This window comes from Thalassophryne amazonica, chromosome 1, assembly GCF_902500255.1.
Source record: "Thalassophryne amazonica chromosome 1, fThaAma1.1, whole genome shotgun sequence".
Taxonomy (NCBI): domain Eukaryota; kingdom Metazoa; phylum Chordata; class Actinopteri; order Batrachoidiformes; family Batrachoididae; genus Thalassophryne; species Thalassophryne amazonica.
The window spans coordinates 28,347,003-28,419,091 of record NC_047103.1 but is presented as its reverse complement, the minus strand read 5'-3'; the positions used below and the strand labels follow the sequence as shown (position 1 = coordinate 28,419,091).

At 43.1% G+C, this 72,089-nt stretch overlaps 2 long non-coding RNA genes across 2 annotated transcripts; one reads left to right on the top strand and one right to left on the bottom strand.

The window, feature by feature from the left end:
• The first annotated feature begins 42,628 nt into the window (after positions 1-42,628).
• On the top strand, positions 42,629-50,085 carry LOC117519177. Its single transcript, XR_004563196.1, has 3 exons — positions 42,629-42,639; positions 42,806-42,812; positions 49,958-50,085. It is a non-coding gene; the product is annotated as an uncharacterized LOC117519177 (long non-coding RNA).
• A 60-nt stretch (positions 50,086-50,145) lies between these two features.
• Positions 50,146-66,832, bottom strand: LOC117519182. The gene is made up of 3 exons (XR_004563200.1): positions 66,756-66,832; positions 66,337-66,349; positions 50,146-50,155 (listed from the first exon to the last, which is right to left on the bottom strand). It is a non-coding gene; the product is annotated as an uncharacterized LOC117519182 (long non-coding RNA).
• Between the last annotated feature and the right edge of the window lie 5,257 nt (positions 66,833-72,089).

The window sequence follows — 72,089 nt, the reverse complement described above, 5'->3', positions numbered from 1 at the left end:
TCGGAACTACAGGAAGTAAGGGAGATGCTCCAGTGGCAACAGGAGCAGTTGAATCGGCTGACTCAGAGTATTTCCCATTTGCAGCATTCTGGGCAGTTTCGTCAATCAGTTCCCTGGGGGCCTATAATTTGTAGGCGCTGCCAGAAACCAGGTCACTTTGCCAGGGAGTGTGATGGAGTTCGGGTGGTGGCCCGCAGTCGATCCTTTTTGTCGGCCTCTTCATTGAACAAACCATCTTCTGCCGCTCAGGGGTCGGGAAACTAGTGCCCGCCGAGCTGCGGAGCCACAGCTCGGGGGGGGGGCAAGTTACTGGCTCAGGTTTGCGTAGGACGTGTGACAAGGTAGTGTCCAAGCTTGTGTCGCCGTGTCCTCATTTAATGGTGAGCATGGGGGGAGTTGGGATCCCTTGTTTGATAGATACAGGATCTATGGTGTCAACTATTCCAGAGTCTCTTTTTCATCAGCAGTTTGAGCCAGGGGGTTTGGGGTGGCTGAAATCATGTAATTGGCTACAGCTTAAAGCAGCTAATGGCTTAGCCATCCCTTACCTGGGCTATTTGGAGTTGGATGTGGAGCTTTGTGGTAAACTGATGCCAGGATGTGGCATTTTGGTGGTTAAACATGTGCCTGGTGTGTCTCCGCAGGCTTCTGGGGTCCTGGGGATGAATGTCATCCGCAGGTTTTATGGGGAACTTTTTGGGCAGTATGGGGTTTCCCTGGTTGATTTTGCCAGCAGTGGCGGAGGCTCCGGAGTATGTCACGCAGGTGTTTCAGAAGTGCCACAAGGCTAGTAGTATTGTGGATCAAGGAGTAGGGAAGGTTAAGGTTCATGTGGAGAGGTTTGTCAGATTCCGGGCGGTGTATTGAAGTTTGTTAGGGTGACATGCTCGGAGCGGTATTCTGGTGGGGTGGCTCTGTTTGAGCCTGTGGAGTCTGGCTTGCTTGCTGGACTGTTGGCATCTCCTGCATTGGTGCAGGTGGAGCAGGGTATAGCCTACATTCCGGTGATGAATGTGGGATCGGTGGATGTGTGGTTACGTCCCCGGGCTATGATTGGCACTTTAGAGGAAGTTCGGGTTATGAGTCTTCCTGCGGGGGTTGCCGAGGTGCCCCCGGTGGAGGCAGTAGTGGCCATTTCTCCATCAGTGCAGGATCAGATTGCAGCCCTGGAATTGGGTCACTTGCCTCTGGAAGTACAAGGTAAGGTGAGAGCATTGTTGGGTCAGTTTAGTTCTGTCTTTTCAGCCCAAGATGGGGATCTGGGTTGTACTGACCTAATATCACATGAGATTCCGCTTCTGGATGATATTCCAGTGCGACAGCGGTATCGCAGAATTCCGCCTTCTGAGTATGAGGTTGTCAAAGATCACATCAATCAGCTGCTTGGAACACAAGTTATTAGGGAGAGTAGCAGTTCTTATGCCTCTCCTATTGTGCTGGTTAAGAAAAAGGGTGGCAGTTTGCGCATGTGTGTTGATTACAGGCTCTTGAATGGAAAAACTAGGAAGGACGCCTTCCCTTTGCCTCGGATTGATGACTCCTTGGATGCCCTCACTGGGGCTCGTTGGTTTTCTACCATGGATCTGGCGAGTGGGTATAATCAGGTTCCTGTGGCGGAGGCTGATCGTCATAAGACGGCCTTTTGCACACCTTTTGGTTTGTTTGAGTGGAACCGGATGCCCTTTGGGCTTTGCAACGCTCCTGGTACTTTTCAGAGATTGATGCAGAGGATTTTAGGTGATCAGCAGTGTCTCTCCTTATTGTTGTATTTGGATGACATTGTGGTTTTTTCCTCTACTGTTGACCAACATCTGGATAGGTTGAGGGTGGTGCTGGAGCGTTTGCAGCATGAGGGGTTAAAGGTGAAACTCATAAAGTGTGCATTTTTTCAGCAGGAAGTGCTTTACCTGAAGACAGAGACCTATGTGTGGGCTGTCGTTGGTGGTGCGCTGCTGAGTTTGTGGTGCTCTTGACGCTCTGGGGTGGTGTCGAGTTACAGCTGATTGCTGTGACGGACGGTTCGGATTTTGGACCAAGCTGTGGAAGGAGGCCCTGCTGCTTTGCTCTGGTGCTCTGCTGAAAGATTTCGTCCCGTGGAACCAGTGGATGTGCCCTGTTTGCTGCGGCGGCTTTGCGCTCAGTGTGGACATTTGGAAAACTCTGCCAGCTGCGTGTGCTGCCGGGCTGCGTGATGCAAGGGCGCCCTCATGTGGTCATAATTGGTGGTGTTTTAAATGAGTTTTTTTTATAAAATTGTCTTTTTAACTAGAACTTCAATTGTTAATAAATTATTTGTTTGTATTTGGGAACCACGTCTCTGTCTCAATTACAACGAACCTGTGTGTCTTAGGTTGAAGTTATTCAATTGTCGAATTCCCTGGGTGAAATTCCCAGGGTGGTGTCCGAAGTCCGACATACCATGTTCATTCATGATTTCTAATTGCCTTGACGATTGAGGAGCAATTGTCCGCTTTGCCACACCTTCTTGGATATGATGCTACAAGCTTGGCACACCTATCTTTGGGCAGGTTTTCTCATTCCTCTTTGCAATACCTCTCAAACTCCATGAGGTTGGATGTAGAGCATAGGTGCACAGCCATTTTCAGATCTGCCCAGAGATGGTCAGCTGGATTCAGTCCTGGGCTCTGGCTGGGCTGCTCAAGGACATTCACAGAGTTGTCCCAAAGCCACTCTTTTGATATCTTGGCTGTGTACCTAGGGCCATTCTCCTATTTAAACATGAACAATCACCCCAGTCTGAGGTTAATAGCACTCTGGAGCAGGTTTTTCTCCAGGATGTCTCTGAGCATTGCTGCACTCATCTTTCCCTCAATGCTAACAAAGGTTGCATGACAAAGGTTTCCAAAAAGTAGCCCCTTGCCTATGTACTTATATCAGGTATTGATGAATGACAGTTCTTGATGTAGTGCGAGCTGAGGGATCAAAGCTCACAGGTGTTCATCTTAGACTTGTGAACTTAGCCTTTATTCAGTGAAATTCTCCCAGATTCCTTGAATCATTTGTTGATATTATACATTATAGAGGGAGAAATGTGCACATCCCTTCTGCCTTTGAGGAAAATTGGACTTAAGTATTCAAATAATGTTGTCACAAATTTGTTGGCGATCTTTTCTCCTTTCATAGATACTGCCTTTGTACCAACTCATTGTTACAATTACCTCACCCTAAGTTGTCCCTTTCCAAACCTTTTGGAATGTCTCTGCAGGCCTGAATTGCAGTAATGGGTGTACATTATACCACATCTCACCATAGCACGAATGAGCCCGAATGCCGTACGATTGAGGATTCGAATGACAGTTGTGCAAATTTGAGCTGCACTCAAACACCTTGTACAGCATTCTTACAGTAGTCTGCACATTTGTGCAGCCAGAGAACATGCACTCCACATTCGTTTTGCGCTCATGTTGGAAAACATTTGAACGGCGGTCGAGTTGCAGTTGAACTGCATTCTGACTATGTCCAAATATGGTACGACATATGTATGGCAATTTGTACTCAATTCAAACCATTCAGACTGTGTTCAGGGGCTGTATGAATTGTTTGAGCACGTCATGTCCTGGGTAAATGTTTCAACCATCCTTCCCATCACAATAGAGCACAAATGAGCGTGAATGCCATACAAATGGACATTCAAATGGTGGTTGAAGGGCAGTCGTGCCGCAGTCTGACTGCATTCAGAAAATTGTGATCACATTGAGGGGAACCTCAAAATAGATCAGGGACACCAAATCCTGCCAGCACACCCTGATTGTGTCCCCAATGAGCCATACTGCCCACCATAATGTGCAAAGTTTGTGGCACGCAATCATTTTGTACACTAGACATGAACATAATGCAATCACACCGAATACACCGTGTGTTGCAGCAAGTCAGTGCATGTCCGTGATGCGCTGACACACAGTGTGGCTGTCTGCACAGGGCCTAACAGCCATGAAAACATGATATTACAGATACATTCTCTGACACGAGGTGGACTGACAATGGATTTGTGATATCATGGTCATTCTGGCCATTACACTGTTATCACAGGGTCTGTCAGTGCATCTCTGTGACACATTGATGCGCAGTGTGGCCATCTGGGTGGGGTCTAACAACTGTGACAACATGATATTACAGATACATCATCTGACACATAAGATGTACTGACAGTGGATCTGTGATATCATGCACATTATGGCCGTAAATGGTGCACCGCATAGAGCCTTTGACTCGCCGTGGGCCGGGCATCTTACATGATGTTACAGCTATGGTGGTGATCATAATTCACATATGTTCACATAATTCACATGTAACCCATGAGAGGGCATGACCATATATCTGTAACAGCCCAGTCAGGTGAGCTGCCTACACTTTAAGAAATGAAGCACAGGGGTTTTTGAATGTAATTAATATGATTATTTTCAATATACTTGCAATTGTTAATTTTAGGGATTTAAGTAATAATGTTTCATTTGATTTAATTAATTTCAACTACAATATTGTTTTGCATTTAATTGACAATGTTATGTGGAAAAAAGTTACCTTAACTTTATCAGTTAAAATCTACGTTTTATTTTTTAGAGTGTAGTGAGTCAGTGCATCTCAGGGCTGCGCTGCACCACGCACAGCTGAACGGGCTGTCACAGCTGTAATACCCGTCATATCACAGTAACACATATGAAGGACTGACAATGCAACTGTATTACCAAGCCATCACAGTATGAATAGAAAAAATAATCACCTTTGGAATGGCTCCGCTTTGGATGGACCCGCTTGGCGCATGCCTGCCACCCTGCAGCCAGGCTGGACTGAAAGGTGCATGAGGGGCGCAGATGAGCAAACAGTCAATTACATCTTTATACTTATATTTATTCCCGCTTTTGACAGATATGTGTCAGAAATCATTACGTATGGATCCATAATTCAATACAGCGATGTAGTTGGCACCATAAGAGATAAGATTAATAAGAGAGACTTTATTGTCATTGTAATAAACAATGAAAATTTGTTGGTGATAACCAGACAATAGTAGCAAAGATTATATATAAAAGATAAAATAAAGAAAAATAAAATATAAATGCAATAAGGTGCAATAGACAACAATAGACATGTTATTTACAATGTAAACTAAAGTTACAGTGACACGAGCATGTCTTTGATTAACGCACGAGCACGCACATCGTCGTGATGATCCCACCTGCTGTGATCCCAGCTGGATGCCGTTCTTTGTTCTACCTCCTGCCACGTGCTCTGCGCTGGATGCTGTGTATATAAAATAATTATTTTGTGGCGAATTAATCATTTTCTCTGCAAATTGGCTGGTGAAAATGGCTCTAATCCCTTCCTGAATCACAGAGGAGGCTTCAACTGGTGCCGTTCACACCTGCACGCTTATTGAGCTGGATAAAGCATTTTCAGCTGTCTAAAAAGGTAAATATTTGTCATGTTTACATTGTCATGGCTTGGTAAAACAGTTGTGTGTTCTTTCCTTCTTGTGTGCAGCTGTTAAAGTATGTTTATAACATATTTAACTTCTTATTATAATAATTCAGACGAGCTGCGCGCTGATGTGATCCGCTGACGTCACCACTCGCTCTGTTCCCTTCTTTACTCCACTTGAGCTGCATATCATGTTGGCGATGTGATTGTGCCATGTAGCACGACATTTGTGCATGAAAGATTTTTTTAACTTTTCAAAATTCTCTATGCACAATAGCAGGCGCCGGTGCCCCTCTCAAGTTCAGTCTGCACCAGTTAAAGATGAGTTTACTCTCCAGCACGACACAGGTCAGGCTGGTGCATAAATCAAAATCATGCTTGTGTCACTGCACCTTTAGATCTAAAAACTGCACTGCCCATGGCTGTTTAAAATCCAGTAGGAGGAGCAATAGTCTGTGGCTCAGACAGTAGCTGAAGCTGGTGAGTATGAGAGTGGGGGCGGGGAAGAGGAGGCGTGACTACAGCTTTATACCATACCATACCATACCATCTTTATTTAGAAAGCACATTAAGACAGCCAGCACTTACACAAAGTGTTGTACACTCAAAACATGAGACAAGTTAACATACAATAAAATTAAAATAAGAACAAGTAAAATGCAACATAAAACATTATCAAACTAAGCCACATTTGTGCCAAAAGCCAAGGAAAAAACTAGTTTCTGTGAAGGCTCTCAGTTGTCCAGGTGGTTTCCATAGTAGAGAAGCTTGAATCTTTGACTGAGGACGTTTCGCTTCAAATCGCAGAAGCTTCCTCAGCTAAAATTCTTGCTCTGGTAGTCTGAATTCTGTCTTGTCTTGAATACCAGAAGCCACAAAAGCTGGAGTTTTAAACCTAACCAGAACCCTCCTACCGAGAGGCAGACTGCTATAGGCTACAGACTAAACAATTGCTCTAATTAGCACCTATTGTGCTCTAGTTAGCACCCTCCTAATGACTGGGCAGCTGTCCCTCCTAAAGCCCCTGTCACAGTGGCGTATTCGTAGAGCTGCTCATTACAGCGTATCGTCTACGCTGTAATGAGCAGCTCCCCGCCAACTTCACGTTGAGTTTTTTTTTTCTCAATATGCAGCACTATGTTGAGGGCCACGCGCGCAGGATGGAACAAATTAAACATGTTTAATTTTCTTTGGCGTACAGCACAGCATGGAGCCTTCACACGAGTACACGCAGCGCCGTGCTACTGTCCGCTATTGTGAGCTCCCCTCCCCCCGCTATTGTGAGCCCCCCCACGTTTCAACATGGTACTGTGCGCCACTTCACATCTCCCTGTTGTTCTTCTAGAGCTATAAATACTGTAAGATCATTGCTTCACTTTATCATACTGGACTCATTACATGAGGACTGTTCACTGTGTCGCATCATTTCATAACTGTCGCATCATTTCATAAAAGCTCTCTCTCTCTCTCTCTCTCTCTCTCTCTCTGTGACACAGAGAGAGAGAGAGAGAGAGAGAGAGAGAGAGAGAGACTGCGAGCTATCAATAAAAGTGCTCTCTCCCAGTTTAACAAGTCACAGCGTTTCGTTCAGGGTAGCCTTTACCACAGCCAGACTCAGCAGCATCTGGACACAAAGAAAGTGATCCACCAAGACAAATAATAATAATAATAATAATAATAATAATAATAATAATAATGTTAAATGACTCTGTTTTTCAACAGCACCACACCATGCAGAACAGAGTGCACTTCCACAGAGGCAGAAAATAGCACTGAACTGGTGCGGCATGGCACACGCGACTGTGTGCACACATTAAAATGCAAACACACGCAGCTGCAAGTATGAACGAACACTGAAAAAGGCTGAGTACACGTGTATTTCGGGCGTATTTAAATGAAACACAATGCCGCAATGAGAAGCTCTACGAATATGCCAATGTGATAGGGGCTTAACGATGGGACTGACGGCTCTCCTGACGGCTCTCCTGATGATGTGAATGACTCATTACCATGAAGAAAAGACTGAAACTGCTTTGACCTGAGTACCCCATTGTAAACAGGGCACAAAGCATGACCCCTTCCACCTTAAAGACACTAACCACATGTTTGAGGACAAGGAAGTTAAAATCTTAGCCAGAGAGAAGAAATGGTTTGAGAGAGGAGTGAAGGAGGCATTGCACAGTAGAGAAGCTACTGCATGTGAAAGACGGCATTGCATGTGAAACAGTTGAAACCCAGCCTTAACTGGGGATGGCACTAATTGTTGAAGCTTTGTAGGTGGAATTCTTTCCCATTCTTGCTTGATGTATGACTTCAGTTGTTCAACATTCCCGGGGCTCTGTTGTCATATTTTGCGCTTCATAATGCGCAACACATTTTCAATGGGCGACAAGTCTGACTGCAGGCAGGCCAGTCTAGTACCCACACTCTTTTACTACCAAGCCACGCTGTTGTAACACGTGCAGAATGTGACTTGGCATTGTCTTGCTGAAATAAGCAGGGACGTCCCTGAAAAAGACATTGCTTGGATGGCAGTATGTGTTGGTCCAAAACCTGGATGTACCTTTCAGCATTGATGGCCCATGCCATGGGCAACTTACACACTCACTCACTATACCATCAGAGATGCTGGCTTTTGAACTTTGCGCTAGTAACAATCTGAATGGTCTTTTTCGTCTTTTGTCTGGAGGACACAACGTCCATGATTTCCAAAAAACAATCTGAAACATGGACTCATCAGACCACAGCACACTTTTCCACTTTGTGTCTGTCCATTTCAAATGAGCTCGGGTCCAGAGAAGGTGGCGGCCTTTCTGGATGTTGTTGATGTATGGCTTTCACTTTGCATGGTGGAGTTTTAACTTGCACTTGCAGATGTAGCGACAAACTGTGTTAACTGACAATGGTTTTCTGAAGTGTTCCTGAGCCCACGTGGTAAGATCCTTTACACAATGATGTCTGTTTTTAATGCGGTGCCGCCTGAGGGGTCGAAGGTCACGGGCAATGTTTCAATGTTGGTTTTCGGCCTTGTCGCTTAAGTCTAGAAAATTCTCCAGATTCTCTGAATCTTCTGATTATATTATGGACTGTACATGATGGAATCCCTACATTCCTTGCAAATGAACGTTGATAAACATTGTTCTTAAACTGTTGGACTACTTTTTTACACAGTTGTTCACAAAGTGGTGATCCTTGCCCCATCTTTTCTTGTGAATGGCTGAGCCTTTTGGGGATGCTCCTTTAATACCAAATCATGACACTCACCTGTTTCCAATTAACTTGATCACCTGTGGAATGTTCCAAACAGGTGTTCTTTGAGCATTTATCAACTTTCCCAGTCTTGTGTTGCCCCTGCCCCAGCATTTTTGAAATGTGTTGCACGCATCCATTTCAATATGAGCAAATATTTGCACCGAAACAAACAAGTCTATCAGTTTGAACATTAAATATCTTGACTTTGCTGTGTATTCAGTTAAATATAGGTTGAAGAGGATTTGCAAATCATTGTATTCTGTTTTTTATTTACATTTCACACAACATCCAAACTTGACTGGAATTGGGGATGTAATGTCTTTTTCTAAGCTGTGGAATCACTGGGGGAGAAATGGAACAAATATTTTTCATAACAGCTGGGAAATACTGTTGAAATAATTATGATATAACTGATTATGTTATACATACTAAACACTGTATTTGGTTATATTTTTAAACATAAAATGGACTCATTACACTTCAAAAAATATGGCATTTATGATAATAAATGACAATATCATTCCAGAGAAAAAACATTTAAACAAATTCCTACTAATGGAAATGTAATGTCCGCTCTCATTAGCAGAAGGATATTTGCATAATTATGTCTATGAGTGAATATAATTATAAAACAGTGTAAACAGATAAATTATAAAATAAATTATTGTGTTTTAAATCTCGAGTTTTAAATCTCGTGTTTTAAATCACAACTTGATAGGTACATGATTCAGAAAAAAAAAATTATGGTCATTCATGAAAATCTACTTAAATTCAAACTTGATGTATGTATCTATCTATCTATCTATCTATCTGTATATATATATATATATATATGCACAATCGGAAATGTTATATTGAAATAATTTGATACATTATATGAATAAGACCAATTAAAAACTGCTAAAGTCAAAAATAGTGCCTATTATCAATTATACATCAATCAGATATATTTGATTTGTATGATGTACATTTTGAATGATTATTTTTGCCACACCAGATTAAAATTTATAATTAAGGTATGCCTCAAATGTCAACATATAAGTGGGCAGTTCAATACTCACTTGTAGGTTTTAGTTTTCCACACATTATTCATGATGAAAAATATTTAGATTATATTTATTGTGTGCAGGCGTGGTGTTATTCATTATAAGTTGGTGTGTGTGTATATATACATGCATGTATTTCTTTCCATCTATATATTCAAGATTAAAAATACAAGTTGACACTCAAATGTAATGCACTAAATATATATATATATATATATATATATATATATATATATATATATATATATATATATATATATATATTTATATGTGTATATGTATATATATATATATATATGTGTATATGTATATATATATATATATATGAGGTCTGTTAGAAAAGAATCCGACATTTTTATTTTTTGCAAAAACTATATGGATTTGAATCATGTGCGCTTGCATCAGCCAAGCTTGAACCTTCGTGCGCATGCGTGAGTTTTTTTCACACCTGTCGGTTGCATCATTTGCCTGTGAGCACGCCTTGTGGGAGGAGTGGTCCAGCCCAGTGGCGGCTGGCCCATAGGGGGCGCTCGGGCGCTGCCCTCCTAGATGTGGAGAGGAAAAGTCATAATATATATTTAAAAAGTATTATCAATGTCAGTTTTACTTAATAGTATGTGCCTACATGTAATATGAATGATTAAAACAACACTTCCTCCAACTGACTCTCATTCAACAGTGCATTTCCACTGACAGAAGCAGAGAATGGATCATTCCTCGTCTTGGGCGCTCATTCAAAGCGCCCTTGAAGTGCAGCGAAATAACCAATTGTATGTAGTTGCTAGGGAAAATTAATAAATATTTGACAAATCAACATTGCCAAAATTAATGACTTTGGGGCGCCGGAATTTTAGCCCTTGCTACAAAAATGCGGGAACGTTAGATTGCTACAGTCAGTGATATACGTGACGCTGCAGCTACTGCTGTCAGTCAGTCTGTCAGTCAGTCAGGCAGGAAGAGATGATGGTGACGACGACGTTTGGGTTATATTTATTTATTTTTATTTTGTCTCCGTGTGTTTTGCTGGAGTAAGTTGAAGACCTCTTCGGAGGTTTAAAACGGGACAAAACTAATCAAATCAGTGACACCAAAGTTTCGCGGGGATAGTTTTGGAGGCGCATGGAGGTCCGCACATCAGATCTTTCTCGTGGTTTAATGACAATTGCACATCCCGGTTAGAGGAGAGACGTTTGTCTGACTCGTTATAAACCGTGTCAGGCTTCATTCACAGTCAGCGCGCACACGTCACGGAGGCTGCTGATCTGCGCTCTTTACTGCGGGGTGGAAAGGAGCACATCCACCTCTGCCAGCTGCGGACTGACTCCTCTGGATCCACTTCAGCTCAGGTGAGCTGACGAGCTGCTCGGATTTATTCCCGAATGTTGCTCCTGGTGTGGAAACGAGGGTGAAAATTTAAGATAAAACGGATGAGTGATGTTTTTTTGTTTGTTTGTTTGTTTTAGGGGATCAAAGCTGTGATCTTTATTAGGACAGCAGACCAGTTATAATGGTAATAGGGGAGGCCGGGGCTGTTTGTAACAGTGTTCAAAGCTGCAGCCATGCTGGTATTTTGATTTCACTTTACACATTATGAGGATCAGTCCACAGAAGTGAAATATTCTTTGGAGTATTCCACACTCTAAAACAAATTATTTGCTCAGTTTAAAAACAAAACAAAACCCTAAAATAGCAATTTGCATGTTTTTTTTTAAAGAAATTCTAACTCAGCCACTGAGTTCACACAAGACACTTATAGTAAGACAAACCCAAGTTTAGCAACACATTTAATTAAGTGGTTTTGTATACTTAATTTGCTTTGTCCTCTACACTGTTAATTAATTTTAACCAATTTAATTTAAATGTTTTGGTGTTATTAGTCAAGTTATTTAATTTAAGTTTTTCAAGCTTCTTTAGTTTGCCTCCATTCCACTCAGTAATGTTCATGCAAAATCTTACCTTAATTTTCTCTCACTCTCTCTCTCTCTCTCTCTCTCTCTCTCTCTCTCTCTCTCTCACACTCACACACACACACTCTCTCTCTCTCACTCTCACACACACACACACACACACACACACACACTCTCTCTCTCTCTCTCTCTCTCTCTCTCTCTCTCTGAGGGTGGTATAAACATTGTAGTATGTACATAGTGTTCTTTTGTCAATTGAAGAATTTTTCCATATTTTGAAAGAGTGTAAATTTGCTGATATTTTCTGTTTTGTTAAGGTCTGTGTCATTGTGAACCCCAGGATCTGTTTGTCTGAAGATAATGGCAGTGCAGTACAGTTTGGTGTACTGTGTGTGTAATTGGTGTCAAATGGTGAAATGTTCTTTGCTCAAGAACTTGAGTGTTGCATTTGATACTGTTCCTTTCCAAAGGGGCCTAATATAGCTGTAAATGGTTAACTTTATCTGTAAAACTGCTGATTTTGAGAAGGACATGAAATAATTATTGTGGAATTGTAGTAATTTTCTGACTGTTCACTTGAATGCCTGTACTGGACAAGGCAAGGGAATCTATTGGCACAGCAGCCCCACCAAGACTGTTATTCACCAGCCGCCACTGGTCCAGCCTCCTCGGCAGATTTTCATTGTCAGGAAATTGGCTGATCGACTGCCGCTTTGCTTCATTAAAATTTTATCAGAAACTGTGAGAGACAGCCAAGTGGAAACCATTTGGAAAATTCAGATGGCTTTCAGTGAAGATTTTATTGGGATCACACAGATTAAAGAGCATTACAACCGGATTAAAGATGGCCCACAGTGACGGAGGGCGCGCCGTGCACCGAGCGACGATGGACAGGCTGAAATGACCAGATAATTTCCAAAGTGAATGCTTTGTTGATCCGGGACGTCATCTGACTACCAGAGAAATGGCAAGACAGCTGGACATAGCACTTTTTCGGCACATTCCACTGTTACAGTAGATTTTGTCATGAAAACAGGAGCGGAGGAATTCGCCACGGAGCCGCTCATGGCGCGGGACAAAAGCACCTCCGTGTTGGTCTCACAGGACATACCCTAACATGCCCAGCTCTTGCACCATTTGGAAGATTCAGACGGCTTTCGTGGCTTTTCAGTCGTGTGACTATCCGAGAAATTGTGGACAAGCTGGACATGCCACAACATGTCCTGTGAGGCTTCATCACGCCGTTGCTTTTTGTTGTGTGCCATGCAGCTCCGTCCTGACGCGCGAATTCCTCCGAACGTCTTTTCATGCCGAAAAAGTGCTGATGTCAAATTCTTCTGCCATTTCTCTGGTAGTCAGACAACGTCCCGGATCAACAAAGCGTTCACTTTGGAAATGAATGGCACATTCCACTGTTACAGGAGTTTGTCGGCATGAAAAGACGTGTGGAGGAATTCGCGCATCGAGACGGAGCCGCATGGCACACAACAAAAAGCAACGCCGTGATGAAGCCTCAGAGGACATGTTGTGCATGTCCAGCTCGTCCACAATTTCTCGGATAGTCACACGACGGAAAAGCAACCGAAAGCCGTCTGAATCTTCCGAATGGTGCAAGAGCTGGGCATGTCAGGGCATGTCCTGTGAGACCAACACGGAGGTGCTTTTGTCCCGCGCCATGAGCGGCTCCGTGGCGAATTCCTCCGCTCCTCTTTCCATGACAAAAACTCCTGTAACAGTGGAATGTGCCAAAAAAGTGCTAAGTCCACATTTTCTGCCATTTCTGTAGTAGTCAGACGACGTCCCGGATCAACACAGCCTTCACTTTGGAAATGATCTGGTCGTTTCAGCCTGTTGATCGCCGCTCGCGGCGCGCCCTCCGCCATTGTGTGCCATCGTTAAACCGGTTGTAACACTCCTTAATCTGTGTTATCCCCATAAGATCTTCACCGAAAGCCATCTGAATTTTCCGAATGGTTTCCACCTGGCTGTCTCTCACAGTTTCTGAAAAAAAATTTGATGCAGTAAAGCGGCAGTCGCTCAGCCAATTTCCTGACAATGAAAATCCGCCGAGGAGGCTGGACCACTCCTCCCACAAGGCCTGCTCACAGGCGAATGACGCAACCGACAGGCGTAAAAAAACTCACGCATGCGCACGAAGCTTCAAGCTTGGCTGATGCAAGCACACATGATTCAAATCCATATAGTTTTTGCAAAAAATAAAAAGTTTGGATTCTTTTCTAACAGACCTCGTGTGTATGTATGTATGTATGTATATATATATATATATATATATATATATGTATATATATATATATATATACAAGGTCTCTTAGATAATAAACCGACCCTTTTATTTTTTTTTTAACTACATGGATTTGAATGACATGCGATTACACCAATCATGCTTGAACCCTCGTGCATGCGTGAGTTTTTTCATGCGTGTCGGTGACGTCATTTCCCTGTGGGCAGGCCTTGAGTGAGATGTGGTCCCGCCCTCTCAGCTGAATTCCTTTGTTTCACACGCTGCTTGAGACGGCGCGCGTTGCTTTATCAAAATTTTTTCTGGACCTGTGAGGAATATCCGAGTGGACACTATTCGAGAAATTAAGATGGTTTTCTGTGAAAAGATTAACGGCTGATGAGAGATTATGGGGTGTTTCTGTCGGTGTAAGGACTTCCCACGGAGCGGGACGTCCTGCAGTGCTTCCAGGCGATGTCGTCGAGCTTAAAACATCCTAATTTAAGGCTTAATTCACCCAGGACATCGTGAGAGAACAGAGAAGATTCAGAAGAGGCCGGCATGAGGAATTTATGCGGACATTCCACTGTTTAAGGACATTTTTTTAATGAAAGACGTACGTGCAAATTCGCCGAGTCGTTTCCGTGATGACTCGGCAAATCTGTGTGCGCCGCGACAGGAAAAACACCTCCGTGTTGAAAACCATTTGTAGAATTCAGGCGGCTTTTAATGGCTTTCAACAAGTGAGTAACTGAGAAATTGTTTAACAGCTTGGGCATGTTCCAACTTGCCCGTTAAGATTTCCAACGGAGGTGTTCTTCCTGCCGCGACCCCCCGCGGTCGGGTCCAGCCCGACATGCGACTCTGCCCGCACGTTCTTTCATTACAAAATGACCGTTAACAATGGAATGTCCGAATAAACTCCTCATGCCGACTTCTTCTGAAAGTTCTCTGTTCTCTGACGACTTACTGCGTCAACAGAGCCTGAAATGTGGAAGTTTTCAACTTGAAACGGCGAGACGCTGCCGCCTCGAAGCGCAGATCGCCGTCAGGCGCCGTGGACCATCCTTAAAGCGACACTACCAGACCAAAATCTCTCATCAGCCGTTAAAATTTTTACCGAAAACCAGCTGAATTTATTGAATGGTGTCCACTCAGTTGTGCCTTACAGTTTTGAAAACATTTTTATCAAACAAAGCAACAGTCTCTGAGCCATTCCTAAACAATGAAAAAAATCGACGAGCGGGTGGACGACTCCTCACTCAAAGACTGCCCACAGGCGAATGACGTAACCGACAGGCGTGAAAAAACTCTCGCATGCCCACGAGGGTTCAAGCATGTCTGATGTAATCACACGTGATTCAAATCCATATGGTTTTTGAAAAAATAATAAGGTCGGATACTTTTCTAATAGACCTCGTATACTGACAGATGAAGGTTGATGCTTTAAAAGAGGGTGGTTTGTGTACTGCATTTGTACTGGGTAAACCCTGCAAGTTTTTGCTATAAGAGCTGTTTTGAATTTTACCTTCATAATAATCATAATAATAATAAATCACATGATGTAAATACATATTTTGGTGTTCATGGAAAATGCAGACTTCATACTGACAGAATTCAGACTCTCTTTAATTCCATTCAGAGGCATTTCTGAAAATTACTGGATATGTTCTCTCTTGGTTATTTATGACTATATGTGGTTGACAAGTATGAAATGAGCCTGTTTATCTTGATCTTGTATTGCCATATCTGCTGTTGCTCGATAACAGGCCAGTCAAAATCAGACACCCAAAGCTCTCAGTCTAGCTTTTAGCATCCTCCTCTCTGACACCTCCACCACAGACTCCACCTCAACCCCCAGGATAGAGCCAGATCTCCTGATGAGCATGTTGAGCCTGTTTGTGTCAGCTGCCTTCAGCCTGCTGCCTCAGTACACTTCAGCTTAGAAGATGATGCTGAAGACCACGGGTGATAAAACATCTGCAACATATTTCTCCAGACATTGAAAGATCTGAACCTTCTGTCCCTCAGAAGGTACAGTTAGCTCTGACCTTTCTTATACACAACATCTGTGTTTACAGTCCAGTCCAGTTTGTTGTCTGTTTGGACACCCAGGTACTTGTAGTAGTTCACAATGTCCAACTCTGTTCAACAGATGGTAACTGGGTTCAGACAGGTTTTCAGTCTTATGAAGTCCACCACCAGCTCCTTCATCTTAGATACATTGACCTGCAGGTGGTTGAGTCCGCACCACTCCACAAACCTGTCCACCACACTCCTGTACTCAGCCTCCAGGTTACTGCCAATGCAGCCCACAATGGCAGAGTCATACGAAAACTTCTGCAGATGGCAGGACTGTGACCAGAACCTGAAGCCTGAGGTGTAGAGTGTGAACAGAAAGGGAGACAGGATCATTCCCTGTGGTACCCCCGTGCTGCTCTTGATGGTGTCGGATATAATGTCCCGAAGCCTCACATACTGTGAGGTAGTGGGTAATCCAGGCCCCAGTGGAGCCTCCACCTTCATGTCAAATAGCTCATCACTGAGCAGGTCAGGCTGGATGGTATTGAACGCACTGGAGATGTCAAAGAACATGACTCTCACAGTGCTGCCTGCCTCCTCCAGGTGAGAATGAGCTCTGTGCAGCATGTATATGATGGCATCTTCCACTCCCCTGTTGGGCTGGTACATAAACTGCAGGGGTCCAGCAATGATTTGATGACTGTGCGGAGGTGCCTCAAGATGAACATCTCCAGTCACTTCATTACATGTGATCTTTGGGCCACAGGTCTGTAGTCATTAAGTGTATTTGGGTTCTTCTTCTTGGACTCAGGAACCAGACATGAGGTTTTCCACCTCTGAGATATTTCCCCCCTCAGACTGGTTACCACGACAATCAGTCTGGAATGCGTATCACATTCGTTACAAACCAGAACGCTAAAAACATGATTAGAAAAACCAAGTGGGACATGAAAGTACTTCATCAATCAATCAATCAATCAATTTTTTTTATATAGCGCCAAATCACAACAAACAGTTGCCCCAAGGCGCTTTATATTGTAAGGCAAGGCCATACAATAATTATGTAAAACCCCAACGGTCAAAACGACCCCCTGTGAGCAAGCACTTGGCTACAGTGGGAAGGAAAAACTCCCTTTTAACAGGAAGAAACCTCCAGCAGAACCAGGCTCAGGGAGGGGCAGTCTTCTGCTGGGACTGGTTGGGGCTGAGGGAGAGAACCAGGAAAAAGACATGCTGTGGAGGGGAGCAGAGATCGATCACTAATGATTAAATGCAGAGTGGTGCATACAGAGCCAAAAGAGAAAGAAACAGTGCATCATGGGAACCCCCCAGCAGTCTAAGTCTATAGCAGCATAACTAAGGGATGGTTCAGGGTCACCTGATCCAGCCCTAACTATAAGCTTTAGCAAAAAGGAAAGTTTTAAGCCTAATCTTAAAAGTAGAGAGGGTGTCTGTCTCCCTGATCTGAATTGGGAGCTGGTTCCACAGGAGAGGAGCCTGAAAGCTGAAGGCTCTGCCTCCCATTCTACTCTTACAAACCCTAGGAACTACAAGTAAGCCTGCAGTCTGAGAGCGAAGCGCTCTATTGGGGTGATATGGTACTACGAGGTCCCTAAGATAAGATGGGACCTGATTATTCAAAACCTTATAAGTAAGAAGAAGAATTTTAAATTCTATTCTAGAATTAACAGGAAGCCAATGAAGAGTGGCCAATATGGGTGAGATATGCTCTCTCCTTCTAGTCCCCGTCAGTACTCTAGCTGCAGCATTTTGAATTAACTGAAGGCTTTTTAGGGAACTTTTAGGACAACCTGATAATAATGAATTACAATAGTCCAGCCTAGAGGAAATAAATGCATGAATTAGTTTTCAGCATCACTCTGAGACAAGACCTTTCTGATTTTAGAGATATTGCGTAAATGCAAAAAAGCAGTCCTACATATTTGTTTAATATGCGCTTTGAATGACATATCCTGATCAAAAATGACTCCAAGATTTCTCACAGTATTACTAGAGGTCAGGGTAATGCCATCCAGAGTAAGGATCTGGTTAGACACCATGTTTCTAAGATTTGTGGGGCCAAGTACAATAACTTCAGTTTTATCTGAGTTTAAAAGCAGGAAATTAGAGGTCATCCATGTCTTTATGTCTGTAAGACAATCCTGCAGTTTAGCTAATTGGTGTGTGTCCTCTGGCTTCATGGATAAATAAAGCTGGGTATCATCTGCGTAACAATGAAAATTTAAGCAATGCCGTCTAATAATACTGCCTAAGGGAAGCATGTATAAAGTGAATAAAATTGGTCCTAGCACAGAGCCTTGTGGAACTCCATAATTAACTTTAGTCTGTGAAGAAGATTCCCCATTTACATGAACAAATTGTAATCTATTAGACAAATATGATTCAAACCACCGCAGCGCAGTGCCTTTAATACCTATGGCATGCTGTAATCTCTGTAATAAAATTTTATGGTCAACAGTATCAAAAGCAGCACTGAGGTCTAACAGAACAAGCACAGAGATGAGTCCACTGTCCGAGGCCATAAGAAGATCATTTGTAACCTTCACTAATGCTGTTTCTGTACTATGATGAATTCTAAACCCTGACTGAAACTCTTCAAATAGACCATTCCTCTGCAGATGATCAGTTAGCTGTTTTACAACTACCCTTTCAAGAATTTTTGAGAGAAAAGGAAGGTTGGAGATTGGCCTATAATTAGCTAAGATAGCTGGGTCAAGTGATGGCTTTTTAAGTAATGGTTTAATTACTGCCACCTTAAAAGCCTGTGGTACATAGCCAACTAACAAAGATAGATTGATCATATTTAAGATCGAAGCATTAAATAATGGTAGGGCTTCCTTGAGCAGCCTGGTAGGAATGGGGTCTAATAAACATGTTGATGGTTTGGATGAAGTAACTAATGAAAATAACTCAGACAGAACAATCGGAGAGAAAGAGTCTAACCAAATACCGGCATCACTGAAAGCAGCCAAAGATAACGATACGTCTTTGGGATGGTTATGAGTAATTTTTTCTCTAATAGTTAAAATTTTGTTAGCAAAGAAAGTCATGAAGTCATTACTAGTTAAAGTTAATGGGATACTCAGCTCAATAGAGCTCTGACTCTTTGTCAGCCTGGCTACTGTGCTGAAAAGAAACCTGGGGTTGTTCTTATTTTCTTCAATTAGTGATGAGTAGAAAGATGTCCTAGCTTTACGGAGGGCTTTTTTATAGAGCAACAGACTCTTTTTCCAGGCTAAGTGAAGATCTTCTAAATTAGTGAGACGCCATTTCCTCTCCAACTTACGGGTTATCTGCTTTAAGCTACGAGTTTGTGAGTTATACCACGGAGTCAGGCACTTCTGATTTAAAGCTCTCTTTTTTAGAGGAGCTACAGCATCCAAAGTTGTCTTCAATGAGGATGTAAAACTATTGACGAGATACTCTATCTCACTTACAGAGTTTAGGTAGCTACTCTGCACTGTGTTGGTATATGGCATTAGAGAACATAAAGAAGGAATCATATCCTTAAACCTAGTTACAGCGCTTTCTGAAAGACTTCTAGTGTAATGAAACTTATTCCCCACTGCTGGGTAGTCCATCAGAGTAAATGTAAATGTTATATATTGGTCAGTCACAGTCAGTCAGAGCTGCGTGTCGTCAGAGTGAGCTGCAAAAAGTTTGTACCTGAGTTTTCAGAGGTGGTGTTTGTAGTTGCCATCTGCCACGCCGGTGTTTGCCAACCCGGACAGTGGGAATACCACCTCAACCGGCAACTTAGCCCCGCGACTGGACAGCAACAACGTCCGAGGCCCGCTCAACGTGGTGAATTCACTGAGGCCACGCGCTGCGTCATTAGAGCCGCGCGTCACGAGTGCCGCTTCCCCGAGGCCTCGTGCAGCCACCGCGGATCCATCAGCGCGGAAACACCGAGGCCGCGCGGCACCAGCGCAGTGCAGATCCATCCCGGTGATAAACAACACAGGCTGTTAACATCGGCGATCGACAAGCTGCTCATAAACCGACCATGGGGCCTAAGAAGGTTCTGACAGCGGAGGAAGGTGACGATATTAAAAAATCTCTGGACTTTTTATCAGAGGAGATTTCTGTTGTGAAGCAGCAACAGAAATCAATCATGGATCTGGTGGAGGAGGTGAAGGCATTACGGCTCCAGAATGCCGAGAAAGACCGGCATCTGGTGCAGCTGGAAAATAGAGTGGCTGAATTGGAGCAGTACACCAGAATTAACAACGTCATCATCACAGGTCTTCACATCAAACCACGGTCCTACGCACGGGCGGTAACAGATGAGAGCGGAGGGGAGCCAGTGAACAGGAGGTCAGCTCTGTGGAAAAACAGGTTGCTGATTTCCTCCTATCTAAAGGTATAGAAATGGATTTAAATAACATTGAAGCGTGCCACCCTCTGCCCCGGAGAAATGACGGTGATAAACGAACCGTCATCATGAGATTCATCAACAGAAAACACAAAACAGCACTGTTAAAACAAGGAAGAAAACTGAAAGGGACAAACGTATTCATCAATGAACATCTCACCAAACGGAATGCCGACATCGCCAGGAAAGCACGCTTCTTGAAGAAACAGGGAAAAATCCAGCACACATGGACTTCAAACTGTAAAATATTCATCAAACTGAACGGATCACCAGAACAAGCAAAAGTCATGGCAATAAGGAACATCGAGGAGCTGGACAAATATGAACAATAGTGTTTCTTAAAGCGAGGATCTGGACAGATATGACCAATAAGGTATGAGGACACAAACACATCACAACACCATGACACAGACCAGAGGAACCTATTCATCTACTACCTATTCATCTACATCTGGAGACAAGAAGGATATAACTCAAAGGATTGCTGATCATGGAAAAGTAGAACTGAGAACATTTAAATACACAGACCACAATGTACTGGACTTGGAGCACGATATAGACCCAGACAATAATTTCTTCTCAAATATCAATGACAGTTGTTGCTATTATACAGATGAACAGTTTAATCGGATCATTAAAACGGATAACAAATTATCAATAATCCATTTCAACAGCAGAAGTCTATATGCAAACTTTAACAACATTAAAGAATATTTAAGTCAGTTTAAAAAAATATTTAACATAATTGCTATATCAGAAACATGGATCAATGAAGATAAAGGAATGGATTTTGAACTGGATGGATATGAATTTAATTGTGTAAACAGAAAGAATAAGAGTGGAGGAGGAGTGGCTGTGTATGTGGATAAGAACATGGATTATAAAATAGTAGACAATATGACAACTGTGATTGATAACTTATTAGAATGTATAACTATTGAAATATGTGAAGAAAAAAGCAAAAATGTATTAGTCAGCTGTATATATAGAGCACCAGGATCTAGTATTGAAACATTCACTGACTGTATGGGAAAAATGTTCTCAAAAACTAATCAAAAAACTGTGTTCATTTGTGGTGACTTAAATATTGATCTGCTCAATCCAAATAAGCATAAAATAACAGATGAATTTATCAGTATAATGTACAGTATGAGTTTATATCCAAAAATCACCAGGCCAAGCAGAATTACATCCCATAGTGCCACCTTAATTGATAATATATTCAGCAATGATATTGAGAATAACACTGTGAGTGGATTATTAATCAATGACATTAGTGATCATCTACCAGTTTTCATCGTTTATAATAGAAACCATCGGCGGAATCAGCCAGAGGAGAAAATAAAATACAGGCGAGTGCGGACAGAGGAAAACATGAACACACTAAAGAAGGATTTACAGGAGCAAAACTGGGAAAAGGTATACAGTGAAAGTGATGTTGATAGTGCATATGAAACTTTTTTACAAATATTTACATCATTATATGATAAAAATTGTCCAATTAAACAAGACTACAGAAAACAAAAAATCCAAGCTCGACCATGGATGACGAAAGGGTTACGAAATGCATGTAATAAGAAAAATACACTGTATAGAGAATTCATAAAACTAAAGACTAAAGAGGCAGAAAATAGATATAAGAAATACAAAAATAGATTAACTAATATTATACGGGTATGTAGGAAGGAATATTATAGTAACATATTATATAATAACAAAAACAATATTAAAGGAATATGGGATATATTAAATAGCATTATCAAAAATGGTAATAAAAAACAGAGTTACCCTCAGTATTTCATTGATAATAATGTCAAGAAGGAAAATAAGGATGAGGTAGTCAACGGTTTTAATAATTTTTTTGTAAATATTGGACCAAGCTTGGCAGAAAAAATTCCCGATTCCCAACCTGAGGATTGGGATAATAATCTCATAGAAAGAAATCCCTGTTCAATGTTCCTCACAGCAGTGGATGGAAATGAAATTATAGACATTGTGAATAATTGTAAATATAAAACATCTACCGATTTAAATGAAATTGATATGGTGGTGGTAAAACAGGTCATTGAATGGATTGTAGAACCATTAACATACATCTGTAACTTATCATTTCAAACCGGTAAATTTCCCAATCAAATGAAAATAGCTAAGGTTGTGCCGCTGTATAAGACTGGGGATAGACACCACTTCACAAATTATAGACCTGTTTCTTTGCTTCCACAATTTTCCAAATTATTAGAAAAGTTATTCAATAATAGATTAGACAAATTCATAAATAAACATAAATTACTTACTGATAGTCAATATGGATTCAGAGCACATAGTTCAACATCACTTGCATTAATAGAATCAGTTGAGGAGATTACAAACGCCATAGACCACAAATTACATTCAGTTGGAATATTTATAGATCTTAAAAGGCTTTTGATACAATTAATCATGACATATTAATCAATAAACTTGAACAGTATGGGATTAGGGGGTTGGTGTTGCACTGGGTGAGAAGCTACTTAAGTAACAGAAAACAGTTTGTGAAGTTGGGGGAATATACATCATCATGCTTGGACAATGCTTGTGGCGTCCCACAGGGGTCAGTATTGGGTCCAAAACTGTTTCTAATTTATATAAATGATATTGTCAATGTTTCCAAAATATTAAAATTAGTATTATTTGCAGATGACACAAGCATTTTTTGTTCAGGGGGGGATTTGCAGGAGTTACTGAGGAGGATCAGTATGGAAATGGGAAAATTGAAAATATGGTTTGACAGAAATAAATTATCATTAAACTTAAGTAAAACAAAATACATGTTATTTGGCTATTGTAATACAGATATACAGGTTCAGTTACAAGTCGAGGGGGTAGATATTGAAAGGGTACATGAAAATAAGTTTCTGGGGGTGATAATAGATGATAAGATAAACTGGAAGACTCATATAAAACATATACAAAGTAAACTGTCAAGAAGCATTTCAGTTCTAAACAAAGCGAAACATATTCTGGACCACAACTCACTCCGCATTCTTTACTGCTCACTGGTTTTACCATATTTACAGTACTGTGCAGAGGTATGGGGTAATACTTATAAAGGTACAACACAATCACTGTCAGTAATGCAGAAAAGAGCTATAAGAATTATTCATAATACTGGCTATAGAGATCATACAAATCCACTATTTTTACAATCCAAATTCTTAAAATTCACAGACTTGGTTCATTTTCAAACAGTACAAATTGTGTATAAAGCAATAAACAATTTACTTCCAGCAAATATTAAAAATATGTTTTTTAACAGATCAGGGGATTACAGTCTGAGGGGGAAATTTAATTTAAAGCATCAGTGGGCACGAACAACATTAAAAGGTTTCTGTATTTCTGTCTGTGGGGTGAGGATGTGGAACAGATTGGGAGTGGGGCTCAAGCAATGTCCAAGCATGAACCAGTTCAAACAGCGGTACAAAAATATGTTTTTTTTCTGGGTATAGGGAGGAGGAAGGGTAATGAGGGTTAGGGTGTTTTTGTTGTTTGCTTCGGCTTGTAAATATATAGTATTTTGTATGTAAGTAGGTATGTGTAGGTGTATATTTATGTTTGTGTATATATATGTGTATATATGTATATGTGTATATATGTGTATGTTGATGTGTATATGTATGTGTGTGTATATATATGTATATATATATATATTGATATCGGTTTAGGTGTGTAGGAATTTATGTGTATATGTGGCAAAGGGTATTACTGGTTGTGGGGAAGAAGGGGTAGGGATAAATAAGCTGATGCTTCACCCTACCCCTTTTCGGACATGTTGGGTACACAGTAGGAACTTTTTTGTTGTTGTCTTTACTGATCTATCTTGTAATTGTTGTTGTATCAAATGTTCGAAATAAACAGTTTTCATTCATTCATTCATTCATTCATTCATTCATTCATTCATTCATTCATTCATTCATATTAAGAAATGATCAGACAGAAGGGAGTTTTCAGGGAATACTGTTAAGTCTTCAATTTCCATACCATAAGTCAGAACAAGATCTAAGATATGATTAAAGTGGTGGGTGGACTCATTTACTTTTTGAGCAAAGCCAATAGAGTCTAATAATAGATTAAATGCTGTGTTGAGGCTGTCATTCTCAGCATCTGTGTGGATGTTAAAATCGCCCACTATAATTATCTTATCTGAGCTAAGCACTAAGTCAGACAAAAGGTCTGAAAATTCACAGAGAAACTCAGAGTAACGACCAGGTGGACGATAGATAATAACAAATAAAACTGGTTTTTGGGACTTCCGATTTGGATGGACAAGACTAAGAGTCAAGCTTTCAAATGAATTAAAGCTCTGTCTGGGTTTTTGATTAATTAATAAGCTGGAATGGAAGATTGCTGCTAATCCTCTGCCCCGGCCCGTGCTACGAGCATTCTGACAGTTAGTGTGACTCGGGGGTGTTGACTCATTTAAACTAACATATTCATCCTGCTGTAACCAGGTTTCTGTAAGGCAGAATAAATCAATATGTTGATCAATTATTATATCATTTACCAACAGGGACTTAGAAGAGAGAGACCTAATGTTTAATAGACCACATTTAACTGTTTTAGTCTGTGGTGCAGTTGAAGGTGCTATATTATTTTTTCTTTTTGAATTTTTATGCTTAAATAGATTTTTGCTGGTTATTGGTAGTCTGGGAGCAGGCACCGTCTCTACGGTGATGGGGTAATGAGGGGATGGCAGGGTCAACATGTCACTCCCGGTCTGATTGGGGAGGGGCCCAGAGAAAACTACAGAGTCCGACATTGTTTTTGCAAAGTTACACACCGATTTAATGTTAATTTTAGTGACCTCCGATTGGCGTAACCGAGTGTCATTACTGCCGACGTGAATTACAATCTTACCAAATTTACACTTAGCCTTAGCCAGCAGTTTCAAATTTCCTTCAATGTCGCCTGCTCTGGCCCCCGGAAGACAATTGACTATGGTTGCTGGTGTCGCTAACTTCACATTTCGCAAAACAGAGTCGCCAATAACCAGAGTTTGATCCTCGGCGGGTGTGTCGTCGAGTGGGGAAAAACGGTTAGAGATGTGAACGGGTTGGCGGTGTACACAGGGCTTCTGTTTAGGGCTACGCTTCTTCCTCACAGTCACCCAGTCAGCCTGCTTTCCCGGCTGCTCGGGATCTGCCAGGGGGTAACTAACGGCGGCTAAGCTACCTTGGTCCGCACCGACTACAGGGGCCTGGCTAGCTGTAGAATTTTCCACGATGCGGAGCCGAGTCTCCAATTCGCCCAGCCTGGCCTCCAAAGCTACGAATAAGCTACACTTATTACAAGTACCGTTACTGCTAAAGGAGGCCGAGGAATAACTAAACATTTCACACCCAGAGCAGAAAAGTGCGGGAGAGACAGGAGAAGCCGCCATGCTAAATCGGCTAAGAGCTAGTAGCTACGCTAAGCTAGCGGATTCCTAAAAACACGCAAAGTGAATAATGTGTAAATAATTTAGAGGTGATTCAGCAGAAGGAGTGCTTTAGTTAAGGCACGTAAAGATTACACTGGGAAACAAATCGTAATCTAGATAACTAGATCAATCTAACTGCGCAGATTAAACAGCTAACAGATACAGAAAAACACCGCTGTGCTCCGGAACAGGAAGTGATACAATACCGCAGTGAGAGCCAACCACCAGTAGAGGCAAGCAAGAGATAATATCATAAATATCTAAACAGCATCAGAAAAACAGACTGAAAGCTTACCAGCTAACGACTGGACAATGACCAGCCAATGATTTGGATATTTGTTGGTGTCAGAAAAAAAAAAAAAAAAAAAAAAAAAAAAAAAAAAAAAAAAAAAAAAAAATATATATATATATATATATATATATATATATATATATATATATATATATATATATAGTTTTCTGTGCTCTGGTCCCACATGATATCTGAAAGCAAACTTGCAACATTTCTACTGTGTTGGGATGTTGGATGTTTTCCATAAATTTGTGTTCATCACCATGTAATCTCTGTACATCCATCGGAGAGAGAAAATGTCAGAATGCTGATGTGAGTTGGCAGAGGTATGCCCTCTTTAAATGTCTCTCCAGTATACCATCTGTGTTCACTTTCTCAAAATGATTACACTGCAAATAAATTAGAAATGTTCTACAAAGAAATGTACCAAGCAACTCAGTCTGTTCTTACTTGCAGTTGTTCCTTAAAATTTAATTTACAGGGTTTTCCCCCCAAAAAAGTGCCACAAAATCATTTGACTCTAATTCTGCAAAGGCTAATCTGAATTCTGTTTCTTTTTTCAGACATCAAGATATATGTGAGGATTTTCTTCTGATGTAGTTTGGGACTGATCCAATGAGGATGTCGCTTACAACTGAGCAAAAAGTGAAACTGGTAGAATTCTACTTTGACCACCAATTTGATCGTGCAAACCCAACAACAATATCAATGTAATTTTGCAGTTCGAAGAGCTCCAGACAGAAAGACAGTATGGACGATATGAATGCCAAAACTCTTACAAACTGAGGTGGAATTAGAAATGAACACCAGAAATAAAATTCCCTGAGATATGCTTCAAGATGACATATGACAGATATCAGTATCCAAAAGTGTATAGATTTTCGATAGTGGTATTTTTGTGGTACTATTTTTGGGACACCCTGTACAATTACATGACTTAGAAAATGCTTGGGGCTCGCTCCATTTGCTGTTTAGGATTATGTATCCCAATTTATATTATAATAGCCAAGTGGCCTCTATGTGTGTATATGTGTGTGTGTGTGTGTGTGTGTGTGTGTGTGTGTGTGTGTGTGTGTGTGTGTGTGTGTGTGTGTGTGTGTGTGTGTGTGTGTGTGTCTTTGATCACGGAAAAATGGGGGAGAGCTGACATTTGCTGTTTGGTATTCTTATGTATTTTGGGTCAAGGATGAATGCTGCAAAAACAGAGAACTGATAGGACTAATATTTTTGGGAGAAATTAGCCATATTAGCTAACAACATTGAACACTGGATGTTGTGCTGCAATGCACCAAGGGAGTTTGCAGTTGTGGAGTTTTAAATGTTGTTATTGTGGTTCATGTTAGTTTAACACTGTTGTTAGTGTTATTGATTTATTGTGTTTTGGAGTTCATTTAGTTTAGTCAGTTTAGTTAAGTGTCATATTGCCATTACCATGAGTGAAATGTGTAGTAGGTTTGATGTTTTCTGCCACCATCTCTGTTTATGGGTGTGTAAAAATAAAAGCGCCTGCTTGCAGCAGAATGCAGAGAAGACAAAAAGCTCTTCATGAGTGCCTGTGTGCATATGTGCATGCATGCATTTGTGCGTGTGTACAACTTAGATCACAGACAAACTATGGAGAGCTGACATTTGCCATTTGATATGCTCATGTATTTTGGGTCAAGGATGTCCGCCACCAAATCGCAACATTGGTAGGACTAATATTTTTGAGAAACGATGGATATTAAATACCAACACTGAACAATGGATGTTGATAATTACATTGTGGACTCACACGCCATTCCAGCAGGTGGTAGTAAATCATCTATACATTAAAAGTGTGTGTGCATGTGTATGTGATTTTATTTCGTAAGTCCAATGTAAGTACATAATATATTTGCAAATATGTTAAAAAAATACATGAATGACACAAGAAAGTGCAAACAGTTATTTGCATTGTGGCCCATTTAAAAATCAAATGACAATATAGTAGTAATAATACAATTAAATAAAATCAAAATAAAATTAATAATTATAACAGTGTGTATATGGTATAGGTGTGTATATACTCTACCAGAGGCCTGTGAGTTTGAGGGTTCTGCACAGTATCTTAGCTCTTCCTTGGACTGCACTCTTCTGGACAGAGACCTCTGATGTTGTGCCTGGAATCTGCTGGAGCCACTCTTCCAATTTGGGGCTTACAAATCCTCATGCTCCTATAACCATTGGGACCACTTTGAACTTTAACTTCCGCATCTGCTTCAGTTGCTCCTTCAGCCCTTGGTACTTCTCTATTTTCTCCTGCTCTTTCTTTCTGTCAGCTGGGATTGCCACAGCAATCACAACTGTGGCCTTGTCAACCACCACTTTGTATGACTGCTGTTTGTCTGTCTGGAATTTGAAGTGCCAAAGGACATTATCCCTGCCATTCTCAACCACATTTACTGGTGTCTCCCATCAGAATTGGGGACTTCTTATCTGTATGTGGCACAGATGTTCCTGTACATGATTCCCGAGCCTTTTTTGAACCTCTCAGTATTAGCTGTCCCAGTTTGCAACATCCTGCATGTGTTGGGCTATCACTGAGGAACATAGCCTGCATCTTGGGTTCTGTCTGCTGTGATAGACTCCTGCCTCTATGGATCTGGAACTTAGGGCTTGTTCTTTCACTGCCATGATCAGAGCCTCTGTGCTGTCCATCAGCCACTTCTAACCACTGGCAGGTATTCTTGATTTTAGCCTCTTCCTCTATCTGTCAATGGTATATCCCATGAAGGAGCTTGGTCTTCCATGATATCTCCTCCTCCTGCTCCGTATCACTGTCTATCTTCAGCTGTCTGAGGCATTCTTGTAGCAGCTAATCTTAGGGGAGCCATATTTCTGATGTATTCTGGATGCTCCTCTTCTCATCCTGGAAGGTGGCTCTGACACTCACTAATCCTAGCCCTCACTCCTTCTGTTACTCACAGAGCCTCAGGGTACTGGACTTTGCATGGAAACTGCTATGCATTGTGAGGAGTTTTTGTGTCTTGACATGAGTGGCATCTATCTCCTCCTGTGGCCAACGTATTGTCCCAGCTGGCTCTCCTGACTGGTGGGGCATATGTATTCATCATTTAGGTCTCATTTGTACCATTGAGCTGGCTCCTCAGCACTTGTTCCACATTCTTGTGGTATTTGGTTGTGGCTGACCTTGTTGTGTCTTCATCATGGTTCCCATTGGCTTGTGGGATTCCCAGGTACTTATAGCTGCCCTGTATGTCTGCTATCCTGCTTTCTGGCAACTCCACTCCCTAGAGTCCAGATCACCTTCCCTCTCTTTGCCACCATATGGCCACACATCTAATTTAAATGACATCCTGAAATCCTTGCTGTAGAGCAGGGGTGAGCAATCATGTGCCATAAAGGGCCGAGACACTGCAGGTTTTCCGTGCAACCAGTCACCTCAGCAGGTGATTTCATTAATGATCAGGTGTCTCAGCAGGTGATTTCATTGACAACCAGGTGTTTATGTTCAGAGGAGAAGCTCATCAGCAACCCACCTGCTGAGGTGAATGGTTGCATGGAAAACCTGCGGTGTCTCGGCCCTCGATGCCCACCCCTGCTGTAGAGCCTGGTAAGGTGGATTAGTGAGCCAATGTCTCCTTCACTCTTGGCATGCAGCTTGAGGTCATCCTTGTGCAAGAAGTGGCTGATGGCTACTCCACTACTGAATCAATAATTGTAGCTGTTCATTGTGATGAGTTGGCTGATGGGGTGAGGCCAATACAGAACAGCAGCAAGGACAGTGCATCACATTGGTATATTTCACATTTGATGGTGATTTGTGCAACTGCCTTGGAGTTGGCATCCAGTGACGTCTTCCACAGTACCACTAAGTTCCTGATGAAGGTTATCAGTGCACTGTGAGCCTTGTATACTGTCAAGCACTCGAGCATATGTGTGTGAGGCATTGAGTCATAGGCCTTCCTGTAGTTAATCCAGGCAGTGCCCAGGTTGGTCTGCCTTGTCTTCGCGTTATTGTCTACAGCATGCTCAACCAGTAGTTGGTCCTTCGACCTTCTGGTATTGTATCCAATGCCCTTCTGATCTGTGCATGTGTTGACTCATGTGCCTACTCAACTTGGTTGCAATGACTGAATGGAGCTTCCATGTTATGGAGAGGCAGGTAATTGGCTGGTTGTTTGAGGGTATCATATCCTTGAGGAGGTCCTTCATGATCAGGATTGTATTGCCCTGTGTTAGTCCGCCTGGGTGCAGTTAGCCCACCTATTTGTACTGCTATTTGTACAATTGCTATAGCCCTTACTATCATGATGCCAACATACTAAGTACGACTACCTACTTATTGTAATTTCAACTGAAAGTCAGTGAATTGTGGTAGCACGGTGGCTTAGTGGTTAGCACTATTGCCTCACAGCAAGAAGGTCATGGTATTGATTGCCTCCTGTGGCCTTTTTGTGTGGAGTTTGCATGTCTATATGTGGCCCTACCATAATAGACTGGTGTCCTGTCCAGAGTGTACACCACCTCACGCTCTATGACTGCTGGGGTAGGCTCCAGCACCCCGCCCCCCCGTGACCCTTAATTGAAGTAAGCAGTTGAAGATGAGTGAGTAAGTCAGTAAAATGTCAGAAACTGTAATTTTGTTACTTGTTTTCTCTAAATTCGTCTCATCAAACACTAAAATCTGAAACAACCTGGACTGCTGGATGTTTCCTCAACAATCCTAATGAGATTCTGTTTTGATCCCGCTGAGGCAGCAAAGCTGTGTTCAGACCTCTAAGAGGAATGCTATGCTGAATAAAAACCATGCAACACTGCTTATTAAATTCTTGTTATGGAGAGGCTGACTGTGCCTCACCCCGTGGTGGCACACACGTTAATGAAATTCAGTGACATTGATTTTTCACCAGTGCAAATCTCTCTTTCTAATAGGCAATCTCAATTACCTGAAGGACAGGAGTGTCATATTAACAAACTCATTTATTCGACTTTCAGGTGTATTTTCAACCTCTCATTTTCACTGAACTTGAAAAATAAATAGATTCTGTTGTAGATGTGGCATGTAAGCATTTGCCAAACCACATTAGAAAAACTAGAAGCACTCAGAGTTATGGGGTCACTGACGCCATAACATCTACACGCCGTGGAATCATTGAACCTAAAAAAAGTCTAACAATGATGTTTGCTAGTAAAAAAAAGTTTCATCTGCTGTGACTGGATAGCATGTATCCTTAGTGCTTGGCATCACAGTTTATTGCAACTTGCACCTTTCCCAGAAGCTACTGTCATCTGAGCACTGATATTGATATTGCATGTGCTTATAGACAAAAACAAATAAGAGACAAAATTCAATTTATTATTCAACTAAACTGCAAATATATGAATCTTTTAACATTTATGAAACACTTCTCTAAATAAATAACAGTAAATTCTGAAATAGAACTATTTTTTAAGTGTTGCATGTGCTACACAAGGCCATAGGGTCACTGACCCTAAAGAGATTCCCTCCTTGGCACAGTGATCTATTCAACAATTCAGTGTTACAACCAAAACTATGATACATACACTTTTCTTTCCTTTATATTTGACACCCTTGACCATGAAAACATACCACTAGAACTTGGAATCACTTTTATGTCTTTATAAGTTATTGTATAAAAACGATTTTTTGGTAATGGCGGTTTTCTTCTGGATCTAGCTCCATAACATTTGAAGCTACATCAAATCTGATGACACCTTACTGAATCAGTACAGATTCAGCTACAATTTGGTGTTAGTTGTGCATCTCTAGCTTCATTTGTCACCTCACACTGACACATATTTTTGCATATTCTAGATCACCAGATCCGGAATCCGGATCCGATCATCACCAAACTTTGTTGTTTGATAGAACATTTGACTATGTTACACCCTAATTTTTTCAAGCCTTTCTGCCTTGTTTTTGTAGAGTTAGAAACTAGAATGTCAAAATTCCCCCTATCCCGCAATGGTGAAGAATCATTTAAAAAATTCCTGGATCCGGATCGTGATCTGGATCACCACTAAAATTTAATCACTTGTCCCTCTTGTCATTTCCAACCACTCCACAAAATTTCATCAAAATCCATTCAAAACCTTTTGAGTTATCCTGCTGACAAACAGACAGACAGACAAACAAACAAACAAACAAAGTCGACCGAAAACATAACCTCCTTGGCGGAGGTAATAAAAGGGTGTCAAGGATATAAGTAATTGCACCATAGCCACAGGTGGCGTTGGCTGTGAAGGATGTGAAAACAATCATGGACTGTGAGGTCTGCCATCAAGACCATCATGAAGTTGTTTGATGAGAAAGAGTTGAACTTGTCGAGAGATTGTCTCATGTTGGCAGTGGGTTTCGTGTTTCTGGGTCCTCAGTGTTTGAGATCGAAACATGCCTGGGAAGAGCTGATGGAGTCATGAGATTGCTGAATTGGTGTTTTGCAGTGAAGCTTTCTTTTTTGCAAAATTAAGGTCCAAGACTTACAATCCAGGTGCTTCCTGAATGAATGTATGGTTGTGAGACTTGGATGCTAACTAGTGACCTAAAGTGTTGCCTACATCTCTCTCGATGATCCTTGCATACCAGTGGAATAATGTTTTGTCAAACAAAGTTACTTAGGAAGACTCAGATGAAGAGTATCACTTGCATAGTGAAGGAATGTCAGTTACAACATTTTGTCCTTGTGACATGTTTCTCTAGGTATGATCCAGCACAGAGGTGTTGAAGAACCAAGCGGCTGGAGATTGACAAGGGGACACCCACATTTCACCTGGTTGAGGCAGGTAGGTGGGTACGTTTGAGAGGTGGACATGGACTACTTGTCCGTCTGGGTGGTTGCCATGGTAGACCTAAGACAGTTCTGTGTATGTTTGTTTGTTTTTCATTAAACCTTTATTAACCAGGAAGGTCAACTGAGAACCAGTTCTCTTTTACAATGGTGGCCTGGTGCTTTACCTGACCTGACTATGTATTAGTCATAAATTTACATGGTTGTCAGTTGACCATCGATATTGAAGATGTCAAACATGTGCATTACGTCTCTGGTGGGCCCAGATGTGGCTAGATAATCCAAACTGGGGTGCATACACCTAAGTGCACTGTGGGCACTGGAAACACACTGAGTTTGTGGTTGTTGTTGTTGATGATGATGAGCTCTTGTGGCATTCTCTGGCATTGTTGATTCATGCTTTGTGAGCTTCTTCAAAGTTCATGCAGACTTCTTTGAATGGTTGTTCACCAGCCAATTCTGTCCTTGACATGTAATTCAAGATTTTTGACAGAGATGGAACAATATCTCAAGTTGTCTTTAATGCAGTCTTTGTATCCTTTCTTAGGGTGTCCGGTCTTTCTATAACTCTTGGCAAGAACTCTGTAAAAGATTTGACTTGGTATCCAAGATGCCTCCATGCCTGATCCATCTAATTCTTCCAAATTGGTCCCTTTGTCTTGCAGTTTGATACCCCTTAGTGTCGGTGATCTTCTCCACATTCCATAGCACAAAGCCTCTCCAACTCTAAGTCTCTACAAATAACCCTGGATGGAATATCAGTCTGAACCTGGTTAGCTCCTCAGCTAACACTGCACCCATTTACCCCTGGTTGGACTGAGATAATGCAGATGAAATGTCTTATTCTTGGACATAGACAAGTTACACAAATGCAAATTGAAATAAAGTCTACATATTAGTAACCCGACTCATCCCACTGGGCTACTTGCCCTAACATTTAGGGACCACCTTTACTATGTTTTGTGACCATTGGTTTATTCATTGGGAACAAGTGATTTGGTAGCAATTCAATTCAGTTTCTTTTATTTGTATAGCGCCAAATCACAACACTGACTCAAGGCAGTTTGCACAACTAAGGTCTAACCTTACCAACCCCTCTGAGCAAGCACACAGGTGACAGTGGTCAAGAAAAACTCCCCCTCATGATAATGGGGAGGTGATGGTCTAGTGGTTAAGTGTTGGGCTTGAGACCAGAGGATCCTCGGTTCAAACCCCAGCCTGAATGGAAAATCACTAAGGGCCCTTGGGCAAGGTCTATGATCCCCTAGTTTTCCCTGTGTGTAGAGAGTCCCTTGTATGGCAGCACCCTCAAAGTCCTGATAGAAGTGACTTTTCACAAGCTAAATTAGATGCGATCAAATGTCAGGAGTATGTATTTAGTTCATGGACTTGAATCAAAGGTTTTTTTGTGGTGTTTGTTACATTTTAGGTTTCCGAATTCTTTTTAAGATAATTTTCAGTCGGTTATCTTTGCTGTAAACAGTGTGTCTTTGCTTTTTGACACTTACTGGAAGATAGACAAACAGGCATAAATTTGGAACCTCCATCCAATTTTGGAGGTGCAGGTAAATCCATAAAAGAAAAATAACAGTGACTGAGATACTTCTGATTTGATATAATGCAAAATGTACATCAAATGGGTATTTACAGTATTAAATTCAAATGTCCACAAAATCTACACTTCAGTTCAGATCCAGATCAAACTTTGTCAGGCAATAGTGAGTACCAGTCTTCACCTCACTTTCAAATATCAGAGTAATTGGGGCATGTTGGTGGAGGTAAAAATTCATAAATCTGTTGAAAAAGATCAAATTTTCTTCATATTTGAGAACGTTATGTAGAATTTTATCCTTTATAAACTGACAAATTTTGCAGACTCCACACAGAAAGGACCAGGTCAGAAGCAAACCTGGGACCTTCTTGCTGTGAGACAACAGTGTTAACCACTGAACCACTGTGCTGCCAAGAAACTGGATCACCTGTAGACATGACAAAAACACACCATTTGCCCCATTCACATCTTGTCACTCAAACTCCTGGCAAGTAATAACATTGAAAATCCACCATTTTTTTTTTCCAAACATGTCACTGGAATCGGTATCCCATTTGACCTGAATACAAGCTTCTTCTTTCTTATAGTTCAAACTCAACAAGCTGCCATACACACAGCAATGAGTCAAATCCCTGTCAGAAACCTTCCTTCTGGGTCTCACCGCTTGCTGTGATGGATTGTAGAAGCTGAGTTATGATCTGTCAGAGTTGAGAAATTTAGATTTTTCCCATGCTGCACCAGGTCATGCCCTTCTGTCGCCATCTGGATGAAATATTGATGGCAATTACCTGAGATACTAGTGAGATGGTGGGTATCTGGATGATTTTGGTGTTAACTCACAACCTAGGGTCTAAAAATGTTAAGCTGCAAGACCTTGTGGTGTTTCAGTTCTTGATACAATGTTTTGGTTGCTTTTGCTGAGATTTTGTTTTTACAATTTACCTATCATATCACTTAATGAAACAGTGTTGGTGGTACTGCTTTATAGTTCTGTGTTTCCTGTTGATAGAGTATGTCTGTGTAGGTAGTGAAAGAAAATTACTTCTTGGGCCAAATACCCAGTTTTCCCATTGTTTACTCACATGTATTTATTGGGTCCCAGAAAATTAAATCTTTAATGGACTGTCCAATATCTGAATCAGGACAAGGATTTGATTAGAAGAGGAGATTGTCAATTCCAGATAAACAGTTGATTCATCAACCTGATGGCCACTAAGTACAATGCCTGCTTCCAATAAGGTGCAATAAGCTTTCCAGCAATATTAACCCCAACTCATAATCCAGCACTTTATATATATATATATATATATATACTGTACAAACTCAAAAACTACTACCTCATGACAATCAGACATCATTCAGAAATTAAGAAGTTCATTTTTGAGAGACATTAAAAAGAGAGAGCCCAAAAGACTTCCGAGACCGATTTCAATCTGTCAGTCAGTTTCTCCTGAACACGTAAGCATGATGTTTAGCTAAGGTAAGTTAGCCTTACCATCAATATTGTGGAAAATAGTAGGGGTAAACATTTGAAGTTATTTCAACAGCCAATTTCTCATATTCATAGATTGTGGTCCGTGTGCAGAGGGTTTAATTCTTTGTGCCATAGATTCAACAATGTTTTGGAAACAGTCCTCAGAGATTTTGGTCTGTATTGCAATGATAGTATCATGCAGTTGCCCACTCTCCTCTAACCTCAATGAGATATTTTTGTCCACACAACTGCCACTCATTGGATATCTTCTCTTTTTCAGATGACTCTCTGTAAAGCCTAGAAATGGTTGTATGTGAAAAACCAGTAGATCAGCAGTTTCTGAAATACTCAGACCAGGACTCTGGCATCAACAACCATGCCACTTTAAAAGTCACTTAAATCCCTTTTTTCCCCATTCTGATGTTTGGTTTGAACTTCAGCAAGTCGTCTTCACCACTTGGAATTCTTGTCTTAGCCAGGACATTCTTGTATGAGACATGATCTGACCAGGTAATACCCAGGATTCTTCTGATGCAGCATAGCTGGAAGGCATTGAGTCTGCGCTCTTGGTAGCCAGACAGGGTCCATGCATCATTAGTATACAGCCGTATGCTTAGCACACAGTCTTGATACACCTTCATTTTAGTGTTGGAATTCAGAAAAAAGTTGTCCCAGGACCTCTTCCCTCAGCGGGCCATTGCTGTTGCTGTCTTACCACTCCGTGAGTTCAAGATGTTATCAAGGGAGAGGTTGTTGGAGGTAGTGGAGCCAAGGTAGGTGAAGACCTCAACCACCTCATGGAAGTAGACGTCGATGGAGATGTTGGGTATACTGACCTATGATTTTGGTTTTCTTGAGACTAACAGTGAGACTCAACCCTACATGTGTGTACCACCAGCCCAGTCTCACTTTTTTTTCATGCTCCCGTCACGAAAAGAGTCAAATTTTAGTGACAGGGTTTTTTTTAAACTCACTATGACTAACCCTACTCCTACCCCAACCCTTACCTTAACCATAACCTAATCATACTCCTTCCCCACACCTTAACCATAACCACTCCGACCCCCCGTTTCACTTTTAATTTCGTGCAGCCATCACGGAATGAATTTGAATGAAATTGTGCTGCCGTGACAAAAATGAGGCGCTTTTCGTCACAATATTACAAACCAATAGATTAATGTATATTTCGTGCTGCTGAATCACGACTTGCCGTGAGACCAGGTTGGGACCACATGGCTGATGAGTTATTGTAAAGCCTCCACAGTGTGTGCAGTCAGGGCAGTGCTATCTGCACAGTACATTCTGCACCTTGGTCTTTGCACAACGATGTGCCAGATTGAAGAGGTTTCCGTCACTTTTACTGTGGAGGTAAGCAGCATTTTCTGACTGACTATATACGAGGTCTGTTAGAAAAGTATCGGACCTTTTTATTTTTTTCAAAAACTATATGGATTTGAATCACGTGCGATTACATCAGACAAGCTTGAACCCTCGTGGGCATGCGAGAGTTTTTCCACGCCTGTCGGTTACGTCATTTGCCTGTGGGCAGGCTTTGAGTGAGGAGTGGTCCACCCCTCCCGTCTGAATTCCTTTGTCTGACTTCGTCCTGAGAGACTGGCGCTTTGCTTGATCAAATTTTTTTCATAAACTGTGAGGCACATCGAAGTGGACACCATTCGAGAAATTCAGATGGTTTTCTGTGAAAATTTTAACGGCTGATGAGAGATTATGGACTATTGCTGTCGTTTTAAGGACTGCCCATGGAGCGGGACGTTGCGACGCGCCCCGAGCCGCCGCTGTCTGCCTGTTTCGAGCTGAAAGCTTCCAAATTTAAGCCTCTGTTGACCCAGGACGTTGTGGGAGAACAGAGAACTTTCAGAAGAGGTCGGGATCAGCATTTTATCCAGACATTCCACTGTTAAAGGAGATTTTGTAATGAAAGAAAGTGCCGACGGGTCTGCGCGTCAGCAGGCAGCCGGGGCCACGCGCCGCCACAGGAAAAACACCTCCGTTGGAAGCCTTAAGGACAAGTTGGAACATGTCCAGCTGTTAAACAATTTCTCAGATACTCACTCAACTGAAAGCCATCAAAAGCCGCCTGGTTTTTACAAATGGTTATCAACACGGAGGTGTTTTTCCTGTGCCGCCGCACCGTGCCGGCTGCGTCCCGGCTGCGTCCCGATGCGCAGACCCATCCGCGCGTCTTTCATTAATAAAATCTCCTTTAACAGTGGAATGTCCGGATAAACTGCTGATCCCGACCTCTTCTGAAAGTTCTCTGTTTTGTCATGACGTCCTGGGTCAACAGATGCTTAAATTTGGAAGTTTTCAGCTTGAAACAGGCAGACAGCGGCAGCTCAGGGCGTGTCGCGATGTCCTGCTCCGTGGGCAGTCCTTAAAGCGACAGCAACAGTCCATAATCTCTCATCAGCCGTTAAAATTTTCACAGAAAACCAGCTGAATTTCTCGAATGGTGTCCACTTCGATCTGCCTCACAGGTTCTGAAAAAATTTTGATCAAGCAAAGTGCCAGTCTCTCAGGAAGAAGTCAGACAAAGGAATTCCGACGGGAGGGGTGGACCACTCCTCACTCAAATCCATATAGTTTTTTATATGCTTTTTTTTATATGCTTTTTTTTAAAAAAAAATAAAAAGGTACGTTAGTTTTATCACAGACCTCGTATATATATATATATATATATATATATATGTATATATATATATATATATATATATATATTAGATTAGAAATACTTTATTGATATCACAATGGAGAAATTACGTTTACACTCCAGTTACCTCAGACAGCAGTTAGTCTACAATTATTACTTGTTTACCATAATAATGGCACACGTTAGAATTAAAGGCAACACATACACATTTGACATTGTTTATGTGCACTAAGTTTGAAGAAGTCCGTTATCCGAATTGAGGCAAGTGGGTGAAGGCCACGCAGCAACCCTGAGTTGCACCGCCATCAGCTTGGGGGGGGGGGGGGGGATGTGGGCTTGCAGCTAAAACTGCACCGCCCCCGTCGAAGGGAGAAGGAATGATGATAAGCAGATGCCGGAAAGGGTGGGTGTTGATAGGGGAAGGAGGGGGTGGGGAGGGAATGGAACATGCTTCAGTCCTGTGAAAATCAGTTTATTGTCTTTGTGAGATGAGATAAGAAAGAGCCAATGTTCCCCAGGCCGAAACAAATCCCTCTGGAAGAAACAGTCAGGCAGTTTGACATTCAGGCTTGATAAGACTGTAATGTTATGGTTACAGCAGTTAAATCACTTTTTAACAGTCACTTGCACAACCAAATCCCAATTATGAATTAAGAATATTCACAATTATGAATTAAGAATATTCACCAGCCTCTGAAATCTTCAGCTTCAACTGCAAGGCATGCATCTGCTCCAATGTCATCCAATTTGCATCTGAGTTCAAGAGTCATCGCAGTCTGAGAATGCACTGCCTTGCCAACATCGTTAATCATGACAGACAAGCAAGGGCCATGGTTCTTGATGCCGCCGTCTTGCCAATTTTCTGGTAGATCAAGGCAGCACATAAGCCAAAACGTACCAGCCCTGCTACCATGAGACCAAAAATGAATAAATAAATCCTCAACATCCTCAACGGAGAAAGGTGACAAGCATGCCACACACCAGGAAATCCAGGAGTCGAGGACATAGCTTGCAGGATATGTTCCATCTGGGCAGGTACAGTAGTGTCCAGAATAATAGTAGTGCTATGTGACTAAAAAGATTAATCCTGGTTTTGAGTATATTTCTTATTGTTACATTGGAAACAAGGTACCAGTAGATTCAGTAGATTCTCACAAATCCAACAAGACCAAGCATTCATGATATGTACACACTTATGGCTATGAAATTGGGCTATTAGTAAAAAAAAAAGTAGAAAAGGGGGTGTTCACAATAATAGTAGTGTGGCATTCAGTGAGTTCGTCAATTTTGTGGAACAAACAGGTGTGAATCAGGTGTCCCCTATTTAAGGATGAAGCCAGCACCTGTTGAACATGCTTTTCTCTTTGAAAGCCTGAGGAAAATGGGACGTTCAAGACATTGTTCAGAAGAACAGCGTAGTTTGATTAAAAAGTTGATTGGAGAGGGGAAAACTTATACGCAGGTGCCAAAAATTACAGGCTATTCATCTACAATGATCTCCAATGCTTTAAAATGGTAAAAAAAAAAAAAAAAAAAACAGAGACGCGTGGAAGAAAACGGAAAACAACCATCAAAATAGATAGAAGAATAACCAGAATGGCAACGGCTCACCCATTGATCAGCTCCAGGATGATCAAAGACAGTCTGGAGTTACCTGTAAGTGCTGTGACAGTTAGAAGACGCCTGTGTGAAGCTAATTTATTTGCAAGAATCCCCCGCAAAGTCCCTCTGTTAAATAAAAGACATGCAGAAGAGGTTACAATTTGCGAAAGAACACATCAACTGGCCTAAAGAGAAATGGAGGAATATTTTGTGGACTGATGAAAGTAAAAATTGTTCTTTTTGGGTCCAAGGGCCGCAGACAGTTTGTGAGATGACCCCCAAACTCTGAATTCAAGCCACAGTTCACAGTGAAGACAGTGAAGCATGGTGGTGCAACCATCATGATATAGGCATGTTTCTCCTACTATGGTGCTGGGTCTATATATCGCATACCAGGTATCATGGATCAGTTTGGATATGTCAAAATACTTGAAGAGGTCATGTCACCTTATGCTGTAGAGGACATGCCCTTGAAATGGGTGTTTCAACAAGACAATGACCCCAAGCACACTAGTAAATGAGCAAAATCTTGGTTCCAAACCAACAAAATTAATGCCTTGCAGATGTGAAGAAATCATGAAAAACTGTGGTTATACAACTAAATACTAGTTTAGTGATTCACAGGATTGCTAAAAAGCAGTTTGAACATAATAGTTTTGAGTTTGTAGCATCAACAGCAGATGCTGCTATTATTGTGAAAACCCTCTTTTCTACTTTTTTTTTTTTTTTTTTTTACTAATAGCCTAATTTCATAGCCTTAAGAGTGTGCATATCATGAATGCTTGGTCTTGTTGGATTGGAGAAAATCTACTGAATCTACTGGTACCTTGTTTCCCATGTAACAATAAGAAATATACTCAAAACCTGGATTAATCTTTTTAGTCACATAGCACTGCTATTATTCTGAACACTACTGTAGGATCCCCCAGTCCTGGCCTTCTTGTAGAAAAAATGGTGTCAATAGCGTTCAGAGACCAACTGATCAATTCCATGGTTAATCCAATAGTTGTCCAATAGATCCAGAATATATAATATAATTTGAGGAATTCACAGTCTGGTGAAGTAGGGACTTGAAGCATAAAGTCAGAGAACAGAGATAAGGGAGAGTGGAGGAGATGTGACCGCCCTTGTCGGAGTCCCAAGTCTATTATATATATATATATATATAGAGAGAGAGAGAGAGAGAGAGAGAGAGAGAGAGAGAGAGAGAGAGAGAGAGAGAGAGAGAGAGCCGGAGGTCGATGATCGACTTTGTAGTCATATCATCTGACCTTCGGCCACGTGTCTCGGACACCCGAGTGAAGAGAGGGGCAGAGCTGCCGACTGATCACCACCTGGTGGTGAGTTGGATCCGCTGGGAGGGTAGGAAGCTGGTCAGACCTGGCAGGCCCAAACATATCGTGAGGTCTGCTGGGAACGACTGGTGGAACCCTCTGTCAGCGAGGTCTTCAACTCCCACCTCCGGGAGAGCTTCTCCCAGATCCCGGGGGAGGTTGGAGACATGGAGTCTGAGTGGACCATGTTCGCCACCTCCATTGTCGATGCGGCTGCTCATAGCTGTGGTCGCAAGGTCTCTGGTGCCTGTCGCGGCGGCAATCCCCGAACCCGGTGGTGGACACCGGAAGTAGGGGATGCCGTCAAGCTGAAGGAGTCCTATTTATCTTTGTTGGTAGGTGGGACCCCAGAGGCAGCTGATAGGTACCGGCAGGCCAAGCGTGCTGCAGCCCGTGCGGTCGCAGAGGCAAAAACTTGGGTCTGGGAGGAGTTCGGAGAGGCTATGGAGGAGGACTATCGGACGGCCTCGAAGAGATTCTGGCAAACCATCCGGCGCCTCAGGTGGTGGAAGCAGCTCTCCACCAGCGGGGAGCTGTTGACCCTGACTGGGGATGTTGTCAGGCGGTGGAAGAAGTACTTCGAGGATCTCCTCAATCCCATCGTCACGTTTTCCGAAGAGGAAGCAGAGACTGGGGACTCAGAGGCAGACTCATCCATTACCCAGGCCGAAGTCACCGAGGTGGTTAGAAAGCTCCTCGGTGGCAGGGCCTCTGGGGTGGATGAAATCCGTTCTGAGTACCTTAAGTCTCTGGATGTTGTGGGGCTGTCTTGGCTGACACACCTCTGCAATATCGCGTGGTGATCGGGGACAGTGCCTCTGGATTGGCAGACCATGGTGGTGGTCCCTCTGTTTAAGAAGGGGGACCGGAGGGTGTGTTCCAACTATAGGGGGATCACACTCCTCAGCCTCCCCGGTAAGGTCTATTCCAGAGTACTGGAGAGGAGAATTCGACCGATGGTCGAACCTCAGATTCAGGAGGAGCAGTGTGGTTTTCGTCCTGGTCGCGGCACACTGGACCAGCTCTACACGCTCCATCGGGTGCTCGAGGGTTCATGGGAGTTCGCCCAACCAGTCCACATGTGTTTTGTGGATCTGGAGAAGGCGTTCGACCGTGTCCCTCGCGGCACCCTGTGGGGAGTGCTCCGGGAGTACGGGGTCCGGGGTCCTTTGCTAAGGGCTATCCGGTCCCTGTACGACTGCAGCAGGAGCTTGGTTCGCATTGCCGGTAGTAAGTCAAACCTGTTTCCAGTGCATGTTGGCCTCCGCCAGGGCTGCCCTTTGTCACCGGTTCTGTTCATTATTTTTATGGACAGAATTTCTAGGCACAGCCAGGGTGTAAAGGGGGTCTGGTTTGGGAACCACAGAATCTCATCTCTGCTGTTTGCGGACGATGTGGTTCTGTTGGCTTCTTCAAATCAGGCCCTTCAGCGTGCACTGGGGCGGTTTGCAGCCGAGTGTGAAGCGTCCAGGATGAAAATCAGCACCTCCAAATCCGAGGCCATGGTTCTTGACCGGAAAAAGGTGCTTTGCCCTCATCAGGTCGGTGGAGTGTCCTTGCTTCACGTGGAGGAGTTTAAGTCTCAGGGTCTTGTTCACGAGTGAGGGACGGATGGAGCGTGAGATCGATAGATGGATCGGTGCAGCATCTGCAGTGATGCGGTCGCTGTATCGGACCATCGTGGTGAAGAGAGACCTGGGTAGGGGGGCAAAGCTCTCGATTTACCGATCGATCTACGTTCCAATCCTCACCTATGGTCATGAGATTTGGCTTATGACCGAAAGAATGAGATCGCGAATACAAGCGGCCGAGATGAGTTTCCTCTGCAGGGTGGCTGGGCACTCCCTTAGAGATAGGGTGAGGAGCTCGGTCACTCGGGAGGAGCTCGGAGTCGAGCCGCTGCTCCTCAACGTCGAAAGGAGTCAGTTGAGGTGGCTTGGGCATCTTTTCTGGATGCCCCCTGGGCGCCTCGCTGAGGAGGTGTTCCGGGCGCGTCCCACTGGGAGGAGGCCCCGGGGAAGACCTGGGACACGCTGGGGGGACTGCGTCTCTCGGCTGGCTTGGGAACGCCTTGGTGTTTCCCCGGAGATACATATATATATATATATATATATATATATATATATATATATATATATATATGATCCTTGAATAGATAGATAGATAGATAGATAGAGAGATAGATTAATGAATAGGAAGACAAATGTTTCCTTTGTCCCGCATCATCCTATGGTTTTCACTGACAGTGATATAATCTCATTCCACAAATGTAACACTTGCACAGAAACACATAGAAACATGCACACAACCAGTCTGCACATCCAAACAAAGTAGCAGCACCGTAGGAAAAGATTAGAATGACAAAGGGGACTGGTTAGGGAGTCAGGGGAGCTATGGGGAGGAGGACAGCAGAGATGGAGATGCTAAATAATGGCTCTCTTGTGGATAAAATATAACCTGTGCCCGAAGAGGAGAAAGCATGAAAGCAAATATAACATTTTAGAGGGAGTGCGGTGAAACGAAAGTGTGGGCTCAGGAAGAGGGTGGAAGTATAGCAACCCTAAATCTAATTTTATTTTATTTATAAGGAAAAGGCAGTATGTGTACTAGGTTTCTCCTACATACAATCATATTTCAGTTGGTGGCAGCTCAATATCTAATAAAACAAACAACATAGTTCCAAATAATCACTATTTATATCATATCAGCAAGAGGAGATAGATGATTTTAAGTGGGATGCATGGTTTTGGATTAATGACTTGGATGTGCAGGTTTAATAGCTGACATAGTCTCCAATCACAGAGGATCGTTTTCCTTTATTCATGTAAGTACAAGCAAATATATGGAGCTTATAGGACTATACATGAATGGAAAAGAAAAAAATAAGAAGAGTCAAGGCCAGTGTAAATGCTAGGAACCTTTTGTAACCAATTAAATGACACTGCCTGCTGCTGAAGTTGGGTTAAAAGAAGGTCACGCCTCCTTTTTATCCATGTCCAATATGAGTAATAACATCATTAATCTTCTCACATGACCCAGAAGTAATTAATGTTCAGTTGTGTTGTGAATGAAAAGAGGAGCTGGGCTTTGAACCAGGAGTCTTGTGCTCATTGCAGAGGAGAAGTCAAAAGAACACAAGACAGCATAAAAAGGAAAGAGTCAGCTGCATTTAAAGGAATGAAGCCCTAGCATGAAAGCACTCAGGGAGCAACACGACACAGCTCCTCTGCACAATCTCACAAATCTCTTTTCATGCATTTATTGCACTTTCAAGTGCATATTTTTGCTGATCTGGAATGTACTTGTTTGAAAAATGCAGCTGTAAATGAAGGGTCGTGTGCCAGTATGAAAATATGTCAAAATTCCCTTTTAGTCTCATAACCACCACACTGGACGTTGGGTAGGGTCATGGAAACAAAGACCTTGTGTGCCTTTGTTGGTGAGGACACCTTAACTGAGCTTGAGTTTGCAGATGATACTGTGATCTTTGTGGAATAAATAGATGGTCTGATTTCAGCGTTGTAGAAGTTGAGTGAGGAATAAAAATTTGTGGGGTTGTCCTGGATCAGGACTAAGATCCAGGCTTTCATTCATTTCCTGGACTTGGCATTTAAGAATGCATTGGTATGTGGTGAAAGTGTGGAGGCATTCACCAGTTGCTGGACAGAGGGGTAGGTCCCAGTCTTTATCGTCCTGGTGCACCTGTCTGATTGTATGTTTGACAGATTTGGATACCAGCCAGTGACTGGACATCTTTGGTACGTGGTTAAGTCGGAGGCTCCTTGGATACTGCTGGTATGAATTTGTGTCAAATGAGTGGATACTTCTGGAGGCTCATATGAAGAGGATCAATTGGATGGTGAGGGAGCATCAGCTATGACATTTTGTCCATGTGGCACATTTCTCTGGCATGATCCAAGGCGGTCGGATGCTGTGGAGGTAATGGTCTGGAGATTGAAGGCGTTAACTTATGACCAGAGGACACTCACTCAGATCATCAAGGTCCCTAGAACAAGGTCCTTAATCCTCAAGGTGCTCCCAGTGTGCAGTTACTGTACATCATTGTAAAAGACGCTGAACATCCAGCAGATGGGAAAAAAACACTATAGAAATGTATTCTATCGACCATTTAGGGTCCTGGTCCTTCCTGTCTTAATGTGTGATAGTGAGGCTTGCGTGCTAATCTGTGACATAAAGTGATGACTGGATTCTTTGCTCCAAGTCAGGTGGATGTCAACTCTTGCCAAAGGGTTAAAATCCCCTTGCCAGGGGCCAAAGTCCCCTTGCCAAGTGACAAGCCAGGCAAAAACAGTTGGGAGGATTTTTTTTAACACTGTAATAAAGCATATAAACCATGAAATTATGCATGCACAGCAGGAGGGCATGCCATATCATGGCTAACCAGCATGCCACTTGCTACCTCATTGGGGTGGGGTGTGAACAGGACCTACTAACTGTCAGGATAAAACAAGGTCAAGTACCATTTAGTGGCCCACTGTTCCTCAAATGCCAGTAAAGCCTGTGCCTCGGCTCTCGACCTTGTCTTGTTTAATGAAATGTAATGGCCATGCGTAACTTGGCAGCTTGTTTTAAAGCCTGTGCACTTTGTCTGTGTGAGCCATACCATCTGTAATGCTAAACCTTATCACAGAATGAATAAAGTCCATGCATTCTGGCCGACTGGGCAGATTTGGTAAGTGTCACTGATAATAGATAGTGAAGTATTACCTAAATGTCACTAATGCTACTAGAAAGGAAGGGATGTTGCAGAACAATTTTCAGTTTTTTCATTCTCTTGCTGCCTTATAATCAGATACGCCGGCAGGGTTAAAGGCCATCAAAACATTGTTGCTTGGAGTTGCATAATAATACAGATAACAAGCTGATAATAGCATAATAATCCACAGATATCTCTCAACCTCTGCCATCACACACTCGTCACACCTTTCTGCACATATACCAGACAGCTTTACTGCTGAGGATGAGCCTCGACTGACAACACTCACTCGTGATTACCCACAGAAGACGTCAAGAAGTTTTCCTTGATGGAAAATGGTGACGCAAATTGACAATTAATCCTGTTGTAATTGGTTCAAAATGCACTCCAACCGGAGGCCAGTGTTTTGTGTGCACTGATAACAAACCGAGAGTAATTACTTGTGCGAGCAAAACCTTTACTTTATAGTAAGGTTACCTTTACTAAGGCAGTGATGCAAGCATTATCCCCCTGTTAGCAAAAAATAATGAACCATTTTGAAAAGCTTCAGGATGTAGCCTGTCAAATGGATTGAGTGAACAGGCAGATAGATAGATAGATAGATAGATAGATAGATAGATAGATAGATAGATAGATAGATAGATAGATAGATAGATAGATAGATAGATAGATAGATAGATAGATAGATAGATAGATAGATAGATAGATAGATAGATAGATAGATAGATAGATAGATAGATAGATAGATAGATAGGGTTTAACAATTAGTCAATATTAATCTAAAATAGATTTTAATTAAACAATACAATTAATACAATTACATTGATACACGGACTGTTAAGCTGTTAAAAAACTTCAAAGTTCAGAGTAAATAGGGGTATGTGCAATATGAGAATGTGTATTAGGGATATGTGCAATATGCATGAACCATATGTGCAAGACTGTTGTGCAAAAGGGTTATGTGCAATATTGGTGTGTGTATTAAGTTATGTGCAGTATGCATGAGTTACATAATTATGCCATGGCAGTTTTATTTGTGTAGCTCTTGGAGTCCAAGACAAATTTCCCGGAAGGGACAATAAAGTGTATTGTATTGTATCGTATCGTATCGTACCATACCGTACCGCACCGCACCGTATCGTATCGTATCATATCGTATCATACTGTATCGGATTGTAAAGTTCTCACATGATGGGTCATTGGATAGCAAAGTTTTTGAGTTGAATACAAAATCAACATGCCTGATTGTGTGGTAGGCAACATAATGGACAAATGTATCCATTTGAACTATACATTTGGTTCATAATTTGTAAATATTGTTTGTTCCAGTTTAGAATGTGGAAATTTATGCTATGCCAGCAACATGGTGTTTATATCTCCATTCTCTGCTTTCTGCTACTGTATGCAGTGGTGCCCCAAGTGGTGAATAATCAGAATCAGAATCACCTTTATTGTCATTGTAATTTGCATTGCAATCAGATTTGAGTTCAACTCCAAAAGGTGCTTTTCCGAGGTGCGAGTAATTGTTAGCCAAGTAAAAGATGATGAATTTTAACAATAAAATATTTAAATATATGTACAACTAAATAAAATGTGGACCAAAGTAAAATGTAAAATGAGAATTATTTACAACTGTGGAATAATATTGCATAGGAAATATTGCACATGGTTTACAGATATTGCACAAGAAACTTGAAAAGTGCGGATTAAAGTGGTTTGTTATTGTTCAGTGCAGTGATCGCTCTGGGGAGAAAGCTGTCCATGAGTCTGTTTGTCCTAGTTTTGATTGACCTATACCATCGGCCGGAGGGTAGTAGGTCAAACAGGTGGTTGCTGGGGTGGGAGGTGTCTTTGCTGATGCTGGCAGCTCTGCTGAGGTAGTGAGAGCTGGCAATGTCCTCCAGGCTGTGCAGAGAGCAACCAGTGATCCCCTGGGCCATTTTGATCACCCTCTGCAGCGCTCTCCTGTCTGCTGCTGAGCACCCCCCCCCCCCCGTACCATGCTGTAATGCAGTATGTCAGGATGCTCTGAATGGTGGCTCTGTAGAACAACACCAGCAGCTTCTCCTCCAGATTGTTTCTCCTGAGCACCCTCAGGAAGTGGAGTTGCTGCTGGGCTTTCTTCACCACCACTGTGGTGTTGGCAGTCCAGGAGAGGCTGTCAGAGAGCTGCACTTCCAGGAACCTGATGGAGCTGACCCTTTCCACACAGTGTGCCCATGGATGTAGAGTGGGGCTGGGTCAGCTGTGCCCTTCCTGAAGTCCAGGATTATTTATTTTGTTTTTGTGGTGTTTAGCGGCAGGTTGTTAGCTGAACACCACACTGTCAGTCGATTGACCTCATCGCTGTATCTGTAAAAGGCAACCAGAGACAGTGCCAATGTGCTGCACCACAGTAGTAGAAATCTGAATAAGACCCCTGGTCAGGAAATATGTATTTTAGTTTAAACAATGCAACGTTTGACTTCTTCTAATTTATCATGTGGAATGAATATCAACATTAAACAAAGAATTGTATCTCAAAGAACTGAATCATTCCATAATAAATGGACAGACACAGTGACTGACACAGACAGACAGCTTGACACAGACAGGTAGACAGATTCATAGCTAGGTCCAAACCCTCTAGTTTTTGAACAAAGTAACCCAAAAATGATTAAGACCATTCTCTATTATGTCTCCAAATCAAAATTGTTCAAGTAATATCTGCCCAGTAATGAAATGCATGTCGTCTCTTGATGTCACCTTGATGTCATGAGATGAAACTATTCCCATGTGTCTCACCTCATTACAATGTTAGCCTTAAAAAAAAAAAAAAACTTGGACCATAATGTAATTTAGACCGCCACGTCAGTCTCGCTGATGGCTGCATCCATCATTGTCAACAATGACTACATCAGTGCAGATCCCAAGGTTTCGCCAAAGGAAACTTGAATTGTGTCTCACTCAGGTGTCTCAAAGCATTGTGGGGAGGAAGAGACAAGCCTAAGTGAATGTGGCAGAGAACACCTTGCCCTGCTTATTCTGGACGCTGAACATCTTTGTGACTCTCACTCGAAAAGACACATAAGTTCTGAATGCAAATTTAGCTTTGGCGTGGGCGTCATCAAAAAACTTCCAACTTTTGATTGACTGTCAGAGTTCAATTAAAAAATTCCCACACCGTGTGCTCAGTGAACATAAAAATACCCGCGTGCGTTTTGTTTACTGCTGACATTTAAGCGGGCTAATGGCTACAGCGTCCTGGTATTCAGTTGGAGGCTATTTTGTTATATTTCATTATCGTGGCTCATTAGGATCAGCTGAAGGCTTCACAGGCACAGAGTTATGTCTGAGACTTCTCCTTCAAGTTGCAACTTCTAGTGTTAAAAAACACATTTAATTTAAAAAATAAACATCAAATGTATTTTTTTTCTTTCATCATGCAGAGGTTGATACTTTCAAACCCATTAATTAAAGTTTGTTTGAGCATCATCCTGCTCTTCTCCCATATCCGGCCTTTTGACACCACTGCTGTTTTACAGTACTGATCAACAATGAAAACACTCATTTTTGTATAAATATTAGTGTATTTAGCTGTGTTAGCACTATAGTTTTATATCCCCTCAGGGGTATTTCAACACAAACTAGGTGAGGGCAGCACACATTCTATGTGTGATGAAATGGATCCTATTTTTAGAGCTTTATCTGCACCAAAACTAGGAATAAAATTCCACATTCCTGATAACTATCAATCTGTCAATCCTTTCTGTGTCAGCTGGCTAGGCAAGGTTTCCTGTGTTGTGTCAAATTAAGCCACAGGCTCCACTCCTGGTGGTGCCCTTCCATCAATTCTTTTAAGTTTCAGCTTTGCAACCATACTCCCCCCGGAACCCAAAGACTTTGGTTTCCCGGACGCATATTGATTACAAAAAGAGTGATTGATGATTGATTTGGAAAGTATGGCATCAAGAATATATTAACCTATTTTGGCATGGGTAGCCACATTGGTGGGGTTGTTATCGGGGAACCCCATAACATGGAATGTCATGTTGGTGTCAATCTTGAAAAAAAAGGCTGCCATCTTGGAATTTTAAATGGGCAATTAATCATATTTGCAATGAACGTATGCCATAAGCATCAACTATCAAGATTTGTGCAATTTTTCTGTTACCTGCTGCACTATAGGTGGTGCCATGAATGCGGCGAAGCATGGCACTAGTGCGTGCTCGCAGACATGATTTTTCTTTTTTTTTTTTCTATTTCGCACCTTGTTTTGATGTGGTACTGTGATTTAAAATGGGTCATTGCCTTGTTGTTGTGAGGTGATTTATTATAATATTGAGAATAATAAGAAAAACTCACACATCTTCAACCACTTAATCTTATTAAGGGTCAGGGGGCTGGGACCTTTTCCAGTAGTCATAGGGTGTGGGGCAGGGTACACCCTCGACAGGATGCCAATCTGTCAAGGGGCCACATGTGAACAAACAAATGCAGTTACACCCGCATGCACACCTATACGGACAATTTAAAGTTTCCAATCCAACTAATGTGCATGTCATTGGATGTGGGAGGAAGCCAGAGCACCTGGAAAGGAACCCACACAAACACGTGGACAACATTTGGATGGATGGATGGATGGATGGATGGATGGATGGATGGATGGATGGATGAGATTTATTGTCATTGTCAATACACAAGTGCAACAACAACGAGATTATGTCTACACGCCATTTACCACAGACAAGATACAGCAGTTAATCCACAATTATTACTTGTTTACCGTAATAATGGCACACATCAGAATTAAAGACAACACATATACATTTGACATTGTTTATGTGCACTAAACTTTGAAACAGTCCATTTTCCGAATTGAGGTGATGTGACTGTGGCGGGGCCGCAGCAACATGAAGTCGTGCCGCCGCCAGCTTGGGGGGAGAACGGGGAGCTACAGCAGCTAAAACTGCGCGGCACCCCAGAGGAGGAAGGGAGTGGTGTGAGCGGGGGCCGGGATGGGGTGGTGGAAGGGGACAGGAGGAGGTGGAGGGGGGCGGGAATTTACACTCCACACAGAAAGGCCACAGGTGGAAATTTATCCTATGACCTCTTTGCTGCAAAGCAACAGTGCTAACCACTAATTCACCATGCTGCCTGTGATGAAGAACTGATTTAAATAATTCATTAATTAATTTAATTACCTGTAACTTTTAATATATTTACAACTTTTCACTTAGTTTTTGCTCAAGTTTGACAAAATGTTTGAAGTCGATATGTGAAATTTATTTGAAAATGTAGGACTGCAGTAAAGGTAATTTATTTATTTATTTATTTATTTTTTAAAGGGACCATCTATATACATAAAGTGCTAATTCTGTCTGTCTGTATGTCTGTCTGTCCGGGATAAACTCCCAAACTATAATATGTAGCCCTAAAAACTATATATATTCGGAATCCTCATGACATGGGAAGCAAACTGGTACCATTTTTTTAAAAGTTGAACGTAACCAGAAAATGAATGCTTTAATCTATTCTCTTTATCTATTTATCTTTTATGGAATTACGGGGCAACCGGGTCAAGCTGCCCTGGTTCCCCTTTAATCATGGAATTACTGGGCAACCAGGGCCATAAAAGATAAGTAGGCTCCCCCCCCAACCATCTGTCTGTCTGTCTGTGATAAACTCCCAAACTATAATATGTAGCCCTAAAAACTATATATATATATTCTGAATCCTCATGACACGGGGAACAAATTGGTACCATTTTTTAAAAAGTTGAACATAACCAAAAAATTAATGCTTTAATCTATTCTCTTTATCGATTTATCTTTTATGGAATTACTGGGCAACCAGGTCAAGCTGCCCTGGTTACTCCCCCCCCACATCCTGAGGATGTCATCAAGAAAGCCTGAGTACAAAAAGTATAAAGCGGTCAGAATTCTAATTCCACTTCCCCCCAATCCTGATGATGTCATCAAGAAAGACTTAGTGAAGTGGTCAGCATTTTAATTACACCCCCCCATCCTGAGGATGTCATCAAGAAAGCCTGAGTACAACAATTATAAAGCGATCAGAATTCTAATACCCCCTGGGGTACCTGGGCAGCTTGAACCCTCGTGAGCATGCGTGAGTTTTTTCATGCATGTCGGTGACGTCATTTCCCTGTGGGCAGGCCTTGAGTGAGATGTGGTCCAGCCCTCTCGGCTGAATTCCTTTGTTTCACACGCTGCTGGAGACGGCGCTCGTTGCTTTATCAAAATTTTTTCTGGACCTGTGAGGAATATCCGAGTGGACACTATTTGAGAAATTTATCTGGTTTTCAGTGAAAAGTTTAACGGCTGATGAGAGATTATGGGGTGTTTCTGTCGCTGTAAGGACTTCCCACGGAGCGGGACGTCGCACAGCGCTTCCAGGCGCCGTCGTCGGCCTGTTTCGACCTGAAAACATCCTAATTTAAGGCTTAATTCACCCAGGACGTCGTGAGAGAACAGAGAAGATTCAGAAGAGGCCGGCATGAGGACTTTATGCGGACATTCCACTGTATAAGGACATTTTGTAATGAAAGACGTGCATGCAAATTCACCGAGTCGTTTCCGTGACGACTCGGCGAATCTGTGTGCTCCGCGACAGGAAAAACACCTCCGTGTTGAAAACCATTTGTAAAATTCAGGCGGCTTTTGATGACTTTCAACAAGTGAGTAACTGAGAAATTGTTTAACAGCTTGGGCATGTTCCAACTTGCCCGTTAAGGTTTCCAACTGAGGTGTTTTTCTTGTCGCGACCCCCCGCGGTCGGGTCCGGCCCGACATGCGACTCTGCCCGCACGTTCTTTCATTACAAAATGTCCGTTAACAATGGAATGTCCGAATAAACTCCTCATGCTGACTTCTTCTGAAAGTTCTCTGTTCTCTGACGACTTACTGGGTCAACAGAGCCTGAAATGTGAAAGTTTTCAACTTGAAATGGCGAGACGCTGCCGCCTCGAAGCGCAGATCACCGTCAGGCACCGTGGGCCATCCTTAAAGCGACACTTACAGACCAAAGTCTCTCATCAGCCGTTAAAATTTTTACCGAAAACCAGCTGAATTTATTGAATGGTGTCCACTCAGTTGTGCCTTACAGTTTTTGAAAAAAATTTTATCAAACAAAGCAACAGTCTCTGAGCCATTCCTAAACAATGAAAAAATGACGAGAGGGTGAGCGACTCCTCACTCAAAGACTGCCCACAGGCGAATGACGTAACCGACAGATGTGAAAAAACTCTTGCATGCCCACGAGGGTTAAAGCATGTCTGATGTAATCACACGTGATTCAAAGCCATATGGTTTTTGAAAAAAATAATATACTTCCAACTTTTGATTGACCGTCAGAGTAGTCATTGTTGATACTTTTCTAACAGACCTCGTATTTTGTTGGTATTGTCATGGGATGCACTAAAAGTGAACCATTAAAATCTACAGACATGGAATGTTCTCATGGGATTCAACCCATCAGTTCTTTGTGATGATTAAAATTCAGTGTGTAACCTCAGGGGACATTAGCCTTCAGAGCCTCGAGATTTCCTCTCTTACAATTTACACAACATGCTTTGATAGTTTGCAGAAAGCATTCGCGGGTCATCGCTTCAGACTCGGGTAAGATAAACAGCAACCAGTTCTTGATGACTGAAGCTGCGACAAACTTGTGTTGAAGGGAAAGCATCCGGAGTGATTTAGTATTTAAAGTCATTTCTTTATTTAAAACCACAGCTTCAGTCATCATATCCCCCAAAGATGCATGCTAATACGAATCACCTCTTTCACCATTAACTCGTTCCTCAACCAGATCTGAGAAGGGAAGCAAATTAAAGCTCCACTTTTCAAATCTCAGTCGCATCGCAGCATCAATTCGCTCGTGAGGATGAATTTCAGACTTCGCTACTTGTCACCACGTTGACTCACTTCAAGGCCGAAGAATAAGATCTGATGTTCACCCAAATTGAAAGGAGAGGAGAAGCAGAGAGTCACATCAATAGGCTGATAGCTGATGCTTGCAGGTTTCAAAGATTTTTTTTTATTTTTATTATTTGGATGCTCCTGCGTGAAAAAGATAAATGACAAGAAATGAAAGGATTGAAGTGAGCTATCTCTCTCACTATGAAGACGCTGTAGTGAGTGTTTCAAAGTGGATATGCCTTGCAGCTTTAATGACACGATTTCATGTGAAATCAATAAGCTGCAGCAAGGTTTGATTTCCTGCATAGTGTGCAAACAGAAGTATATTATTAGAATTTGTATCTTTAGCAATATTTACAGTATGCATTGATCATGCAAATGCATGCAATCAGAGCTCTTTCCTGAATGCTTTATTTGAGTTAACCAACACACGCAGATTAAGCTTTTGCCGATATGATCCAAATTAATTGTATGTTCACACTAATACAGAGCGGGCATAACTCATATTTTCTATTAAACTATGTTCTGATCAAATCTATAATAAAATCCCTCATTTTCTGGGACATTATCCATCTGCTCCCCAAATGTCATCGGCATTCTCTCATATATTTATCAGTACAGTGTTGCTATGTGCATGACAGTCTTCTGGATCTCATTTCAAAAATGTATGTCACTTCCAAAACTGAACAGCTTTTTTCGCCAGTACATTATGCATTTGCTCACAAAATTTCTTTAAAAAACATTCATGTCTTTGTGAGATATCCTGCTAAAAGTCAAACAGAAAGGCGCGGGAGAAAATATTACCACCTTGGCAGATTTAAAAGGAAAGGTGTGTGTGGAGTATCTTGGAATTACTTCTTTCAACTAGCTATGTGTAATGGAGATACATAATGAAATTACAAAATTATGTGAATTGCAATCTATTACAATAACTGATGAAAAGTAATTAAATTACATGATTACAAAGGGGTTACTTTTGGATATAATAAACATTTGTGTAAAATGAGCAATATATTGAAGTAAAGCTGGAAAACATCAATATACTAAATCAAATCAAATCAATTTTATTTATATAGCGCCAAATCACAACAAACAGTTGCCCCAAGGCGCCTTATATTGTAAGGCAAGGCCATACAATAATTACGGAAAAACCCCAACGGTCAAAACGACCCCCTGTGAGCAAGCACTTGGCAACAGTGGGAAGGAAAAACTCCTTTTAAACAGGAAGAAACCTCCAGCAGAACCAGGCTCAGGGAGGGGCAGTCTTCTGCTGGGACTGGTTGGGGCTGAGGGAGAGAACCAGGAAAAAGACATGCTGTGGAGGGGAGCAGAGATCAATCACTAATGATTAAATGCAGAGTGGTGCATACAGAGCAAAAAGAGAAAGAAACACTCAGTGCATCATGGGAACCCCCCAGCAGTCTAAGTCTATAGCAGCATAACTAAGGGATGGCTCAGGGTCACCTGATCCAGCCCTAACTATAAGCTTTAGCAAAAAGGAAAGTTTTAAGCCTAATCTTAAAAATAGAGAGGGTGTCTGTCTCCCTGATCTGAATTGGGAGCTGGTTCCACAGGAGAGGAGCCTGAAAGCTGAAGGCTCTGCCTCCCATTCTACTCTTACAAACCCTAGGAACTATAAGTAAGCCTGCAGCCTGAGAGCGAAGCGCTCTATTGGGGTGATATGGTACTATGAGGTCCCTAAGATAAGATGGGACCTGATTATTCAAAACCTTATAAGTAAGAAGAAGAATTTTAAATTCTATTCTAGAATTAACAGGAAGCCAATGAAGAGAGGCCAATATGGGTGAGATATGCTCTCTCCTTCTAGTTCCTGTCAGCACTCTAGCTGCAGCATTTTGAATTAACTGAAGGCTTTTCAGGGAACTTTTAGGACAACCTGATAATAATGAATTACAATAGTCCAGCCTAGAGGAAATAAATGCATGAATTAGTTTTTCAGCATCACTCTGAGACAAGACCTTTCTAATTTTAGAGATATTGCGCAAATGCAAAAAAGCAGTCCTACATATTTGTTTAATATGCGCATTGAATGACATATCCTGATCAAAAATGACTGCAAGATTTCTCACAGTATTACGAGAGGTCAGGGTAATGCCATCCAGAGTAAGGATCTGGTTAGACACCATGTTTCTAACATTTGTGGGGCCAAGTACAATAACTTCACTTTTATCTGAGTTTAAAAGCAGGAAATTAGAGGTCATCCATGTCTTTATGTCTGTAAGACAATCCTGCAGTTTAGCTAATTGGTGTGTGTCTTCTGGCTTCATGGATAGATAAAGCTGGGTATCATCTGCGTAACAATGAAAATTTAAGCAATGCCATCTAATAATACTGCCTAAGGGAAACATGTATAAAGTGAATAAAATTGGTCCTAGCACAGAACCTTGTGGAACTCCATAATTAACCTTAGTCTGTGAAGAATATTCCCCATTTACATGAACAAATTGTAATCTATTAGATAAATATGATTCAAACCACCGCAGCGTGTGAGACGCTAAATTAGTGAGACGCCATTTCCTCTCCAACTTACGGGTTATCTGCTTTAAGCTGCGAGTTTGTGAGTTATACCACGGAGTCAGGCACTTCTGATTTAAAGCTCTCTTTTTCAGAGGAGCTACAGCATCCAAAGTTGTCTTCAATGAGGATGTAAAACTATTGATGAGATACTCTATCTCACTTACAGAGTTTAGGTAGCTACTCTGCACTGTGTTGGTATATGGCATTAGAGAACATAAAGAAGGAATCATATCCTTAAACCTAGTTACAGCGCTTTCTGAAAGACTTCTAGTGTAATGAAACTTATTCCCCACTGCTGGGTAGTCCATCAGAGTAAATGTAAATGTTATTAAGAAATGATCAGACAGAAGGGAGTTTTCAGGGCATACTGTTAAGTCTTCTATTTCCATACCATAAGTCAGAACAAGATCTAAGATATGATTAAAGTGGTGGGTGGACTCATTTACTTTTTGAGCAAAGCCAATAGAGTCTAATAATAGATTAAATGCAGTGTTGAGGCTGTCATTCTCAGCATCTGTGTGGATGTTAAAATCGCCCACTATAATTATCTTATCTGAGCTAAGCACTAAGTCAGACAAAAGGTCTGAAAATTCACAGAGAAACTCACAGTAACGACCAGGTGGACGATAGATAATATAAAACTGGTTTTTGGGACTTCCAATTTGGATGGACAAGACTAAGAGTCAAGCTTTCAAATGAATTAAAGCTCTGTCTGGGTTTTTGATTAATTAATAAGCAGGAATGGAAGATTGCTGCTAATCCTCCGCCTCGGCCCGTGCTACGAGCATTCTGACAGTTAGTGTGACTCGGGGGTGTTGACTCATTTAAACTAACATACGTTGGCTGTCAATAAAGTAACGGTCCTTTTTATTTTTTTCAAAAACTATATGGATTTCATTCATATGTTTTTACGTCAGACATGCTTGAACCCTCGTGCGCATGCGTGAGTTTTTCCACGCCTGTCGGTGACGTCATTCGCCTGTGAGCACTCCTTGTGGGAGGAGTCGTCCAGCCCCTCGTCGGAATTCCTTTGTCTGAGAAGTTGCTGAGAGACTGGTGCTTTGTTTGATCAAAATTTTTTCTAAACCTGTGAGACACATCGAAGTGGACACGGTTCGAAAAATTAAGCTGGTTTTCGGTGAAAATTTTAACGGCTGATGAGAGATTTTGAGGTAATACTGTCACTTTAAGGACTTCCCACGGAGCGAGACGTCGTGCAGTACTCCCAGGCGCCGTCGTCAGCCTGTCACAAGCTGAAAACCTCCACATTTCAGGCTCTATTGATCCAGGACGTCGTGAGAGAACAGAGAAGTTTCAGAAGAAGTCGGTTTCAGCATTTTATCCGGATATTCCACTGTTAAAGGAGATTTTTTTCGGGATGCAGCCGGCGCGGTGCGGTGGCACAGGAAAAACACCTCCGTGTTGATAACCATTTGTAAAATCCAGGCAGCTTTTGATGGCTTTCAGTGGAGTGAGTATATGAGAAATTGTTTAACAGCTGGACATGTTCCAACTTGTCCTTAAGGCTTCCAATGGAGGTGTTTTTCCTGTGGCGGAGCGTCACGACGGCTGCGAGCCGACGCTGCAATCCGCCCGCATGTCTTTCATTAAAAAATCTCCTTTAACAGTGGAATATCCGGATAAAATGCTGAAACCGACTTCTTCTGAAACTTCTCTGTTCTCTCATGACTTCCTGGATCAATAGAGCCTGAAATGTGGAGGTTTTCAGCTTGAAACAGGCTGATGACGGCGCCTGGGAGTGCTGCACGACGTCTCGCTCCGTGGGAAGTCCTTAAAGCGACAGTATCACCTCAAAATCTCTCATCAGCCGTTAAAATTTTCACCGAAAACCAGCTTAATTTTTCAAACCGTGTCCACTTCGATGTGTCTCACAGGTTTAGAAAAAATTTTGATCAAACAAAGCGCCAGTCTCTCAGCAACTTCTCAGACAAAGGAATTCCGACGAGGGGCTGGACGACTCCTCCCACAAGGAGTGCTCACAGGCGAATGACGTCACCGACAGGCGTGGAAAAACTCACGCATGCGCACGAGGGTTCAAGCATGTCTGACGTAAAAACATATGAATGAAATCCATATAGTTTTTGAAAAAATAAAAAGGACCTATACTTTATTGACAGACCTCATATTCATCCTGCTGTAACCAGGTTTCTGTAAGGCAGAATAAATCAATATGTTGATCAGTTATTATATCATTTACTAACAGGGACTTAGAAGAGAGAGACCTAATGTTTAATAGACCACATTTAACTGTTTTAGTCTGTGGTGCAGTTGAAGGTGCTATATTATTTTTTCTTTTTGAATTTTATGCTTAAATAGATTTTACTGGTTGTTGGTGGTCTGGGAGCAGGCACCGTCTCTACGGGGATGGGGTAATGAGGGGATGGCAGGGGGAGAGAAGCTGCAGAGAGGTGTGTAAGACTACAACTCTGCTTCCTGGTCCCAACCCTGGATAGTCACGGTTTGGAGGATTTAAGAAAATTGGCCAGATTTCTAGAAATGAGAGCTGCTCCATCCAAAGTGGGATGGATGCCGTCTCTCCTAACAAGACCAGGTTTTCCCCAGAAGCTTTGCCAGTTATCTATGAAGCCCACCTCATTTTTTGGACACCACTCAGACAGCCAGCAATTCAGGGATAACATGCGGCTAAACATGTCACTCCCGGTCCGATTGGGGAGGGGCCCAGAGAAAACTACAGAGTCCGACATAGTTTTTGCAAAGTTACACACCGATTCAATGTTAATTTTAGTGACCTCCGATTGGCGTAACCGGGTGTGGTTACTGCCGACGTGAATTACAATCTTACCAAATTTACGCTTAGCCTTAGCCAGCAGTTGCAAATTTCCTTCAATGTCACCTGCTCTGGCCCCCGGAAGACAATTGACTATGGTTGCTGGTGTCGCTACCTTCACATTTATCAAAACAGAGTCGCCAATAACCAGAGTTTGATCGTCGGCGGGTGTGTCGTGGAGTGGGGAAAAACGTTTAGAAATGTGAACGGGTTGGCGGTGTACACGGGGCTTCTGTTTAGAACTACGCTTCTTCCTCACAGTCACCCAGTCGGCCTGCTTTCCCGGCTGCTCGGGATCTGCTGGAAGGGAACTAACGGCGGCTAAGCTACCTTGGTCCGCACTGACTACAGGGGCCTGGCTAGCTGTAGAATTTTCCACGGTGCGGAGCCGAGTCTCCAATTCGCCCAGCCTGGCCTCCAAAGCTACGAATAAGCTACACTTATTACAAGTACCATTACTGCTAAAGGAGGCCGAGGAATAACTAAACATTTCACACCCAGAGCAGAAAAGTGCAGTAGAGACAGGAGAAGCTGCCATGCTAAATCGGCTAAGAGCTAGTAGCTACGCTAAGCTAGCGGATTCCTAAAAACACACAAAGTGAATAATGTGTAAATAATTTAGAGGTGATTCAGCAGAGGGAGTGCTTTAGTTAAGGCACGTGAAGATTACACTGTAAAACAAATCGTTATCTAATTAACTAGATCAATCCAACTGCGCAGATTAAACAGCTAACAGATACAGCAAAACACTGCTGTGCTCCGGAACAGGAAGTGATACAATACCGCAGTGAGAGCCAACCACCAGTAGAGGCAAGCCTACTACAATGTGGGTCACCAAAAACCGCTGACATGTATTTGATAGGTCTTTTGTTTTTCTTTTTTCTTTTTTTTTTTTGCACTTCCACATCCTATCTTCTAAACAAGTAAAATAGATAATGACAAAAAAAAACAAAAAAACAATGTTTCTACTTCAGTGACTTTGACACTATAAATCTGGCAACTCTTATTCCACACAAATCTGTTGTGTGGGCCGCCAGAAGAGGAGGTACTGCTGGCCCACCACCAGAGGGCGCCCTGTCTGGAGTGCGGGCTCCAGGCACCAGAGGGCGCAGCCGCCTCACAGGAGCAGCCAGGGTGACAGCTGTCACGCATCACCTGCAACAGCTGTTACCAATCATCTGATCAGCAGGGGTACATCAGCAGGACGACGTCTCCACCTCTTTGCCGAGATATCGCTCTACCTGGAAGGTAACGTTCTCAGCTGACTGTGTGATCTTTCGACAGTAACCTTTTGTTACTTTTGTGCATTGTATAGCAGACTCTTTTTCCAACGAGAGGTGGAGGTAGTTTTCCCGCCGTGCGGATTGCTGGGTGCAAACGCGCCCACATTTAATTGTTTTTTTGTTCCTCGCCAGCAGTACCAGGTCCGACACGCGGAGGCAGTGGCCACCTGGGAGTTCGGGACTTGGCGGCTCCAGTATTCCCGGGGTCTGGTGGCGGAGGAAATCGTGTGGTTCCGGTTCTGCTTTGGACAGACGTCTTCTATCTTCGAGCCTGCCCACACGACACCTTTTGTGATTTGGCTTTTTGTCTATTGTTGTAATCTGTTGTGTTTGTTGTGCCCATTCACAAGAGTAAAGTGTTGTTATTTGACTTCCTCCATTGTCTGTTCATTTGCGCCCCCTGTTGTGGGTCCGTGTACCTACACTTTCCCAACAGGATATTTCGGCCAACGTCATGGACCCCGAGGGGCGTCAACCGGCTGTTGAACGGCCAATGGAAGAGCAGGGCGCACAGGCATCTGCAGGAGGAATGATCGGTGAGTTGCAGCGAATCCTCACCGCTTTTACGGCTCGGCTGGATCTGATGACTGAGCAGAACATCCTCCTTAACCGCAGGGTGGAGGCTCTCGCCACGCAGGTGGAAGCGCGCCCTCAGGGCGCTGCTGCGGCTCCCCCTCCTGTCGATCCTGTGCGCAACAGTGACGTTCCACAGGTCGTTCAACGACCCCTCCCACCTTCCCCTGAAGCATACATAAGCCCTCCAGAGCCGTACGGGGGTTGTGTGGAGACATGCGCGGACTTTCTTATGCAGTGTTCGCTCGTCTTCGCACAACGTCCCGTCATGTACGCGACTGATGCTAGTAAGATAGCTTATGTAATTAATCTGCTTCGCGGCAAGGCACGCGCTTGGACTACAGCGCTTTGGGAGCAAAATTCACGGCTCCTTCTGACATATGATGGGTTTGTGAGGGAGTTCAGAACAGTGTTCGATCACCCAAATAGAGGAGAGACCGCTTCAGCCGTGCTGCTGTCAATGAGACAGGGGTGCCGGAGCGCAGCTGCTTATGCAGTCGACTTCCGCATCGCGGCTGCGAGGTCCGGCTGGAATAACACTGCCCTCCGTGCCGCCGTCGTAAACGGACTGTCGTTGGTCCTGAAGGAGCTCCTGGTGGCCAAGGACGAACCGCGGGATTTAGACGGGCTTATTGATCTCGTTATACGATTAGACAATCGGTTAGAAGAACGCCGTCGGGAACGAGACGAAGGGCGTGGCCGGGCACGCGCCGTCCCTCTCCCTTCCGGTTCTGACCGAGTTCCGCCCTCCCCACGCTCCACGGCCTCTACGCTCCGTGTGGTTACAGCTCCCCCTGCTGATGAAGCTATGGACACGAGCAGGGCCACATTTAGGGCACCAGATAGACAGAGGAGGCTGGCCCGCAGAGCATGCTTTGTTTGTGGCTCAATAGAGCATCAAGTGAGGGACTGCCCCGAGCGGTTAAAACACCAATGCCCGCCCCTAGAAACTGGGTTAGGGGTGGGCCAAAACATTCACGTGGGACATACCCATATTGCCACACGACTCCCAGTTACAATCCTTTATGAGGATTTAACCCTGAAGGCCCCAGCACTGGTGGACACGGGCTCTGAAGGGAATCTGTTAGACAGCATATGGGCCAGGGAGGTAGGGCTCCCTCTGGTGGCGCTTACCTCCCCTGTGCAGGTGCGGGCACTAGATGGCTCCCTACTCCCTTTAATCACACATAACACCACCAGTAACTCTGGTGGTGTCAGGAAATCACCGGGAGGAGATCGAGTTTTTTGTGACTCCTGCCACCTCCCGTGTGATTCTCGGTTTCCCTTTGATGTTAAAACACAATCCCCGGATCGATTGGCCGTCCGGGGTAGTGGTTCAGTGGAGCAAGACCTGCCATCGGGTATGTTTAGGTTCCTCGGTTCCTCCCGGTTCCAAGCCTAATGAGGAGGTCAGAGTCTTGCCGGTGGAGTACCATGACCTTGTGGATGTGTTCAGTAAGGATCTGGCGCTCACCCTTCCCCCCCACCGTCCGTACGATTGTGCCATTGATTTGGTTCCAGGCGTTGAGTTCCCGTCCAGCAGGCTGTACAACCTCTCACGACCTGAGCGCGAATCAATGGAGACCTACATCCGGGACTCTTTAGCCGCCGGGTTGATCCGGAATTCCACCTCCCCGATGGGTGCAGGTTTCTTTTTTGTGGGTAAAAAAGACGGCGGACTTCATCCATGCATTGATTATAGGGGGCTGAACGAAATTACGGTTCGTAATCGATACCCGTTGCCGTGTTCACGCCCCTGCATGGAGCCCAAATATTCACTAAGCTAGATCTTAGAAATGCGTATCACCTGGTTCGGATCCGGAAGGGAGACGAGTGGAAGACGGCATTTAACACCCCCTTAGGTCACTTTGAGTACCTGGTCATGCCGTTCGGCCTCACAAACGCCCCCGCGACATTCCAAGCATTAGTTAATGATGTCTTGCGGGATTTCCTGCACCGATTCGTCTTCGTATATATATAGACGATATTCTCATCTTTTCTCCGGATCCTGAGACTCATGTCCGGCATGTACGTCAGGTCCTGCAGTGGTTGTTGGAGAACTGGCTGTTTGTGAAGGGCGAGAAGTGTGAGTTTCACCGCACCTCTTTGTCCTTCCTGGGGTTTATCATCTCCCCCAACTCCGTCGCTCCTGATCCGGCCAAGGTTGCGGCGGTGAGAGACTGGCCCCAACCCACTAGCCGTAGGAAGCTGCAACAGTTCCTCGGCTTTGCAAATTTCTACAGGAGGTTCATTAAGGGCTACAGTCAGGTAGTTAGCCCCCTGACAGCCCTGACCTCACCAAAAGTCCCCTTCACCTGGTCGGATCGTTGCGATGCCGCGTTCAAGGAGTTGAAACGGCGCTTCTCGTCTGCACCCGTTCTGGTGCAGCCCGATCCTAGTCGCCAGTTAGTGGTTGAAGTGGACGCCTCGGACTTAGGGATAGGAGCTGTGCTTTCCCAGAGCGGGAAGACCGATAAGGTCCTTCACCCGTGTGCCTATTTTTCCCGTAGGTTGACCCCGGCCGAACGGAACTATGACGTCGGCAATCGAGAACTCCTTGCGGTGAAAGAGGCTCTTGAAGAGTGGAGACATCTGTTGGAGGGAACGTCCGTGCCATTCACTGTTTTCACTGACCACCGGAACCTGGAGTATATCAGGAACGCCAAGGGGCTGAACCCCAGGCAAGCCCGCTGGTTACTGTTCTTCGGCCGTTTTGACTTCCGGATCACCTACCGTCCCGGGACCAAAAACCAGAGATCGGATGCCTTGTCCCGGGTACATGAAGATGAAGTCAAAGCAGAGTTGTCGGATCCACCGGAACCCATCATCCTGGAGTCCACTATCGTGGCCACCCTCACCTGGGACGTAGAGAGAACCGTCCGGGAGGCCCTGGCACGAAGCCCGGACCCCGGAACTGGGCCGAAGAACAAACTACACGTCCCACCAGAAGCTAGGGCTGCAGTCCTGGACTTCTGTCACGGCTCCAAGCTCTCCTGTCATCCAGGGGTGCGAAGAACCGTGGCAGTTGTCCGGCAGCACTTCTGGTGGGAATCCCTAGAGGCCGACGTCCGGGATTATATCCAGGCCTGTACCACCTGCGCCAGGGGCAAGGCTGACCACCGCAGGGCATCGGGACTACTCCAGCCGCTGCCTGTGCCTCATCGCCCCTGGTCCCACATCGGCCTGGATTTTGTCACGGGCCTCCCGCCGTCCCAGGGTAACACCACCATCCTCACGATAGTGGGCCGATTCTCCAAGGCGGCCCACTTCGTGGCCCTCCCGAAGCTCCCAACAGCCCAGGAGACAGCGGACCTCCTGGTCCACCACGTCGTCCGGCTGCATGGGATTCCAACAGACATCGTCTCCGATCGCGGTCCCCAGTTCTCCTTGCAAGTCTGGAGGAGCTTCTGCCGGGAACTGGGGGCCACGGTGAGTCTCTCGTACGGGTACCACCCTCAGACCAATGGGCAAGCAGAACGGGTGAATCAGGAGGTGGAACAGGCCTTGCCCTGCATGACTGCCGCGCACCCAGCGGCCTGGAGTACCCATTTGGCCTGGATCGAGTATGCCCATAACAGCCAGGTGTCTTCAGCCACCGGCCTCTCCCCTTTTGAGATGTGTCTGGGGTATCAGCCCCCGTTGTTTCCGGTGGTTGAGGGAGAGGTCGGTGTGCCCTCGGTCCAGGCCCACCTACGGAAGTGCCGTCGGGTGTGGCGTGCCGCCCGTTCTGCTTTGCTAAAGGCCCGGACGAGGGCAAAAGCCCATGCAGACCGTCGGCGGACCCCGGCCCCTGCGTATCGGCCAGGGCAGGAGGTATGGTTGTCCACAAAGGACATTCCCCTCAAAGTGGACTCCCCCAAGCTACAGGACCGTTACATCGGCCCCTTTAAGATCCTTAAGGTCATCAGTCCAGCCGCAGTGAGGCTTCAGCTTCCGGCCTCACTGCGGATCCATCCTGTGTTTCATGTGTCCCGGGTAAAACCACATCACACCTCACCCCTCTGTGCTCCGGGTCCGGCGCCGCCTCCTGCCCGGATCATCGATGGGGAGCCGGCTTGGACTGTGCGCCGGCTCTTGGATGTCCGTAGGATGGGCCGGGGCTTCCAGTATTTGGTGGACTGGGAGGGGTACGGACCCGAAGAACGCTCCTGGGTGAAGAGGAGCTTCGTCCTGGACCCGGCCCTCCTGGCCGATTTCTACCGCCGCCACCCGGACAACCCTGGTCGGGTGCCAGGAGGCGCCCGTTGAGGGGGGGGTCCTGTTGTGTGGGCCACCAGAAGAGGAGGTACTGCTGGCCCACCACCAGAGGGCGCCCTGTCTGGAGTGTGGGCTCCAGGCACCAGAGGGCGCAGCCGCCTCACAGGAGCAGCCAGGGTGACAGCTGTCACGCATCACCTGCAACAGCTGTTACCAATCATCTGATCAGCAGGGGTACATCAGCAGGACGACGTCTCCACCTCTTTGCCGAGATATCGCTCTACCTGGAAGGTAACGTTCTCAGCTGACTGTGTGATCTTTCGACAGTAACCTTTTGTTACTTTTGTGCATTGTATAGCAGACTCTTTTTTCCAACGAGAGGTGGAGGTAGTTTTCCCCGCCGTGCGGATTGCTGGGTGCAAACGCGCCCACATTTAATTGTTTTTTTGTTCCTCGCCAGCAGTACCAGGTCTGACACGCGGAGGCAGTGGCCACCTGGGAGTTCGGGACTTGGCAGCTCCAGTATTCCCGGGGTCTGGTGGCGGAGGAAATCATGTGGTTCCGGTTCTGCTTTGGACAGACGTCTTCTATCTTCGAGCCTGCCCACACGACACCTTTTGTGATTTGGCTTTTTGTCTATTGTTGTAATCTGTTGTGTTTGTTGTGCCCATTCACAAGAGTAAAGTGTTGTTATTTGACTTCCTCCATTGTCCGTTCATTTGCGCCCCCTGTTGTGGGTCCGTGTACCTACACTTTCCCAGCACATATCTGTCAGTTTTGTAACAATAGGACGGATTGAATAGAATAGAACAGAATATTCATTATCACAGCCAAATGGCCTCTGTGTATGTGCGTATGGTTTTGATCACTCAAAAACAGACAGCTGCCATTTGCCATTTGGTATGCTTTTGTATTTTTGTTCAAGGTTGAACACTGCGAAAACGGAAAGTTGTTAAGACTAACATTTTTGGGGAAATTAGCTGTTTTAGCTAACCAATGGACGTTGTGCTACAATGCACCACGGGACATCAGATTTTGGGGCATTGTTAGTGTTACTGATTTATTGTGTTTTGTAGTTTAATTGATTTAGTCAGTTTAGTTAAGTTTCATGTTGCTGTTACCTTGAGTGAAAACTGTTGTGTGTTTGATGTCTTCCTCCACTGTCTCTGTTTCTGCCTGTCTAAAGTTAGAAGCACCTGCTTGTGACAGAATGCGGGAAAGACAAAATGCTGTGTGTACATCCGTACATGTGTGCGTGTGTGCCTGCATGCAACTTTAATCACAGAGAAACTATGGAGAGCTGACATTTGCCATTTGGTATGCTTATGCTGTTTGGTACGCTAGAGGAGGTAATGGTCTAGTGGTTAAGCGTTGGGCTTAAGACCAGAGGATCCTCGGTTCAGATCCCAGCTTGACCAGAAAATCACTAAGAGCCCTTGGGCAAGTTCCTTAATCCCCTAGATGCTCCCGGTGTGTAGTGGGCAGTGTTGTATAAAAAAATCACACTTAAGTAAAATTACAGATACCCATTAAAAACATTACTGTGGTAGAAGTTCAAGTAACTGAAATGCTACTCAAGTAAAAGTCTTAAAGTATCTAGTATTGACTGTACTTAAGTATGACAAGCAATGTACAACTAAATGTATTCAAGTATTGAAAGTAAAAGTACAAGTAAATGTTAATAATCAAAAATGGACTGATTTTTTTAAATAAAAGTTTATCTAGGCTTGTAAATGACTGGTAGTATTAGTCAAAATAATGAAAATTGTGCACATCACACAAAAACACTTAGAAACAAGGCTTCAAAACCTAAACGAGAGTAGGCTACTCACTCGGTGTTCACAGGAAACAGTTATTTATTTCTATATGTATTTATTTATTTTCATTGTTACATGGTTTTATCTTTTCTGTTGCGTTTTATTTCATTAGGTTCTTTTTGTCGCTTTCTCTAAACTTGTGTTGTAACATTATTAGTCTATTATTATTGACTATTATTGTCTATTATGTAGACTATTATTGTTGTTGCTATAATATATGAATAAAAAAAAAATACAATTTGACTCTTTTATGACAACGAACGCTGAGCCTTTAATTAAAGAGAAAACAAATCAACACAAACGTGCTGATGCAAACAGCTTAATGCTAACTTAACAATGAAAAAGCCATAGACATGCCAACGCATTAGCATCGGTCCTGTTTTTAAGTTATAAAATACATCTATCAGCTGTTTCAGAAGACCATAACAGGTTGGTTTAACATAAAATATTAAATATTACTCACAGACATATGCTCATCTGGGTTTTAGCGGGGAAAATTAGGATAAAGTGAAATATAACAATCAATCCACGAATCATAAATCGAAGCACTGCTTCGACCTGCGAATCACTGCTTCAGTTGGTTCAAGGTTCAAAGCAAAGCTGCGCGGCAGAAAAGTTGATTACAGACCCGCTGCAGGTCTGTAATCAATGTAGAGAAATGTTCATTTTCCTGATAAACAAGTGCGCAACTGCAAAAAAGCCTAGCGGACATGCCTCTTGACAAATCGGCCTGACTTCATTGCAGTAACTAGTGGTGTCTCTGGGTGAAAACAAGACTTTTTTCGTGTGTGTGTGTGTGTGTGTGTGTGTGTTTTTTTTTTTTTGTAACAAGTAACGGCATGGCACATAGAAAATGTATCGGAGTAGAAGTATGCAATTAAGGTCAGAAATGTAGTGAAGTAAAAGTGAAAGTACAAAGTCTCCCAAAATGTACTTAAGTACAGTAGTGAAGTATTTTTACTTCGTTACTATTAAACACTGGTAGTGGGCACCTTGCATCTGGTGAATAATAGGCATTATTTGTAAAGTACTTTGAGCATGTGATGCAGATGGAAAAGTGCTATATAAATGCAGTCCATTTATTTATGTATTTTGGGTCAAGGGTGAACGCTGCCAAAATTGAACATTGATAGGACTAATATTTTTGGAGGAGCTGTGGATATTAGCTGCACTGAATAATGGAAGTTGCTAACTACCTTCTGGATTCACATGCCTTTCCAGCAGGAGTTGGTATATCATTTTATATTAAAAGGGGGAGTGGGGTGAGTGATTTTATTTGATAAGGTCAATGTAAGCACATAATATAATTGTAAATACATGTATGGCACACCAAAGGGACAACACTTATTTCCGTTTTGGTCCATTAAAAAACTCAAATGACAAAACAGAAGTAAAAAACAAAATAATAATAATAATAATAACATGTGAATGACCTTCTGCTTGCAATGGATTCAGACACCACTACAGTTCTGGTGCTGTTAGATCTCAGTGCTGCATTTGATACCGTGGATCATCATAGTCTACTTCATAGGATGGAAAATCACTTTGGGATTACTGGGAGTGCCCTTGCATGGTTGATGTCATACTTGACCAGTTATTCTCACTGTGTTTTGTACTATAACACTACCTCTAACCTTAGTGACATGAAATATGGGTTTCCACAGGGGTCTGTCTTAGGCCTCCTGCTTTTCTCCCTTTATACAACACTCCTTGGGCACATATTGTGGCGTTTTGGGATTACCTTTCACTGCTATGCTGGTGATACTCAGTTATACATGCCGATAACTGCTGGTAATCTCATTCACATAAAATCCTTAGAAGATTGCCTTGCATCAATGAGAAGTTGGATGTCTAGAAACTTCCTATTTTTAAACTCTGATAAGACTGAAATGATGGTTCTTGGTCCATTGAGACATCTGTATCAATTTGACCAGTTAACGCCCAGCCTAGGCTCATGTGTCATACATCACATTGACAAAGTGAGGAACCTTGGGGTAATTTTTGATCCTACATTGTCCTTTGACCTCCACATTAGAAATATTATGAGGACTGCTTTCTTCCACCTGTGAAATATAGCGAAGATTCATCCCATCTTGTCTATGGCTGATGCTGAGACCCTGACCCATGCATTTATCTCTTCTAGATTGGACTACTGCAATGGTCTATTTTCTGGTTTACCCCAGTCCAGCATTAGGGGTCTCCAATTGGTTCAAAATGCTGCAGCCAGACTTTGGACACGAAGCAGAAAGTTTGACCACATCACACCCATTTTGGCATCCCTTCACTGGCTTCCTGTCCCAGGTTCTGCTACTAGTCTATAAAATTGTTCATGGACTGGCACCTCCCTTCCTAGCTAACCTAATTAAACCTTACGTACCGGTCCGGGCTTTGCATTCTCAGGGTGCAGGACTACTTTGTGTCCCGAGGGTGAATAAGAAGTCTGCGGGTCATACAGCTTTCTCTTATCATGCCCCCGTTCTGTGGAATGATCTCCCCACGTCAATAAAACAGTCAGACTCTGTGGAGACTTTCAAGTCCAGACTTAAGACGCACTTATTTTCCCTTTTGTATGGCTAGCATACTGGCATAGTATAGTTCTGCACATTTACTCTTTTAATTAATTTTATTAGGAAACGGAGCGTGCTGCGGCCTCAACTTTATCTAAATTCTGGGTCTTTTAGTGAAGCTTAGGGTTAGTGGCCAGCGATCACCTTTGTATTTCTTGTTTTCTTGTTGTTTAATGCTGGCAAACTATACTGTATTTCTTGTCTTTCTGATGCCTGATTCTGTTTTTTCTCTGGTTAAGGTGCAGCTCCATCCAGAGATGGGTGTGGTATTTGTGCTGAAAACCTTCCTGTCCTTTGCACCAACATCATTTCTTGTATATTCGTTTTGTGAATTGTTCTGTAATTTGTGTTTGTAGCATGGCCCAAGAGAGGAGTTTTTCCCTTATCACTGCTGCTCTGGGGGTCAGTAAGATGTGAAGCACCTTGAGGCAACTCTGTTGTGATTTGGCACTATATAAATGAAAATAAATTGAATTGAATTGAAATTAATAATAATAATAATAATAATAATAATGTGTGCAAATTACCTAAAAAAATTTCTAACTATATTAAAACAGTTAAATAAAATTACATAATTAACATGAAATAAAAGGGTTGAGTTCCTCTTCTAAAAAATGTTGAAGTCTAAGGTTGTAATAACACTGTGGACTCATGCACCATTCCAACTCATTATACAAGCTTTGCTTCATTTATTACCACACTTGAAAAATGTCAGCTACCTATTTTATACCCAATCTAGAGCCCATGGATCCCCACGAGGAACATGCAAGTAGATGTTCACTGTCATTACATTTCTGCAGTGAAATTCTGGTGTAGTGGCACTTACCAAACAGCTATACACAAAAAACAACACAACAGCAGTTTTAAAAAACAATGAACAGCTGGCTTCACAGGATGGCAACACCTTCTTAGAATACCAAAATAAAAAGGTGCTTAATGAATTATTAAGGTGCTTAAAGTGGATATGACACTTAAAGACAACATAGTCTTATTACATGTAACAAAGGTTATATAATTCGGTCAACATAAGTGTTTTGGGAAAATGGACGCAGTTCTCCCATTATATATAACATTTGAACGTCCCGCCACTGAAAAATGTGCACGCTCCCTGAACAGCTTCCCGCTGAGCACCAAGCTGAAAATACGTCACAGGCTGTAGACTGTATTGGCTTGCGCGCCTGGCGGCCGTTGTTTACACTTTTATTTTAGTGGCAGAAACTTTGATTAAACACAGCTCTCAGGGACTTGTTTGTCAATATGCCTGACCAGTGTGTAGCAGCATATTGCACAAACACAAGGGCGAAAGGTTTTAGCCTTTTCAAGTCCAGGCAGATTGATCGAAAGCTGCGGTGTTGTGTGATGCATGAAATGTCCGGCTGCCGCTCCACAGAAAACATCAATCAATCAATTTTCAATCAATTTTTTTTTTATATAGCGCCAAATCACAACAAACAGTTGCCCCAAGGCGCTTTATATTGTAAGGCAAGGCCATACAATAATGATGTAAAACCCCAACGGTCAAAACGACCCCCTGTGAGCAAGCACTTGGCTACAGTGGGAAGGAAAAACTCCCTTTTAACAGGAAGAAACCTCCAGCAGAACCAGGCTCAGGGAGGGGCAGTCTTCTGCTGGGACTGGTTGGGGCTGAGGGAGAGAACCAGGAAAAAGACATGCTGTGGAGGGGAGCAGAGATCGAACATGGCAGCGTAAACATGGCAGCAGCATGTAAACACAGCAGTGGCATGTAAACACGGCAGTGGCATGTAAACACGGCAGCGTAAACACGGCAGCGGCATGAAAACACGGCAGCGGCATGTAAACACGGCAGCGGCATGTAAACACGGCAGCGGCATGAAAACATGGCAGCGTAAACACGGCGGCGGCATGAAAACACGGCGGCGTAAACACCGCAGCGGCATGAAAACACGGCGGCGTAAACACGGCAGCGGCATGTAAACACAGCAGCGGCATGAAAACACAGCAGCGACATGAAAACATGGTGGCGTGAACACCACAGTGGCATGAAAACACTGCGGCGTAAACACGGCAGCGGCATGTAAACACGGCAGCGGCATGAAAACACGGTGACCTAAACACGGCAGCGGCATGAAAACACGGCAGCGTAAACACGGCAGCGGCATGAAAACACGGTGGCGTAAACACGGCAGCGGCATGTAAACACGACGGCGTAAACACG